Here is a 66798-nt window from a genome sequence, read left to right as displayed (position 1 = left end):
TGGATATTTAATTTGCCAGATGATTCTTTGGCATCTCTGAAAATGATGATATAACTTTTATCCTTAGATTTAATAATATGTTAGATTATATTAATGGATTTTGTAATACTGAACAATTCTTGCATTCTTGGGATAAACCCCACACAGTCATGGATTTTTTTTGCTAATATTTTATTTATAATTTTGCATTACTATATATAAAAAGAATTTTATATTGCTAAAAAAAGAATTTTGCATGCTATTCATAAGTGAATATTGGTCTATATCCTTTTCCTTTTCTTGTAGAATCTTTGTCAAATCTTGGTATCAATATTATACTCACCTTATAAAATGAATCTGAAAATGTTCTTCCTTTATCTAGACTCAGGAAAATAAAAATGGCATTCAAATTACCTGCTTTTTAGTGGTGGTAGACTTCCCCTGTGAAAGCATCATGATCTGATACCTTTGGGGAAAAGTAGCTCTTGATAGCTTTCTCTATTTCTTCCATGCAAATTGGCCTATATGGGTTTTTCTCTTTTAGAGTCAAATTAAAGTAAATTATATTTTCCTAGGATGTTTTCCATGTGTTCCAGGTATTTAAACAATTTGTATAGAGTTGGGCAAGGTAGTCTTTTATGTTTTAAATGTTGTCTTACTATGGTATGTACAACTTTTCATTTCCTAATTTGTATACTTGTGCTTTCTTTTTCTTTTTTCTTTTTTTTTAAGACAGAGAGTGAGGGAGGCAGAGGGGGAGAGAGAATCTATTTTTTTTAAAGATTTCATTTATTTATTCATGAGAGACACAGAATGAGAGAGGCAGAGGGAGAAGCAGGCTCCTTGCAGTAAGCCTGATGCGGGACTGGATCCCAGGACCCTGGGACCACGCCCTGAGCCAAAGGTAGATGGCCAACTACTTAACCACCCAGGAGTTCCATATCTCAGCTTTATGAAAGCTGCTATGCTATTTGGTACAAAAATAGTCATAACTTTATATGTCCATTGTAAATTGTGGCCTTTTGCCTCAATTAATGCTTTTTTATAGCAAACTTTCTGTTTTGGAATAATTTTAGATTTACAGAACAGTTGAAAAGTTAGTGCAAAGTTTCCTTCACCTAGTTGCCCCCATGTTAATATCTTGTATGACATTTGTCAAGACTAAGTATTGGTACATTGCTATTAACTAAACTCCAGACTTTATTCAGATTCACCAGTTTTTCCACTAATATCCCTTTCTGTTCCAGACCCCAACCCAGGATCCCATATTGCATTTAGTCATCATATCTCCTCCAATATATGACACTTCCTCAATCTATCCTTGTTTTACATGACCTTCACAGTCAGTTAATGCCTTTGGTTCTGAGTTCTTGACTTATCTGATAATTAGAAGTGCAACCTATGTTTTCTTTATTTGCATTTAACTGGTATACCTTTGTCCTTTCTTGTATTTTTAACCTTTCAGAATCAATTTGTTTTAATTGATTTTCTTTTTTTAAGATTTTATTTATTTGAAAGAGAGAGCACACACACAAAACAGGGAGGAGCAGAGGGAGAAGAACAAGCAGACTCCACCCTGAGCACAAAGCCTGTCACAGGGCTCTATCCCAAGACCCACTGGAGACCATGACCCTAGCCAAAATGAGAATTCTGATGCCCAAGCAAATAAGCCACCCAGGCACCCCTTAATTGATTTTCTTTAATACACCGTTTGGATTTTACTCAGTAATACAATGGAAAAAAATGTTTTTCTTAAAACAAATAAGTTAAGGCCATGTATATTTATTGATACAAAAGATGTTTGATGGTAATGTCTATTAAGTTTTCCTTTAAGTTTTCTTTTCCTTTTTCACTATATGTTTATGTATTAAAAGTATTTTACTATGTAGTCTGTTTTGTTTAGTATTTTTATAGTTACCCTGATATTTAGAAAAGCTTACATTTTAGCCTAGTGACTAATTTTAGGTATCTTATTTTTAATTACATTTTTTCTACTTGTTTATTGCTAATATAAAGAAATACTAGAAGAAATACTCTTCTGTACCTAGAAGAGAACACAAGCAATAATTTCTGTGACATCACCTTAGCAACATTTTTCTATATCTCCTAAGGCAAGCAAAACCAAAGCAAAATTAAACTGTTGGGACCATACCAAAATAAAAGACTTTTGCACACAAAAGGAAACCATTAACAAAACAAAAAGATGACCTTCTGAATTGGAGAAGATATTTACCAATGATATATCTGATGAGGGGTTAATATCCAAGTATATAAAGAACTTACACCAAACCTATGGAAAGATGCTCAACATCACTGATTATCAGAGGAATAGCAAATCAAAACCACAATCAGATATCACCTCACACCTGTCAGAATGGTTATTATCAAAAAGACAAGAAATAGGGATGCCTGGGTGGCTCAGTGGCTGAGCATCTTCATTCAGCTCAGGGTGTGATCCCGGAGTCCAGGGATCGAGTCCCACATTGGGCTCTCCTCAGAGAGCCTGCCTCTCCCTCTGCCTATGTCTCTGCCTCCCTCTCTGTGTCTCTCATGAATAAATAAATAAAATCATTTTAAAAAAGACAAGAAATAACAAGTGTGGAGAGGATGTGGAGAAAATGGAATCCTTGTACACTATTGGTGGGAATGCAAATTGGTACAACCACTGTGGAAAACAGTATAGAGGAATCCATCAAAATCCTAGAAAACACAGGCAGCAACCTCTTTGACCTCAGCCACAGCAACTTCTTGCTAGACACATCTCCAAAGCCAAGATAAACAAAAGCAAAAATGAATTATTGGGACTTTATCAAGATAAAAAGCTTTTGCACATTGGAGAAGGACAAACATTATATGGTCTCATTCATTTGAGGAATAAAAAATAGTGAAAGGAAATAAAGGGGAAAAGAGAGAAAATGAGTGAGAAATATCAGTGAGGGTGACAGAACATGAGAGACTCCTCACTCTGGAAAACGAACAAGGGGTAGTGGAAAGGGAGTGGGTGGGGGGATGGGGTGACTGGGTGACGGGTACTGAGGGGGGGCACTTGATGGGATGAGCACTGGATGTTATGCTATATGTTGGCAAATAGAACTCCAATAAAAATATACAAAAAAATAAAATGAAAAGCTTTTGCACAACAAAGGAAACAGCCAACAAAACTAAAAGGCAATTTATGGGATAAGAGAAGATATTTGTAACTGTCTTATTAGAGAGAACTTAAGAAACTCAACACCCAAAGAATAAAAAATCCAGTCAAAACATGGGCAAAAGACATGAAGATACATTTCTCCAAAGACATACAAATGACCAACTATGCATGAAGAAATGCTCAACATCACTGGGCATTAGGGAAATACAAATCAAAACTACAATGAGATACCATCTCACATCAGTCAGAATGGCTAAAATTAACAACTCAGTTAACAACAGATGTTGGTGAGGATGCAGAGAAAGGGGAACACTCCTACACTGTGGGTGTGAATGCAAACTGGTTATAGCCACTCTGGAAAACAGTATGAAGGGTCCTCCAAAAGTTAAAAATAGAACTATCTTATGACCAGGCAATTGCACTACTTGGTATTTCAGCCATCAAAAAGAATTAAATCTTGCCATTTGCAATGATGTGGATGGAACTAGAGGATATTATGCTAAGCAAAATAAGTCAGTCAGAGAAAGATAAATATCACATGATTTCCCTCATATGTGGAATTTAAGAAATAAAACTGATGAACATAGGAAAAGGGAAGAAAAAAATAAGAGGAAAACAGAGGTAAACGATAAGAGACTCTTAACTATAGGAAACAAACTGAGAGTTCCTGGAGAGGAGGGTGGGAGGATGGGGTAACTAGGTGTTGTGCATTAAGGAGGGCACTTGATGTAGTGAGCAGTAGGTGTTATATGCAACTGATAAGTCACTAAACTCTACCTTTGAAACTAATAATACACTATATGTTAATTAAATTGATTTTATTTTTTTAAAGACTTTACTTATTCATGAGAGACAGAGAGAGAGAGAGAGAGAGAGAGAGAGGCAGAGGGAGAAGCAGGCTCCATACAGGGAGCCCAATGTGGGACTCGATCCTGGAACTCCAGGATCATGCCCTGGGCCAAAGGCAGGCGCTCAACCACTGCACCACCCAGGCTTCCCAATTAAATTGATTTTAAATTAAAAAAAGTAAAAATACAACTACCATATGATCCATTAATTCCACTACTGGGTATTTACCCAAAGAAAAGGAAAACAGTAATCCAAAAACATATATGCACCACTATGTTTATTGTACCATTATTTACAATAGCCAATATATAGAAGCAACCTAAGTACCTATCAATGGGTTAATGCATAAGGAAGATGCGGTATATATACACAATGGAATATCATACAGCCACAAAAATGGATGAAATTGTGCCATTTGAGACAACATAGATGGACTCAGAGAGTATTATGCTAAGTGAAATAAGTCTGATAAAGACAAATACCATACTCATAAATGGAATCTAAAAAATGAATAAGCAAAAAGCAGAAGCAGACTTTTAAATACAGAGAACAAACCACTGGTTGCCAGAGGGGAAGGGGTGGGAGTGGGGCAAAATGGGTGAAGGGGAGAGGGGTATACAGGCTGCTAGTTATGGAATGAATAAGTCATGGGAATAAATAGCACAGCATAAGGAATACAGTCGCAGTTGGCTGGGTGGCTCAGTCTGTTGAGCATTGGTTGCTTGATCTCGGCTCAGGTCTTGATCTCATGGTCTTGAGTTCAAGTCCCATGCTGGGCTCTGTACTAGACATGGAGCCTACTTTTAAAAATTTAAAAGAAAAAGAGGAGTACAGTCAATGATATTGTTATAGCTATGTAATGGGGCAGAGGGTAGCTATCTATACTTGTGGTGAACATAGAATAGTGTATAAACTAGTCAAATTACTAAGTTGTATACCTGAAACTTATGTAACATTGTCAACTATACTCAAATGAAAAACGGGGAAAAAAGAAATACTATTGATTTTTGTAAGTTGGTTTTATACCTGACCTCCTCACTGAACTTGAAAAAAATTCCAATAGTATGTCTGTTGAGTCTGTTGGTTTCTTCTCTTCCAAACTTAGACATCTTACTTCTTTTTCTCCTATTGTAGTATCGGCCAAGACTTCCAGTTCCATGTTAAACAGTAGTTAGAGTAAGTATCTAGTCTTATCCTCAGTCTTCAAGGAAATGCATCTTAAGTTTCTCCATTTGGTATGAAATATGTTGTAAAGATTTGGTATGTAACCTTCACCAAGTTAAATTTGCTTTCTGGGGTGCCTGGCTGGCTCAGTTGGTAGAGCATGTGACTCTTGATCTTGGGGTCATGAGTTCAAGCCCCAAGTTGGGCGTAGAGCTTACTTAAAGAAAAAAAAAGAAATTTACTTTCTCTTCCTAGTTTTCATCATAAGTGGAATGTAACATACTTATTCTATATTAATTGAGATAATCATGAGTATTCTCCTTAAGTCTATTAATGTAGCAAATTTCCTCAATAGATTTTCTGAGGTTGAACAAGTTCTCTTTGCATTCCTGGAATAAACTCCATCTGATTGTGATGTATTATTTAACATACTGTTGGATGCAATTAACTAATATATATTTTTTAAAGATTTTATTTATTTATTTTTTTCTTATAAATTTATTTTTTATTGGTGTTCAATTTGCCAACATATAGAATAACACCCAGTGCTCATCCCGTCAAGTGCCCACCTCAGTGCCTGCCACCCAGTCACCCCCACCCCCCACCCACCTCCCCTTCCACCACCCCTAGTTCATTTCCCAGAGTTAGGAGTCTTTCATGTTCTGTCTCCCTTTCTGATATTTCCCACTCATTTTATTTAGGATCTATGCATCTATATTTATAATTGAAATGACCCTATAATTTTCTTTTATTATCCTTGTCTAGTTTTATTTTTTTAAGATTTTATTTATTTATTCATGAGAGACACAGACAAAGGGAGAAGCAGGCTCCATGCAGGAAGCCAGATGCGGGACTCGATCCTGGGACTCCAGGATCATGCTCTAAGCCAAAGGCAGATGCCCAACCGCTGAGCCACCCAGGCATCCCACCTTGTCTAGTTTTAGACTCAAGGTTTGAAGATTGTACTAGATTAAGAAAATGAGCTGGGCAGCTTTCTCTTCTTTTCTATTTTCTAGAATAACTTGCATAAGAAGAGAAGTAACTATTCCTTGTGAGTCTGGCATAACAACACCTAAACTTATCTGGCCTGGATTTGGCAGATGGGATGTCCTTGCATACCATTTCATTCTCATTAATGGCTCTGTGTGATTCTGTCGCTTTGGATATTGATGATTGTATATGAATATGTGCACTTTTATAAATGTGTGTGTTTACACATGATGCTCTGGTGTGTTTCTATTTATATGAAAATAGACCAAAAGAGAACAATTTTTCAAAGGGAAATTAGCTGGATGATTCTCTGTGGAGCTATTCTTCTGTGTCTGTTTGAATGTGTCCCTGAGCTGTGAGGGGATAATTCCATGGGTCTCTCAGTGTCTCTGTGTATGTCTGCATCTCTGCCAGTGTTGATTCATCGTGTGTGTTTTTTCCATGTCTCAGAGTATCTGCAACTATGAGGATTTGTGATATTTTTTAAAGATTTTATTTATTTATTCATGAGAGACACAGAAAGAGAGAGGCAGAGACACAGGCAGAGGGAGAAAGCAGGCTCCATGCAGGGAGCCCAATGCAGGACTCGATCCCGGTACTCCAGGATCACACCTTGAGCTGAAGGCAGACGTGCTCAACTGCTGAGCCACCCAGGCATCCCAGGATTTGTGATTCTATGTGCATCTTTATGTCTCTGCACACGTCTGTGTTTCTAAGTGTATGTGTGTGGGCGGATTCTGTATGCATCTTGTGTTTCACTGTAGAAATATATGCATGGAGTGCACATGCTACGTGGCAAGTTCAGACTCTCCAAGTCTGGAAGAAACATTACAACAGGAAATGCTCTGGATTCCAGCTTCCGGATGGAATTTCACTCAGAAAAATACCCCTTCCTGGTCCTCCCAATAACTGCAGCATTCTTTGTCCTTTTTCAAGAGGCTGAGTTGAGGGGGTTTATGCTAACCTTGACCTCAGAAGCCTTGTCTTTCAGGAGGATTTGGCAGAGCCATGAAATTCCACACCCTGCCACTTGCCTCTTGCCAGGCCTACTTCTTCCTCCTAAACCCTTTTATAGCTCCATATTATCTACGAGACCAATTCTGATCCAAATTGTCCAGAGAGGCCAGGGAAAGACACAGGGAGATGAGGACAAAGAAACAGAATACAATTTTTTAAAGTAAATGCATAAATAAGGATTAGATTTAGGAAGAGAGGAACAGATAAAGAATAACAGGAGATAAAGACAAAGAGACAGACAAACAAGTAGGGCCTGAAAGGTGGGAGCAAATAGTCAGAAATGGGGAGAAACCACGATGGGGACAGAGAGATATACAGGGAGATGGAGTGAGCAAGGTAGAGAAAGTACAGAGAAGTGAGGCAGAAATGTAGGAAGAGAGAGAGATGACATCAGAGAGGCAGCTATGTAAAAGTGAGGACAGGACAGCCCTGGTGGCTAAGCGGTTTAGTGCCACCTTCAGCCCAGGGTGTGATCCTAAGACCCAGGATCAAATCCCATGTCCGGTCCCTGCATGAAGCCTGCTTTTCCCTCTGCCTGTGTCTTTGCCTCTATCTCTCTCTCTGTGTCTCTCATGAATAAATAAATAAATACTTTTTTTAAAAAAAAGTGAAGACAGAGAGGGACACAGAGATGATAACAACCAGATATATAGGTAAGGGGTGATTGGATTAAATAAAGACTGCAAGAGATAGGGATGAAGATGAGTAGAGAGGTTGATGATGTAGCAGCTGACGTTTTGAGCTTTTGTTATGTCTGAGGCATGGCCCTACAAACTGTGTGTGTATTTTGGCACATTTAATGCTCATAGTAATGCTGTGAAGCAGGTGCTGTTATCAACCCTATTTTACAGATGGGGACACTGAGGCACAGCAAGTCAGAAACCAACTAAGATTTGAATTCAAACCATTTAGCACCAGGGACTTTACTCCTGACTACTCTGTCAGTGACAAAGAGAGACAGAGGAATGGGAAGCTGGGGACAAGAGAGGAAACAGAAATAGGTGAAACCCACCTAAGACAGAGAGATGGGAGACAAGAGACAGGCCTATGAGGAAAGCAACCCAGTAAGAGAGATGGTAAGCGATAAAAAGGGGTAATAGAGGATGAGGAGAGAATCAAATAGGGAAACAAGGGCAAAAAGACCAAAATAGAAGTGTATCAGAGACAGAGACGAAGAGTATAAATATTATGAGGAGGAGGGGAGATGAAAGAATGGCACAGGAAGGTAAGAATAGAGAAATATAGGTGGGGATGAGAGACACATGTCTGCAGCAGCACAAACAGAAAGATGAGGACTGGGAAACAACCAGAGAGAAGAAGGGACAGAGTTATGGAGACAGAAATGCAGATGGTAAAGAGGCCAAGGAGCCAAAGGAAACTGAAAGAGAAATAGACAAGATAGAATTTCTGGAGCACCCAGAAATTCAGAAACAGATGAGGTAGAGCAATGTGGTATTATATACATGAGGACAGAGACTCAGACCAAGATAAGAACCATAAGTTAGCCTATGACCAGATAAAGACAAGGCAATCCCTAACACATAAAACAGGAAGAGAATGGAGCAAGAAGAGGAGAGAGATGGAGAGAGAATAGGAAAGACAGGAAAGAGAAACCATCAGAGAGATATAAACAGAGAGACAAGAGAAAGCAAAATGTAGACAGAGATGGGGATGTGTCTGAGAGGTGGTTAATAGCGATGGTGAACTTGGGGGGGGCAGTAAAAAATAAAAAAAAGAAGTAGAGACAAAGATAAAGTCATCTTGATCCAACTTACAAGTTTCTTGGATATATTAGGGCTGGCACTGGGCAGTGTGGTGCCCACTAGACTATGAGCTTAGGAAGGCAAGGCTTCCATATCCTCTGTCCACAATATAGTCCCAATCATATGTGGGACTACTGTTTGTTAAAGATTAGCTCCCAGAAAATGTGCGTGCATTGCATGGATTTTGTCGTTCAATCCTTACAACTCTGATAGAGCAGGTATTATTATCACCATCCCCAGTTTGCAGATGGGGAAACTGAGACTCAGTGTGGAGTAACTTGCCCAAGGTCTCACATAGGAACTAGGAGTGAAATCCAAGCAGGGTCCAATGGCGAAATTATTTCATGAACCAAGGAATAGGATGAATCTTTTCCTGACCATGCACTTGAAGTGCAAACAAATTCTAGTCTGCCTGATTCCAAGGTCTACACGTTTGACCACCATCACAGACTGCTTCAGTGAAGACTTGCTGACACTGTCCTAACTCCTCACCCTCTGGCGCTCCCTCCATCCAGTGAAGAAGGCTAACATGGCCAGCTCAGAGACTTGAAAAAGTCCTAAGAGTGGCAGGAATAAATTTCCCGTGGAAGAACCCCAGCCTGGGGCAATCAGAGAATGCTTTCTGGAGAAGGAGGAAGTTCAAAGAGGCCAGAAGCAGATTTACACAGAAGTCAGTGAAGGTTCAGGATCCCTTCTAAGGCCCTGCTTAACAATCAGTGAAAAATCAGAGTACTAGGATTTGTTACTTTGCAAGAAAATTGAAATGCCCTAACATCTTACAGCTCATATATGAAAGAAACTAAGTAGAAGTTTTCCCAAATTTGACAAGCCCTAAAAATGTACATTATGAAGCTGAAACTTTTCTAAACTATCAATAGTAAAAATATATTTCTATCAACCATGCTATTAAGAAAGTCTAGGGCAGCCCCGGTGGCTCAGCGGTTTAGCGCCGCCTTCAGCCCAGGGCCTGATCCTGGAGACCAGGGATTGAGTCCCACGTCAGGCTCCCTGCATGGAGCCTGCTTCTCCCTCTGCCTGTGTCTCTGCCTCTCTCTCTCTCTCTCTCTCTCTCTGTATCTCTCATTAATAAATACATTCTTTAATCTTTTTAAAAAAAGAAAGTCTAATATTTTTATTCTTTCTGTAGAAAATGGCCTTACCTCATGCCTCAGTGACAAAACAGAAGCCATTGGACATAAGGAATAGTTACTAAGCCCTCGTCTTCCCACTGCCAAATCTCTAAACCTCCCAGTAACTGTGTTCATCCTTGTCTTGCTCCTACCAGTTACAGTGAGGGGCCTGAAGACCTCTTCTCCTTTTGGAGGTTCAATGCCCCAGATCCCAACCCCTCCTTTCCCTTTCTCTTCTGCATCTTTGTTTTCTCCCTCTCTACTATTCCAGCAGCAAACAAGCATAGTCTAGAATCTCCCATCTTTAAAAAAAAATCATTCTTTGACTCTCCTACCATCACCTTATTTCTCTGGGCTCTGTTCCCATTCACAGCCAAGTTTCTCAGTGGAATTGCCTGTACACCTAGCCCTACTTCAATGGGGGTGAGGGAGGTGTTCTGTTCCCTCTGACCTCAGGGAGGGCCCTGTAACAATTTACACTCTCACCAGCACTCTATACAATTATTCCTGTTTGTTAAATGAATTTTATTTAATTTTCATTATATACTTTATATATTTTAGAATATACATATATAGACAGTTTGAATAAATAATAAATATCTATATACCCATCACCTAGCTTCAAAACCAGATCATTTCCAATGACAAAACCCTCTGGGTAACCCTCCCCAGTCACATCTCTTTCCCCTTCCTGAGGTAACTAGTGTTCTAAATTTTTCATTTTTCTTTTCTTTTTAAGATTTTTTTTATTTATTCATGAGAGACACAGAGAGGGAGGTAGAGACATAGAGGGAGAGGCAGGCTCCCTGCGGGGAGCCTGATGTGGGACTCCATCCCAGGACCCCAGCTTCACAACTTGAGCCAAAGGCTCAACCACTGAGCCAACCAAATGCTCCAGTTTTTCATTCTTTGCTGTATAGTTTTATAACATATGACTGTATCCATATATTGCATAATTTTTCATGTTTTTCAACTATACATAAACATATGTATAGTTTTTTCTTTTTTTCCTTCCATGACTTTTTGAATCAGCATTAGGTTTTCTGAGCTTCATCCATGTTGATACGTGTAAGTAGAGTTCATTCTTTATTTCTTTATAGTATTCATCATATAAATATGTCTGAATTTATTCATCCCATGCTCTTATTTCCATTTATCGATGTTACAAACAGGCTTTGGTGAATATTCTTGTAGAATTTCCCAGTACACATGTGCAAGGATTTCTCTAGGGGAGCAATTCTCAAATTTTTTGATCTCAGGACTTCCTTTACATTCTTAAAAATCACTGCAAGATAATTAAATAGATCTTTTTTAAGAAAAAGGGGGAATCATGTGGGTGGCTCAGTTGGTGAAGCACCTGACTCTTTTTTTAATAATAAATTTATTTTTTATTGGTGTTCAATTTGCCAACATACAGAATAACACCCAGTGCTCATCCCATCAAGTGCCCCCCTCAGTGCCCGTCACCCATTCACCCCCACCCCCCGCCCTCCTCCCCTTCCACCACCCCTAGTTCATTTCCCAGAGTTAGGAGTATTTATGTTCTGTCTCCCTTTCTGATATTTCCCACACATTTCTTCTCCCTTCCCTTATATTCCCTTTCACTATTATTTATATTCCCCAAATGAATGAGAACATATAATGTTTGTCCTTCTCCGATTGACTTACTTCACTCAGCATAATACCCTCCAGTTCCATCCACGTTGAAGCAAATGGTGGGTATTTGTCATTTCTTTCTTTTTTTTTTTTTTTTGTATTTGTCATTTCTAATGGCTGAGTAATATTCCATTGTATACATAAACCACATCTTCTTTATCCATTCATCTTTCGATGGACACCAAGGCTCCTTCCACAGTTTGGCTATTGTGGACATTGCTGCTAGAAACATCGGGGTGCAGGTGTCCCGGCGTTTCATTGCATCTGTATCTTTGGGGTAAATCCCCAACAGTGCAATTGCTAGGTGGTAGGGCAGGTCTATTTTTAACTCCTTGAGGAACCTCCACACAGTTTTCCAGAGTGGCTGCACCAGTTCACATTCCCACCAACAGTGTAAGAGGGTTCCCTTTTCTCTGCATCCTCTCCAACATTTGTGGTTTCCTGCCTTGTTAATTTTCCCCATTCAAGCACCTGACTCTTGATTTAGGCTCAGGTCATGATTTCAGGATTGTGAGATCAAGCCCCCTTGAGATTCTCTCTCTCCTCCTCTCCCCATCACTCACTTGATCCTACTCTCTCTCTCTCTGAAATAAATAAATATTTTTTTAAAAAATCACTGCAAGACCTCAGAGAGTTTTCATGAATGTGGGTTATGTCAATCGATACTTGCTGCATTAGAAATTAAAACTGCAAAAGCTTAAATATATTAATTTTAAAATAATAAATTCATCATAGTCAAATAAATAACATAGATTATGAAAGATAACTATTTTCCAAAACAAAAATAATTCAGTGAGAAGAGTGGCATGGTTTTAAGTTTTTGCACATCTCTTTACTATATGGCTTAATAGAAGACAGCTGGATTCTCATATCTACTTCTGCATTCAATCTGTTGTGATATCCAGAAAACACCACTCTACAATCTCAAGATAATGAGAGTAAAAGAAGCAAATAACACCTTACTAGTATTATAGTTTTGTTCCCTGCTCCTCACTCTCCCCCCAGGATAACCCAGACCACACAGTGAGAAGCAATGCTCTAGGATATATACCTTAAAAGCCTGGGTCATAGAGTATATGCATCATTCAGCTTTATTAGAAAATGTCCAGCCTTTTCTAGAGCTGTTGTATCAATTTACACTCCTACCAATTGTGTACCCATTCCCTCTTCGTTCATGCTGGTGTTCACCCCTAATATTCCACCAAAACTACTATCAAGGTGACTACCAATATCCATGTTGCCATTTCCAATAAACCCTTTTCAGTCTTCATCTTACTTGACTTCTCAGTACTCTTTTTAAAAATTTCCAACACAACCCTAGTTATGTACCTATCTCTTTATTTCTTTCTCAGTCTCCTTGCCACCTCCTGTTCCTTCACCCAATCTCTAGAGTTGGAGTTCCTTGGAGCTTAGTCAAGGATCCTCTTCCTTTCTCTTTGCTCTGCTTCAGACTGACCTCTTCTCTCATGGCTTTTAATGCCAGCTCTATACTGACAACTCTCATTTATATCTGAAACCCAGACCTCTCCCCTGGGGTGTATTACCTGCTTTGACTTCTCCATTTGATTATCTTAAGGAAGTGTAGAACTGAACCCTTGACATTTCCCCTGAAAACCTGTTCTTTCTGTCTTCCACATCTCAGTAATTGACCTAACCCACATCAGCTCCCTCCTACCCCCAAGCCACAACACCAACCCCTTTCAATTCTAAATATCTCTCAAATCTATGTCTCTCCATCTCCACAGCCACTTACCATTATCTCTGACTGCAGCAGGCTTCTAATCTGGCCTACCTCCAATCCAATCCGCAGCAACCAAAGTACTCTTTTTAAATCATACCACATCAATCCCAAATTAAAAATGTTTCAACATAGCATATTTCAGTATTTGGGAAATTTGAGTTATCTACAAAAGAGATACCATTTCATCATGTTTCAGTTCATATGATACAACCTGAAACAAAAGTTTCATGAAACAAACTTACCCTTCCTACATTTTCTATGATACATCGATATTTTCTATTCTTTTCTCAACTTGATTTCAATACCTTCTGCAGTGTGACTCACATTTAAAAGCACTGCTTCAATACCTTTGCATTGCTCATAGAATAAGATCAGTTCTCCTTACCGTGGCCTATAAAGCCTTATGTAGTATGGCTTCTGCCTACCTCTTTGACCTCATATCCCACTCCTCTTGCTCTCAGCTCACTATGCTCCAGCCACAGTGGCCTTCCAGCAGTTCCTAAGTATACCATTTCCCCTTCTCCCCAGGGCCTTCTTACTTGCTGTGTCCTCTGTGTGAAATACTTTTGCCTCCGCTCATCATCTGCTAATTCCCACTCCTTCACATCTCAGCTTAAATGTCAGGCCTTGCCTGACCCCTCAGACTTAATTGCCCCCACCCATTATTCTCCTTCCTATCACCTTGTTTTATCTCTTTATATAGCCTTATCACAATTTGTAATTATGTGTGTGTTTATGTGTTGTAATTATATGTTTGTTTATTTACTTCATGCCCTTTCCAGCACCAGACCATAAACTCATGGTCTTGTTCACATCTGTCTTATTCACTGTTGCATAGCTAGTGCCTTAGGTGGTGCCTGGTCTGTGGTATGTGCTCAAAAAGAAATTCATCAAATGAGCAGAGATCTGAAGAACAAATGAAGTGGGATTGAGGAAATGCAGAGTTTCACCCAGAGGCAAGAACATATGCAAAGACTCAGAGGCTAGAGAGACTTAAGGAATGGTCTAAGACTTTCAACTTAGGCTCCAGAATGAAGTCTGGAGAGGCTGTCAGGGGTCAAATAAACCATCAAGGGCACAGCTTAATCTTCTTTGTTGAAGAAGGTAGGTTTCCTGTTGAGCCAGTGGGGACTCATTGAAGGGTTCTAAACATGAGAGAAATATGAGTTGATTTACCTTTTCAAAAAGACCATACTGACTATGGTGTGGAAAAGGGATTCCAGGGAGGAAGACTAAAACAGGGAGGCTGTGACAGTGTTGCAGTTTAGATGGGTGCTGACCTACACTAGGGTCATGTCAGCAGAAATGAAGAGACTAAATAAATAAATTTGGGAGATATTCGGGAAGTAAAAATGACGAGGTTTGGTGATTGCATGGGGGTGGAGGAGAGAGAAGAGTCAGGCGTGTAACTCCGGTTTCTGCTTCGACTGAGATCACAAAAGTAAATGTACAAAGAAGGACACACAGGTTGAGAGGAGGATGCCTGGAGGTGGTAAAAAGCTGAGGTTTTAGGTGCTTCTGGAGTGCTCGGGTAGAGCTGCCTAATAACCAGTTGAATGCATGGGTCAGGAGAAGTATCTGGACTTGAGCTATCAATTTGGGAGTCATCAGCAAAGAGATGATAATTGAAGCCATGGGAGCGAATATAATAATTGAAGGAAAGAGTATATAGAGAGAAGACAAGAGAGCTCAGGCCAAACCCCTAAGGAGCACCAACATTTAAGAATTGAACAAAGGGGAGCCTGGATAATAAAGAAGAATTTAACCAAGGCAGTAGGAGAAAAATGAGAGTGTGGTGTCATGGAAGTGGTTTAAGGAGGAGGGAGTGGTCACAAGTGCCAAATACTACCAAGAAGTCAAGCTGGATAACCTCTGAAAAGATTCTATTAGATTTTGTGACATAGGACATGACAGACCTTGATGAGAGAACAGTATTAGGCAAGTACTGGAGGCAGATTGGAATAGGTTGAAAAATAAGTGCGAAGTGGGAAAATGAAGACAGTCAAGTATAGGCAACACTTTTGAGGAGTTTACAGAGAGGAGAAGAGAAGGTACCTGGTTGGAGAGGGAGACTTTTAGGCAACTGTTTACTTGTTTTCAGATGGAAGAGATCTGGATGTGTTTAGATGATGATGAGAAGGGGCAAGGACCCTGTAGGTTGGGTGGCAAGAAGTCCAGAACTTCCTTTCAGTGACTTCTGTTTACTCTGTAAAGTAGGAGGTCAGGTCATCTGCTGAAGTTTGGGGGCTGATGGAGAAGTTGGAACTTTGAGGAAAGGGCAGGTTGAAAGGGCTGTTGTGGAGCATGGGGGAAAGAGCAGCCAAGGGACACAGTAGAGTTGTGGGTCAGTACCGAGGGCCTCATAGATGCTGGGGACCATGAGTTTATAGTGGCACAAATCTGCGAGAGTGAATAGTTTTCTCCAGCAGTGTTTAGCTGCCTTTGTGCAGGCATGGAAAAGGCGGACAGTTGGACTGATCCAAGGTTGGGATGTTGCCAAGCGGATGCAACAATCCTGAGAACTGAGGCTATTGGCAAGAGAGTGGCGAAGTTAAGGACCATAAGGTCTGGTCGGAGCAGAATGAAGTGTATCAAAGACAAGTCCTCTATGAACCAAGCACTAGGGAGACTCTGGAACCTGTGGAAAGGTTTCTGGAAAAGAGACTGAAGGGCGAGCAAACAGAGGACGACCTGGGAGAGGGACGGAAAGGCAGATGAGAAATTTGGGCCCAGAGACTTGCCAGTATGGGACCACGGAGGGATGGGGAACGAAGGCCGAGGGGAATGTTTAAGGGGGAGGAGGGCCTTTGAGGGCTGTCGCAGGGAGAAGCGAAGCGGGTCCGAGTCAGGGGGCGTGGCCAAGCGCAAATCCCGGGCGAGGGGGCGGGCCCGAGGAACTGGGTCCCAGCGCCGCTGTGGCTGCGGCTGTCTCAGCGACGGCTCCCGCCTCCCCACCCCCCTTCTCCGGCTCCTTCCTGCCCGCCGCCGCGGAGACCTAGGCCTTAGCTGTTACCCTGCCCCCGCGGCTGAAGCACGGTCCAGAGGGATTGGCTGAGGGCGAGCCCCGCAGCCCAAGCGCGCGACGCACACGCGCGCCCCCCGCCAGCGCCATCCCCTCCTCCCTCCCTCCCCTGCCCTGCCCTCTCTTTCCCCTCCCCTCCGCCCCCCCAGCCTCCGCTGCGGCGGGAGGAAGAACCCTTTCCGACCAGTCAGAAGAGCCCAGATCGATTCCCATTCGGGGAGAAAGAGACCCCACTCACCGAACAGACTGACCGCTAGCCCCGGGGCCACGGAAGTGGCTCGCCTCCCAGGAGAGAGCCCGCGCGGAGCGCAGCCCCCCGACTCTAACCCAGCCGCTACCGCTTAGACACCGCTCCTCAGCGGGCCCCCGGCCCCGCCGAGCCCATTCCCCGCGCAGGGCCCGGGCCGGCGATGCCTGGCACGGCAGCGGCGGTGGCTGCGGCTGCTGCTGGTGCTGCCACTGCTGCCACGGCTGCTGGCCCGGGCCCGGGCCGGGGGCTTGAATCTCCGCAGTGGGGCTGAGCCCGCAGCCCCGCCCCCCGAGCCTGAGGCCGCTGCTCCGCCGGGCGCCGGGCCTCCTCCGCCCGCGCCTCCGCCCCAGGATCTGGAGCCAAGCGGGGAGCCCGAGCCCCGCGCCCAGGCCCGGAGCATGCATGGCCACCGAGTCCCGGGGGGCGCCGGGCCTTCCGAGCCCGAACACTCAACCACGAATGCCCCCGGCGCCGCTCCACCGGTCAGTGCCGACACGGACACTGGAGCCTCCGAGCCAGGACTGCCGGTGCTTAGGGGCTCAGGCTCGGCTCTCGGCGGCCCCCTGGATCCTCAGTTTGCCGGACCCTCGGACGCCAGCCTGGGCGCTCCTCCAGGCCCCCGGGTCTTACCCTGCGGCCCCAGTCCACAGCACCACCGGGCCCTGCGCTTCTCCTACCACCTGGAGGGCTCACAGCCCCGGCCTGGTGAGTGATCGAGAGAGCATGGGAGCCCGGGCCACGGGCCTGGTACTGGAAGCGGGTTCTTGTTTTCGGGCCCTCTAAGCCCCACCTCGGAGCCGGCCCTCTCACCGTCGGCCCTTCGAGTCTTCTCAACCCCCACCCCCTTCGCTCGCTTCTCTTCCGTCCAGTCCTTCCAACCCCTGTCCGCGGTCTCCTCTCTCTGTCCCCTTGCCCCCTCAACCCTTCCCACCCCCTTCTCTTCTATCTGCTGAGACTAATGGGAGAGGGAGAACGCCCAGAAAAACGGGCAGAATTGCAAGGCAGTAAGGGGAATTTGGTTGGGGGAAAGGAGTTTGTTCGGGGGAATAAGAGAAAAGAAGTCTCTCATTTGCCAAGCGCCTACATTGTGCCAGGCACTGGACTGGATGCTTTATGTGGATTCTCATTTCATCTTCAGGAACCTTGTGAAGTAGGTATCATTAGCCCCATTTTGTAGGGTGGGAAACTGAAGCCCAGAGAAGTTAAATAACTTGCTCAAGGTCCCACAGCTAGAATGGAGCCAGGATTCAAAACCAGATATATTTGAGTCCAAAGTCTGTGGTCTTTCTCCTTCCCCAAACTGAGGTTGGAGACCATAAAAGTAATGCCAAGCCTTCTGCTTATGTGATTTTCTTCTCTACTGTTCAGCAGCTCTGGAGTATGAGTGGAAAAAAAAAAAAAAAGGAGGGACGGTGGATTGATCCAAGGCTGGGGTTTTGCCAAGGTGTGTGTGGCGGGAGGACAAGGGAAGGAGGGAGTAGAAGGTGCTGATGAGTGAGATAGGTGGAGGAGGTGGGCCTTGGGGGTCAAGCTGGAGAGGAGGGCTGAAAGGACTGATAGGTAGGGAAACAGCAGAAAGGGTGGGGGCCAGAAACCAGTTGTAGCGGAGCTATAGAGCTGTAGGACTGCAAGGATGGTTGTGAAGAGAAATCAGGATTCTTGAACTTGGATTTGCAGAGGTGGAGCAACTCTATGTCAGTTTGGGGCCACAGACTGCTGCCTGGAGGGGCATTTGCACTGCACAGGCCTGCGTGTATGAGGAGTCCAGCAGGGCCACCCCCATCTGAGGACATCCCTATGTGGACCTGAGCCCAGGAGCCACAGAGAAAGAGCAGTGTATTTCTGGTCTGCCTTGCACTGGGCAATGCTGACAGAACTGTTGAGCCTCTAGGACACCCCGCCCCCACTCCTAAGTGGGGCTCATATCCCCAAGATCCATAGGCCTCCGGGACTGTGACCTAGCACAGTTAGCAGTAGTGAAGCATAAAGTACTAGCAACATGTGCCCCTTACTGCTGTTGTGACTTTGGGCTAGTCATGGAACCTCTGGAAATTTTCAGGGGCTCCCTCAGTGTGGGCTGTAGATATCCAGCTGACAAGAGGCCTTTAACACCCTGCTCTGCATGTTGCTCCTGAAGGCTTTCCAAACACCCCTTGACAGACACTGTATGGAGCAGGCTACTTGCACACCTTACTGCAGCACCTTCTCTCAAATCCCAAAACATGCCTCAAGGACTCCCACCTCAAGGTCTTTACATCTGCTTTTCTCTCTGCCTGGCAGCTCTTCCCCCTGCTCTCCACTTGACTTGTTCCTCATCTTTCAGGTCTCAGCTCGGATGACACCTCCTCCAAGAGACCTTCCCTGACCACTTTGGAGTGGGGGAGGGCCACTTGTGAGTCTCCATCACAGCTTCCATCCTGGCCCTTAGTACAGTCTGAAATTATCTTATTGTATGTGTCTACTTGTTTATTGCCCATCTTCCTCCACTAGATTGTGAACTCTGTGAGGGCAAGGGTATTGTACCTGTTTTGTTCCCTGTTGTGTCCTCAGTGAGTACCACAGTGCCTAGCACACAATAGGTGCTTAATAAATTCTTACAGAACAAATGCTTGAATGGATATGGAGGGAGCACATAGTGGCATCCCAGTAACTATTGTCTAAGAGAAGGACAACTGAATTCCTGCCCTCCAGATGCTCTTGGTCTGAGTCAGTAGCTGGGCATTGTCTCGACCCCTGGTCTCTAGCATCTGATTGATGACATGGTAGTACTGCCACTGCTGCTACCCCCATGCTAGTGATTCTGAGTTGCCTTCCCACTCTACCAATCCTTACAAATTACCAATCACAATACCTATGCTGAACTACTCCCCTCCTCCCCAAAAAAACAAATCAAAGTTCCCAGCATCCTTTTTGCAAAGTCCCTTTGTCTGTAATTGATGGCTGTCTTTTTAAATATGCATTTTTGTATATATACTCCAAGATAGGGATTAGGAATAAGAAGAGTGTGAGGGAAAGACCTGGCTTCCTGTCCAACCATTCCTAGCTGACTCACTGTGTGACCGTGGGTGAGCGACTTCCCTTCTCTGAGCCTCAATTTCCTCATCTAGAGAATGCCATGAGGAGTCTATGAGATACTGCTGGTGAGAAGCATGCAGAATAAAACAAAATATTTTTTAAAATAAAGGAAAAACCCTCTGAAGAGGAGGTGGAGGAATTACTCAGGCCCTGGCAAAGCAGGCACTGGGCGGTGTGATTCACAGCAGCATGGGGAGTAAGAGGCCCGCCTCCCCCACTGCCCAGCCAGCCCAGGGGTAGGCACAGTGACTTGCTTCTCTCTCCACAGGACTTGCCTATAATTGGCCCAAAGAGGGCAGGGTTGGTGGTTGTAGGGTGTGTGTATGTGTATCTGTGTGTGAAAGAGAGACAGAGAGAAAGAGAGTCCTCTCAATTAAAGGGTTGAAACATTTTACTCCACATGTTAAAATTTTTGTGTGCCTGCTGACTTCCTCCCTCAGACTGATGAGGCCTTTATTGAATCACCATCCTTAGGGACCAGTGGCCCATCCTGGTTGGGGGGGGGTACTTTTTAAAATAGTACAGTTAATACTTGAACAATGGGGGAGTTAGGGGTATGAACAGCCATGCCCCTACTTGCACAAAAATCTGCATATAACTTTCAACTCCCCCAAAACTACTAATAGGCTACTTTTGACCAGAATCCTTACCAGTAACATAAACAGTCAGTTAACAAATCATTTTGCATGTGTATTATATACTTTATTCTTAAAGTAAGCTAGAGAAAAGAAAATTTTGTTAAGGCAATCATAAGGAAGAAAAGGGATGCCTGGGTGGCTCCGTCAGTTAAGTGACCTTGATTTCAGCTCAGTTTGTGATCTCAGGGTTCTGAGATTGAGCCCCACGCTCATGCAGAATCTGTTTAAGATTCTCTCTCTCAAAAAAAAAAAAAAAGATTCTCTCTCTCTCTCTGCCCCTCCCCTCACTTGCACACTCACTCTCTCACTCTGTCTCTAAAATAAATAAATATTTTATTTTATTTTTTTAAGATTTTATTTATTTATTCATGAGAGACACCGAGAGAGGCAGAGACACAGGCAGAGCGAGAAGCAGGCACCCCACAGGGAGCCCGATGTGGGACTCATCCGAACTGAGATCACGCCCTGAGCCAAAGGCAGATGCTCAACTGCTGAACCATCCAGGCATCCCATAAACAAATCTTTTTTAAAAAGAAAGAAAATCATAAGGAAAAGGAAATACATTTATGGCATTATACTATATTTATCGAAAAAAAACACACATATAAGTGAACCTGTGCAGTTTATACCGTGTTGTTCAAGGGTCCACTGTAGTTATATACTATCCATGTGAAAACCCTTCAGTTGCTTCAAAGTGTTTTCTCTTTTAGTTACCTTGATTTCTGGTGAGGGGGGCGATCCTTTTTTTTTTTTTTTAATTTTTTATTTATTTATGATAGTCACAGAGAGAGAGAGAGAGGAGGAGACACAGGCAGAGGGAGAAGCAGGCTCCATGCACCGGGAGCCCGATGTGGGATTCGATCCCAGGTCTCCAGGATCGCGCCCTGGGCCAAAGGCAGGCGCCAAACCGCTGCGCCACCCAGGGATCCCGGGCGATCCTTTTTATACCCATTTTCCAGTTTGATAAAACCTGGAAAGCGATGCCAGAGAGGGCTTTGAGAGAGTCAGAAAGGAGTACCCAGCTGTAAGTTTGCTCATAGAGATTTGAGGGAAACCCTATGCTATTTCTCAGTTTTGAGGCCTAGAATATCTTTCCAGATGCTGGATGGGGAGTAGCCTGGGGCCCGTCTCAGTCGAAATATTTGTACCTGACATAAGAGTCTTTCCATGGGTAGTAGGAGAACTGAGCCAATTGAGGAGGCAGCAAGAGGGCTGGCTCCCTCTAATTTGGAGCCTAGGGCATCATCAGATACTTCAAGAGTTAGAATGGGAGCTGGAAAGGGCCCTAGACACCATATGGTTCTGGGTTTCCCAAACTGGGTGAACATCAGAATCCCCTGTTGACTTTGAGAAAAAGTAAGTGTGGGCAGCCCCGGTGGCTCAGCAGTTTAGTGCCACCTTCCACCCAGGGCATGATCCTGGAGACCAGGGATTGAGTCCCGCTTGGGGCTCCCTGCATGGAGCCTGCTTCTCCCTCTGCCGGTGTCTCTGCCTCTCTCTGTGTGTTTCTCATGAATAAATAAATAAAATCTTTTTTTAAAAATGAAAAAAGTAAGTGTGAGGAGCTCCAGAATCTTGGGGTTGCAATCCAGGAATCCCCAGGTGATTCTGATGCACAGCCTAGAATGGGAACTGATTTTTAGTTGGGGTAGTGGAGGCTCAGAGAAACAGTTTACTCATGGTCCTACAGTGAGCCAGCATGATTAGAGCCAGGAGAATATGTAGGCCTCCACTCTGAGGCCCTCTCCTCAGGACCCTATGTGGGCCTACCACCCTCTCTCCCAACCCCAAAGGAAGGCATGAGAATCTAAACTAAAGGGAGCAAGTCAACCCTTCACTCACATATGCACAATCACTGGCTGCCTCAACTTACCATCTATGCCTAGCTCTTGTGAATGGCTGCCATTTGGCACTTCAAGTTGGAAAGCAATTGCAACTCTGGGACTCTAGGCAGAGGACACCCTGGCATCAGTAGCACCCACCACAGGGCCTGGCCCAAAGCAAGGGTTCTAAAGGGTGTCAGCAAGCTTTAGATGCTAGGAGGAACATGGAGTGTGGTTCAGGTAAGAATTTCTGTGGGAGCAAGGGCACTGAGACATGGGACATCCTGGGAACTGGGAGTGGTTTTGAGAGGAGTAAGGGAGAAGGCTGGGAAAGGGACTTTATCCTGAGGGCAAAGGGGTAACTATTGAAGGGTTTATTAAGCAAAGGAATGATGTGCCCAGATGTGGGTATTTGGGAGATCCCCGTAGCTACATGTGGAGAGTAGATGGTGGGGATTCAAGAATAGGAGCAGGGACACAGGCGGGTCGAGGTCATGGTCTTCCCAGTGACAGGTGATCATAGCTTGGGTTACAGTGATGGCAGTAGGTGAGGATAATAAGATCTGAGAGATATTTAGGGGCTAACATGGACGGGCCTTGGTGGTAGCTTGGATGTAGAGGCCAAGGAAAAAGGAATAGTCTGGGATGAGTTTGGGTTGTTGTCTGAAACCAACTACAGTGACCCAGTGGATGGCAGTGGGACCAAGAGAAGGAGCAGGTTTGAGGGAGGATACTGAGTTTGAAAGGCCTTGGGGGACATCCAGGTGGAAGTGGCCAGCAGGCATCCTGATGTAGGGTTGGAAAGCTCAGAAGAGAGCTCTCTGGGCCAGAGATGCTTCGGAATTCTCACCACCAGTGCATGTCAGGGGTCACAAAGCAGCTCATGGGGAGAAGTTGTATGTGGTTCTGGGGGCCAGTCCCATCCCTGAAGACATAGATAGTGAGGTCAGCAGAGTCACACTCAGGTGGATCATTCATGATCTGCCCAAACTTTTCCTTAGAAATGCCTTGGGGAGGGAGGGCAGTTTTTTTTAATTTATTAATTTAAGAGAGAGCACAAGTAGGGGGAGGAGGAGGAGCAGAGGGAGAGGGAGAAGCAGGCTCCCCACTGAGCAGGGAGCCCGACATGGGACTCAGTCCCAGGACCCTGGGATCATGACCCAAGCTGAAGGCAGATGCTTAACCCACTGAGCCATGCAGGCACCTCTGAGGGAGGGCAGTTTTTAAAGCACATTTGCATAAAGCTGAGACCCATTTTACATATACCCAGGGTAGTTGCTGATGCCAAGAACCAAAGCAATCCTCCTGAAAAGCAAATCAAACATTAGTAAAGTAAATTCTTGTGGCTCCCTCAGTGTTCTCCCTTTTGAGGGCATCCCAGAGAGGTCATAGAGGGAGGTTGCTCATGGAAAGAAAAGGGGGCTCATGACAGGAGAGGGTGGTGGGCTCTGCCGGGGACTTTTGGAGAGCAGCACTTTGAGATCCTGAGGGAATGTCTGGGAAAAGACCCAGATTTTGTTCAGTCAGTTGGGGCCCTCCAAACAAACACAACAGCATAGAAAGACTCTGGTTAGCGGGGGGGGGGGGGGGGGGGGGGAGGACTTTCCCACACAGGACTAAAGGAATGGAAGTTTCCAAGTTGCAGATGGCTGGCACCCCTGATCCTGAGCCCTTTCAGGTGCCTCTGTCCCTGTGGGGGGGCCTGGTTGGAGCTACCTGCTTCCTCAAGGGTGAGTGGTAGCTGTATCCCAGACAGACTCCAAGCATGGCTTTCTGGGGGCCAGTTAGCTAAATGCCTTAGGCAGATGTGGAGCTGGCCAGATTCTGGCTGGGTGGGGCCAGGACCTGTCTGGAATGAGGGCAGGAAGCACAGTCTGCCATTGGCTGGCCCTGCAGAGTTATGTTCCCTCCTCTGGGAGAGAGCAGACATCCTTGGAGCAGTGAGCCCAGCCTCTCTGGGCTCCAATACCCAGTTTGTTAGACTTGGGAGGCATCACATCTCCAAAAGGTGCTTCAAAACATGCATGGAACTGGAGACTAGGATGCAAGGCAGTAGCTGCAGGAGCCTCGGTGCTCCTGGCTCTGCCACTGGCTCACTGTGCCCCCAGGCCTCCTTTCCCCTCTCAGGGCCTTAGTTTCTTCCATTTATAACACTGGGACCTGATCATCACCTTTGTCTGGCATATAACATGGCATCAATAAATACTTGGAAACAAATCCTTGGCAGATAAGGGAAGGGAAAAGGGGAAGAAGAAAGGCATTTCTTTATTCAATGAATGTTTATTGAGGACATACCCTGTGGTTGGTCCTGTGCAAGGTGCTTGGTGTGCAACAAGACAGGCACAACCCTGCTCACGGAGCTTCTTTCTAGCAGGCAAGAGCTGCATGGAGAAATTCTAAGCACAGATGCTGCAGGAACATACAAGGAGGGGGTTAAGTAGGGAAAAAAGGACACTTGAGTTGAGACTCCGGAGATGAATAGGAGTCCAGAGGTAAGGCAAAGCGGAAGAGCCATTCAGGCCATGGGAACAGCATGTGCCAAAGCCCCAGGCGGAAGGGAGCACTTTCGAGGAACAGACAAGAGGCCATTGTGGCTGGAGGGTGGGGGCAGGGAAGTGTTCTTGAGCTGGGCCTCCCTTATTCCCAAGCTCAGGAGGTTGGAGTTCTCCCTGGAAGCAAGGGGAGCCCTTCGCAGGGCTGCAGGAATTGAAGCCAACTGTGTTTTGATAAGCTGGTTGTGGTGTGGAGAACACCTTGTAGAGAGGATTGGAGGGAAACCAGTTAGGAAGCTGGAGAATGGGAGAGAGCCTATGGATTCTAAAGCTAAGAAAGTCTAGTGTGCGAGAGCTTGGGGTCTGGCTGGATGTGTGATTTGAGGGAGAGGGAGGAGACATCAGAGAAAACCCAGCCTCTGGCTTGGGGGACTGCAAGGATGGATGTGCCACTCTTGGGATGGGGAAAGAAGGAGGAAGGAGGAGCCACTAGGCGCTGGATGTGGCTTGGGATGCACTGAATCTGAGGAGTCTGAAGACAGGGGATGAGGCATCCAGATGGCTGTGCCCAGTAGGCAGGCATCAGCTGTGCCCACCTTGGCCCCAAAGTTAAGAGCAGGAGGGCAAAGGGCACAGGTGTGTGGTTGAGGTCCAGAGGGAATGGGAGGCTCTTCCTCATGCTGACAGCTTTAGGCCCTCTGTGGTGCTTTCCTGTGGAGCCTGCGCGTGGAAGGGGTTAAGTCACAGAGGAAAGGTGCCTGTAGAAAGCGGGGAAAGGCGGGACTGGCAAGGCTGGCCCCAGGGAGCTGCAGCAGGCTTAGAAGCCCTTCATTTGGACCTGGTAGGCACACAGCAGCTGCCCACACCGATACCTTTGCCTTCCCCTTCACCTTCCCTGCTCCCCCCCCCCAACTTCTTCCCAGTTCCCCTAGGTAGGGCCTCCCTGCCTAATGCATTCCAGGTGTTGACATAGCCCCAGGGGTGGCAGGGAGTAGGGCAAGGAAGGTGTGGGTCTTTCTTACTGTGCATTTCTTAGGGGCTCCAGTCTCTAAGCCTCACTGCTTCTGTTCTCTGGAGAATTCCTTCAGGGATCTCTGGGTCCTGAGTCTCCTCCTGCAAGGTCATGCAGTGGGGAAAACACTGCCCCCCACCCGCAGACCCAGCTTTGCCTCTTTCTAGTTCTGTGTGACCTTGGGCAAGTTTCTTCACCTCTGTTGAGCCTGTTTTCTCATCTGTAAAATGGGGTTATCATGCCCACCTCTTAGTGTTGTCTTAAGAATTTGCCACAGGTAAAGATCCTCACAGCACTCATTGTAGCCAACATTCCACAAATGGTTCTGCCCTTTTTGTTTCTGCCCTTTTGCCTCTCTGAGGCTGCATCCCTTGCTGTCCCTGGCTCCCTTCTGCCGCACCCCCCTTTTACAGCTTCCCTCTCCAGCTGTCCGGCTCTCTGCAGTCTTCATTTCAGTCTTCTCCCTCCTAGTCTTGGTTTCTCTCTCTCTCTCTCTCTCTCTCTCTCTCTGTCCCCTTGCCTTTTTCCCTCATGATCTCTCTGTTACTAACTCTCAAATTTGACCAGGCTTCTGGTAAAAGGGGAAGGGACATGGGTAGATGTTGGGGTCCTTGGGGTCACACACAGCAGGGGTCAGAGGGGCCATCCCCTACTGGCTTTGTCCTCACAGAAGGGAAATCCTAGCCAGCGTGGCAGCCCCAGCACTGGGTAATTATGCCCCAGTGCTCCCAGCTGCAGCTCCACTCCCTTCCCTTCCTGTCCTCTGAAGTCCCCAGCCCCTCCTGGAGGTGGAGCAACCACCCTCATCTTTCTCTGGCCTCAGGTCCAGAGACACAAGGAGGAGGTGGCCAGACCCTTCCAGCAATCCAGCAACTGCAAGAGGGATGGGCTGCCTGTGCTCCCATGTGGCTGTGTGGTGTGTGTGTACACGTGTGTGCATGTGTGTACTTGCGTGCGTGCACATGTGCCTGGCTGCTTGGCTGTCTTTGTCCCCAAGGGTATGTTCTGTATATATCGTAATGTTCTTCTTTTGGTGTATCTGTGTGTGTCTTTGGGTCTGCATTTGTTTTATGTGCCTGTTTGCCTGCTTGTGTGTCACCTTGATTCTGTCTAAGCCCCTGGGAGTTTCTAGATGTGGATTGCTGTACGGAGGTCTTGTGTGTGCATATGCTTGCATTGTGTGTGTGTGTGTGTGTGTGTGTGTGTGTGTTCCTGTGCCAATGTCTGTCTCTACTCCCTATGAGTTCTGTATCTTAGTTGTGGTTGTGGCTAATGTGTGTGTGGGCGGGGGTGCCTGTCTGTCTTTTGGCCCTTCCTGCCCGTTGCTCCTGTTCTGGAACGTTTTTACAAACCCAGGACTCTATTCATTGTGCCCTTCATTTTTCCACCTAGTATTCACACCTTTGCTCATTTTCTTCCCCTGCTTGCAGGACCATGCCATCCTGGATGGCTGAACTCAAAAACCACCTCCTTTAGAAAGTCATCCCCACTCCTCCCTCCAAATGTGATTTCTTTCCCAACTCAGCAAACATTGGCTGAGGATATGCTGCTCTGTAACTCTGGACACAGACATGCTTGGGATCCAGTCCCAGCTCTAACTGTGTATCCTCAGACAAGTGATTTTGCTTCTCTGTGTCTCAGTTTTGTGGCCTATAAGGTGGAGCTAATAGTACACAGAGTTGTTAGGAAGATGCCATACAGGAAAGCATCAACACAATGCCCAGCCCAGAGTAGGTGCTTAACAAACAGTTAAACCCCACATACTTTATATCCTCCACTAAACAGTGAACACCTTGAGTTCCAGAGAGTTCTGAAGGTTCTTGAAATCCCCTAGTCTCTTCTCCAGGTGTCTTGCACAGGGCAAAGTGTGAACTGGAGCAGGTGGAACAAAAGGCAGATTCTGGTTCAGGGAACTGCTGACAAGTATTGCATGAGCCTGCTCAGGCCTAGAGAAGATTGGGCCCTAGCAGTGGGGGTGGAAGAAGGGACCTCCAGAGCTGCCACCCAAAGGCCAGAGCATGTCAGATAGGACAGAAGGTAAATGGTGGAGGTGGAAGGGGCCTTAAGGACCATTTACTTCAGATACCACAAAGTAGTGGCCCATAAGTTGAATTTGACTCACAAATTTTGTTTGGCCTACTCACCATTTTCAAAATTAGGGGATTCCACGTAGAAGTCTGCATTTCTGATTCTCTTGAAATATTGGAAGATCTGAAAACACAGGGCCCTGTTCCTGCAAAGTGACCATTAGATAGAAGGGAGGAGCTACTACCCCTACTTCAGGTGAGACATGTGGTCTCCAGTTTACCCCAGTTCTTACCATTCCCTCATGCCTAATGCTGTCCCAATTTACAGAAAGGTCCTTACTTTACATGAGGGTACACACTTTATAGAAACATCCCTCACTTTACAGAAGGGGCCTCACTCTACAAGAGACTTCTTCCATTTTACAAAAGAGTCTTCTGTTTGGCAGAGTCCTTCATTTACAGACAGATCATCCATTTTACAAAAAGGTGTTTATAGAACTCTCCTCACTTTATAGAATGTCCCTCCATTTTGAAGAAGTCTCCTCTGCTTTGTAGAAATTTCTTCCCTTTACAGAAGGGGTATTCTTTTTGTCAAAGAGACCTCCATTTTATAGAAAGCTTCTCTATTTTGCAGGACAGAACATTCTAGGAAACTCCTTACTTGCCAAAATGGTTTCCACTTTCAAAAATGCCTTCACTCTGCACAAGGTGCCTCTGTTTTTCTGCAGAGTCCTTATGTTCAGAAGACCAGTCCAGTTCAAGGAAGGAACTTTCAAATCTACCCACAGGGTTCCTGTAGACAGCTCCTCCTGCGTTTCTCACCCTTGACTGAGCTTTGTGTTTGAACTTTCTGAGAGAACATCTGTCAGGCCAAGCAAGGCCTGAGTTAGTCTGGCCCCAAAGGTGTAGGCCAGGCAGCCCCGGTGGCTCAGCGGTTTAGCGCCACCTTCAGCCCAGAGTATGATCCTGGAGCCCGAGATTGAGACCCACAGTCAGGCTCCCTGCATGGAGCTTGCTTCTCCCTCTGCCTGTTTCTGCCTGCCTCTCTTTCTGGGTCTCTCATGAATAAATAAATAAAATCTTAAAATAAAGGTGTAAGCTGGACCTCACATTCAAGGGGGAGATGGGAAGAAGTGGAGCAGTTAGGCCTTTATCCCCTGCTTTTTTCTCAAACTGAGGTACACCCTTCCCCCTCTGCTCCCCCTCCCCTCACCCCTCACCCCTCCTCTCCCAACAGAGCTGGCTTTCCAAAAGACACTTTTTCATTTGCCTGTTGTTTTTTCTTTCCACTCTCTCTGTTCCCTTTCTCTACCCCACACCACCCCACCCCACCCCCAGGAATTCCAACTGTCCTACCTCTTAGCCTAGAGAGACTGAGGTCTAGGGGTTATAGGAAGAAGCACGCAGTGGGGGTCTGGAGGATTGAGTGCTGGGACCAGCCTCTGCCCCCTCTAGCATCTCACCAGGTCTTCCAAATGAGGAGCACACACATATTCTCCCCCATTTTGCAGATGGGGAAATTGGGGTCCAGAGTTGTGAAGCAACTGCCCAGGTCACCATGGAGTTAATGGCTGAGGTCCAGTCCGAGGCCCTGTTAGCTGACTTGAGGTTAAGCCAAGGCTACAACTAGGAGATGGGAGACAGGGTGTTGCTGGCCAGGGAGGGGAATGCTGGGAGCTGAAATTACCAGAAAGAGGGGAGGGAGAGGCAGGGTCATTCCAGTGGAAATGGACAAATGAAGGAGTCCTTATCTTCCAACAGCTAGAGGACAGACCTGCTCTGCCAGGGGCCCCAAAGCATGCACTCAGGGCACCTGCCAAGTAGGGGCATGTAGCAACCAGAAACAATTTTTGGAATGATTTTGTTATTTCAATAACAGTAAGTTGTCATGGAAAAATCTAAAACTCTATTATGCTTCTTAACCTTTATTTTACAGTTTTGTATGATTTGTATTTTCTTTTTTTTTTAATTTATTTATGATAGTTACAGAGAGAGAGAGAGAGGCAGAGACATAGACAGAGGGAGAAGCAGGTTCCATGCACCGGGAGCCTGACGTGGGACTCGATCCCGGGTCTCCGGGATCGCGCCCTGGGCCAAAGGCCGGCGCCAAACCGCTGCGCCACCCAGGGATCCCTGATTTGTATTTTCAATTGAATTTGAATGGAGTGTGAATTGCGGGTTGGGGTACCATTGTCTTTTCTTTGCCATGCCAGCTCTAGTAGGAATCCTGCCCTGATCTGAGGAGCTGTTGAGGAGAGTGGGGCTGGATTCTGTGTCCATCTCTGGCTGGGCTGGCTATGTTTCTTGGTGTGCCAATAGCTTTGTGTTGGATTACAGCCTGTGGCCTGTGGGTTTATGTATCTGTGTGCACAGTTTTGTATCTTTGTGGCTGTGTGGTTCTGTTGGCTTTCAAGTTTAACGCACATTGCTGTGTTTGGTGGGGGGCATTATGCTCTTTCCCTTCTTTGTTTTACTGGCTCCCCAAAATCTGGGGGCTATGATTACTATCCAATTTTACAGACAAGGGAACTGGGGTTCAGATAGATACAGAGGTTTACCCAGGGTCACACAACTAGTGGTGGGGGGGGTTGACTCTGCATGACTCCTGAGCCAAATCTTCCTTCTTTTTTAAGAGAGGGAGAGAGCAGAGGAGGGACAGAGCAAGAGGGAGAGAGAACCTCTAGCAGGCTCCACACCCAGCCTGGAGTCCATTTCAGGGCTTGATCTCACAACCTTGAGATCATGACCCAAGCCAAAATCAAGAGTCAGACACCCAACCGACTGACCCACCCAGGCACCCCCGAATCCACTCTTCCTAAGGAGGGTGCCACAACACCTCAATACACACAGTCCAGTCAATGAGTGCAGCAATCCCACCCCTCTTTGGGATAGTCATATACCACAGATTCTAAATGATTGACCTTGTCTTTTAATAAATAAGACCAGATTCAAGGTTATCCCTGAAATAATGTCACGGTCATGAGCATTTAGGTGCTTATTGCAGGGAAATTGGGTAGAGCCCACAGCTTGCCAGAGGCTTAAATGGACAAGAGACTAGGGGGCTCTCGTTGCCAGGTGCCGCTTCAGAGGTCCGGCTCTGCCTCATTCACTCTAAGCCCTCCTTGAGGTTGTGAAAATTTGCTCAAATAAAGTACAGGTAGATTTGAATTTCAGATAGTCTACCAACAGTCTTTTAGTATGGTGTAATAAATTTTTAGTATAAGTATGCATAAGACATGCTTATACTAAGAAATTATTCATTGTTAATCTGAAATTCAAATTTAACTGGGCATTCTGTATTTTATCTGGTCACCCTGTCCCCAGCCTCCCCTCCCACCCTGAGCTTCTCCAGTACCAACAGGCTGACCCCCTTGTACTTCCTGAGCCCCACTTAGCTTTTCCTGAATGACACTTTCTTGTCTTTGAGACTGGGAGCTCCCTGAGGGTTAAAATGAGATTACCTTTTGCCTGCTGAAGGCTTATTGGGACTGTATACCCCCACCCCCACAGGAAGACCTGGGACAGGTCCCAGGCACTCCTGGGGGGCCCAGGGTATGCTTCCAGTCAGTTGCAGGAGACGCCAGAATGGCAGCAATGCTTGTGTGCAAGCATAATATGCTGAGCACGTTACATATGGATGTGTGAACAACTTTGCAGCTCTCACTAGGTCGTTGAGGGCTATGCATTGTCAATGTGTGGCTGGGTACATTTTCACCAAGTATTATAAAATTTGGTGAAAAAAATAAAAATACAAAATAAAGTTTGGTGGTGTGACTTTCTGTGAGTGGGGTAGTGTCCTTTGTGGCCTCTGCTCTGATGGGCACTGGGGACTCTGGTAAACCCAGTAGTGGAAGGGGCAGTGCTGGTGGAGGACTCTGTCAGATGTGCAAGTGTGAGTGTGTGAGAGACAATGCTGTGGGTTGTCAACTATACAAAATGGTCTGGAGAAAACCAATGCAGGACCTAGCCAGGTGGGATGGGATGGGGCCGTGGGAATGGCTGTGGTATCCGAAAAGGGAGAAGGCCTCCTTGAGGAGCTCCCTAGGGGCAGAGATGGAATTTTCACATCTTCCTGTAATGAGTCTACTGGGCTCAGAGCAGGGCTCAGAAGTATCTGGGAGAACTGAACTAAGCCTAGGGAAGCCAGAGAGTTGCATGGGGCTGTGAGGTGCCATGGAGACCTAGCTGAGAAGTTCCTATTTTCCCCATGGGCAGTGGGAAGTCACAGAAGGCTTTTGTGCAGATAAATACCATGACCTAAGCTGGAGGTCCATCTACCCACCTGGAGGGAGCAAGACTTGGGGACAAGGGGGCCACTGAGGGAAAACATAGGAGGAGACAGGGAAATGTAGGCAGAGGAACAGGCATGAGGAGCTCTAAAACAGGAAAGGGAGGGATCTTGAACCTTCTTCCTTCAGCAGAGCTTCAGCTGGTTCTTGGCCAGGCCTAGGAACTGGAACCCTGATGTCATCTCCCTGTAGGTGGGTATAGAAGTATTGCACTCACTAGCCACACTGCAGCTCATGACTTTCTGAAGCACTGGGGTGCAGCCCTGCCCCTCCTGCTTCTCTTTTCCAGCTTCCCCTGGAAGAGCAGGGTTAAGAAAGGAGTCCAGTGTAGGACCAATCTGCTGAAGCTCTTCCATTGACTTGCTGTGTGACCTTGGGCCAGTCACTGCCCCCTTTCTCTGCCTTCATCTCCTCATTAGATACTGAGCTCACAGTCCCTGCCCCCTCTCTTCTGGGAATCAAGAGTGTCCCAGAATAATTGAATTTTATCCAGCTTCCCATTCTGCAGGGCAGCCTGCAAGGAGGCAGAGAGAAAGAAGAGCAGGCCCATTGGTCGGCTCCCAGGTGAGGTGGGTGAAGAGGGAGTGGAGGGTGGGCCACAGCAGGGCCACAAAGGATGGTATGGTCATCCCATCCTCTCCCCAGAGCAGGCAATGGAGCCAAGAAAGAGAAGACCAGCCAGGCCCCCCCACCCACCTAGCTGCTCTGTAACAGACTGGGTAGGGGGGACTCCCCCAGGGAGGCTTGCCTGCTTTGAGGGGTGGAGACAGGACTGGGTAGAGCCCTGAGGAGGCATACAAGGGGCACCCGAGACCCTTGCACCTACACATGCATCTCTGAGGGGTTGGGGGTGGAGGTGTCTGCACAATGGGGTGCCTGGCTTTGCCTCCTGGATCTCTGACACTGTCAAATACTCTGTCTTGCTTTCTCTGGCCATATGTCTCTCAAACTGTGTCTCTTTATGTGCCACCCTCCAAGTGATTCATCCTCTTCAACCCCACACTCAGGGAAATGCAGGGCAGGACCAGGCTAGGAGGTGCTGAGCAGGGCAGGCTAAACTGAACTGAGAGGAGCACTTCCTCCCTCCCAGTCAAGGCCCTGCCTGCTCAGGTAGGAAAGGAAGTGAGGAAACTGCACCCAAGGCAAGATACAGGGTGAAGGAGTGGGGCTTGGCCTGGGGCCTGGGGCATGTGTTCCTGAAGGGCTGGGAGGGGCCCATGGCCTGAGTTCCCTGGGGCCTACCTGGCTGGAGTAGGGCCAGACTGGGGCCAGAGACCCAGGGAAGCTGCTGGAACGCTGTGGGTTGGGCTGTTCCTTCCCTCCAAGACTGGAAGACCTAAAATTCCCTGTGACTTTTTTTTGCCCATGTGACCCTGTAGAGTGTCTCTGCATGTTGTATCTGTATGTTTTTGCATCAGATGGCATTATTGACACCACAACCATTCAGACCAGTAGGCACATGTTAGGTGTGTATGTATGCCTGAGCCCCTAAGACCTAAGGACACCTTGGACATGTTTGTTTCATGAGTATGATGGAGTAGTAAATCAGGGCATATGTCTGTGATTGCTTGTGTTCTGGAAACATGGCAGTGTGTGACTTTGTGATGTCATCCAGTTGTATGAGGTTGTATCTAATGTGGTATAATGACCCTGTGTGGTTATAGTCCTTGTGACCATGTGGACCACTTGTAGGCATGTGAACATGCAACACCATATTATGGTACATATGACACACCAGGGCCCTGCAATTGCAAGACACAGTATAAATTTCACCGTATATATTTGTGACTCAGTGCAACCATATTTGAGGAGTATACATGATGGGAAGTAGTTGGGAAATTATTGTATTAAACTGTATAAAATGATAGGCTTGCCACTGCATGACTGTCTTTGTGACCGTGCATGACTGTGCTTGTGTATGGGCTACCCTGGGGCTGTGTGGGTTTTATGACTGTGGGTCTCTGTGACTGTGTGTGACTGGGCTTTCAGGAGCATGATGACATGTGATTGGATATTAGAATTTGTGAGGTCCAGGAACACCTGGGTGGCTCAGTGGTTGAGCGTCTGCCTTCAGCTCAGAGTGTGATCCCGGAGTCCTGGGATCGAGTCCCACATCAGGCTCCCTGCAGAGGGCTTCTCCCTCTTCCTGTGTCTCTGCTTTTCTCTGTGTATCTCTCATGAATAAGTAAATAAAATCTTTTTTTAAAAGAAAAAAGGATTTGTGAGGTCTTGCAGTTGTATGAAACAGTCTAAATAACTCCATGTGGCTCTGTAACTGAGTGGGCCCTTTTGTGACTGGTTGGTATGAGACTCTGTAATGCAGGGTAACAGAGTCTGTGGCTGTGCGTGGCTGTGGTTTGCCCTCCCTCTCTGTCCCCCACTCGCCCCCACACACACACACACTGACTTCCACAACTCCCTGCCTAGCCAGGCCCACCTGAGCCCCCACGCTCCTTCCCTTTGGGACATGTCATCCTGGAGGGTCCCTCATTGTCTTTCAGATGGAGTCTTCTGTCCCAAATACAACCATCATCTCCCCTAGGACCAAAGACAGAGGTGGACTTCAGGAGCTCACAGTAGGGAAGAGGGATGGTGCAAAAGACCTCCCATTTTCTGTATTTGTTGCCTGTCATTTTAAAGCCATTCCTGCGACCTGAACTCTGGGTGCTGAGTGTGTGTGGTTGTGTGTGGGTGTGGAAGTAGAAGAGGTCAGTACAGATTAGTGAGAGCCTAGGATTTTAAGAAGCAAAACTTTTGCTCATGAAATACAGTTTTGTCATTTTTTAAAAAAGATTTTATTTATTCATGAGAGACACAGAGAAAGAGGCAGAGACATAAGCAGATGGAGAAGCAGGCTCCCCACTGAGCAGGGAGCCTGATGTGGGACTCAATCCCAGGACACAGGGATCATGACCTGAGCCAAAGGCTGAGCCAGGTGCCCCTACAGTTTTGTCATTTTTTAGCACACTCCACTATATAAAATGGTAGACAAGGAAGTCCAGATATCCTCAGGACCTTTAGAAGAAGAATGAAGAAGGCTTAAAGCTCAGCATACTCACTGTGGCTATATAAGCAAGGGCTGCAAACACGTACACAAACTGTAGGGTGCTCACATCCACCCCTAGCCTGGCTAAATGCCCTAATAATAATGCCTGCTGACATACAAGGAATCAATGTACAGATCACAAAGAACTCTTGTCTCTTGATGCAAACAGCCAGCCACAGCCCTGGGCCTGGCTCCCCATCTGAGGGCTGTGGTAGGGGCTTCCCAGAAAGACAGTGTGCTCAGGAAAGGTGTTCAGGGAAACCCAATATACCCCAATACCTGCTAAGACATACAACCCCAGGCCCCTTTGGGGTCACATCAATTGCTTCACACCCAGCTTCTCCTCTTCTGTAGCGCTGCACCAGGGAAACCGGATCCTGGTTAAAAGTTTGTCCCTTGACCCTGGCCAGAGCCTTGAACCTCATCCAGAAGGTCCACAGAGGCTTCGCTCAGACCCAGGCCCCCCCACTGAAACCCCCAGCCAGCGTCCTTCACCACTAAAGCGGACACCAGGCCCAAAGCCACAAGGTAAGTGGTTCCAGAGGTGGACAGAGAAATGGCCCAGGAGAGGGGATGACGGAGGGAAGAGGTTGACCAGTGGCAGAGGGGTAGTCCTGTTAGAAGGGTAGGAAACACCGTGGTCTAGTGGCAAAGGGCTGTGACCTAGGGCTAATGGGTACATACTGGCATTTTGCCTCAGTCTTGCTCTGCACCTGCCTGAGGCAAAGGTGCAGCCTGGGGTGGGGGATGTGGAGGGCCTTGTGACATGACAGCTACCTCTAAACTCAGCTCAACGGGATCTCCCCTCTCTTCCCTGTCCATTTCTCCAGTCCCCCCAAAGCCCAGCTACCTGCAGATGCCCCGGATGCCCCCCCCACCTGAGCCCATTCCCCCTCCACCATCACGCCCCCTGCCTGCAGACCCCAGAGTGGCCAAGGGCCTGGCCCCCAGGCTGGAAGCCAGCTCCAGTTCTGCAGCAGTATCCTCACTGATTGAAAAATTTGAAAGGTGAGTTTGGTCCCTGTCGGGGTGAGGGTGGGCCTGGGATGGGAAGGAAAGCTATGAGACAGGACTCTCAGGCAAGCTAATACCCTGCCTCCATGTGTGTCCACCATCCGCCTCAGAGAACCTGTGATTGTTGCCTCGGATAGGCCAGCCTCTGGCCCCAGCCCAGGTTCCACAGAGCCTGCCGTGTTGCCACAGCCACTCCCGCAGCCACCAGCGCCCCAGCTTCCCGAGGGCGAGGCCTCCCGCTGCCTGTTCCTCCTGGCCCCCGGGCCCCGGGATGGTGAGAAGGTGCCCAACCGGGACAGTGGCATTGACAGCATCAGCTCGCCATCCAACAGTGAGGAGACCTGCTTCGTCAGTGATGATGGGCCCCCCAGCCACAGCCTGGGCCCTGGGCCCCCTGCCCTGGCCAGTATCCCTGTTCCTTTGGCTGACCCCCACCGGCCCGGCTCCCAGGAGGTTGATAGTGACTTGGATGAGGAGGACGACGAGGAGGAGGATGAGAAAGACAGAGAAATCCCAGTGCCCCTAATGGAGAGACAGGAGTCTGTGGAGGTACGGACCCATGTTCACCAAGAGACAGAACAATGTGGAAAAATGAGGAGCCTGGCTTTTACACTTGGTTCTTCCCTAGCTCACTATTTCTCAAAACAGGGCTTTGTTTCCACTCTGGATGTTTGGCTTCCCTGGTCCCCTGGTCCCTAAATATTGGTTGCAAACCCAAACCTCGCCCCCTCCTTCACTGTAACTACCAAAATGACCATGCACAGTTCCATATGCCCACTGGGAAAATTGTTCTACCCTCAGCAGAGAACCACTAGCTGGACCTCAGTTTTTCCATCTTGAAGATGAGCGTCCTGCTTGGGGATCCTTTAAAGTCCCATTCCAGCTGGAAAATCCCAAGACTCAGTAGCTATGTGACACTAGGCAAGTCTCCAGTCCCCTACCACAGCCTCAGTTTCCTCACATCCAGAGAGACTTCCCAGCAGCTGGCCACCAGAGGAGCACAAGAGCTAGAGCTCCTCTTCCCCAAGGGACCCGAGGCTGTGGCCACAAAGGCTCTTGGCAGCAGGAAACCCTTTCTGTGCCCAGTAGCCTAAGCCTGCTTTTCAGAGGTTTCCTTGCACTTAAGTTAGGTTGCAGCCAGAACACCTTCTTCACTAGAACCCAGCTCAAATGTGGGGGCTGAGGCCAGGGACTCAGGAAATATGTGTCCAGCAATTTGGAAACTGGGCAGACAGGCAGAGTTTTTGGACATTTTTGTACCTCTGTGTTTTCTTCACATCCCAGGTACTCGGCAAGCCTTTGCTGACAGTGAACTGAGTAGGTGAATAAATAACATTTGTAGACTACTTAACCTGTAGTCTGCTATGTTCTACTTGTAATAAATCGTTTAACTATCTCAATTACAAAGGGACTTAGGTCTTTTTATTATCAGTATATGTAGATGAGGAGATGTAAATACAGAGCAGTTACACAATTTATGCAAGCTGATGGATGGCAGAGCTAGGAGAGAGCAGATGCCTGGGTGCATGAGTGGCCAAGTGAGAGAGTGCATAAGTATCATCAGAATTGAGGAGTGGCCTTTATGATACACCAGGGAGGCAGGGATTGAAGCTGGGAAGTTTACAGGTCTAGAGATGGGGGAATAAGGAGGGTTATTCCAGGATGGCATTGGGCTTAGAGTAGCATTTGAGCTGTCCTGAGAATTCTGAGGGCTTGGGTGAAGGTTCGGGGACGGAGCGATCGATGAGTGGTTGCCTCTTCTCCTTTCCAGCTGACTGTGCAACAGAAGGTGTTCCACATTGCCAATGAGCTCCTGCAAACTGAGAAGGCCTATGTTTCCAGGCTCCATCTCCTGGATCAGGTGAATGGCCCCTCAGGGGTCCCAGGGCCCCAGGACATGGTAGGTGGGTGCCAAGGAAGAAGTAAGAGGGCCTGAGCCCAACCTTACATTACCAATCTAGAGTTGGTAAGACCACATTCTGACCTTGACCCGCATCCTGTCTCTGAAGTCAGTTCTGATTATGATCCCAAGCTTGATCTTTGTACCAACCCTCATTCCAACTTTGGGTGGGTACAGCAGCCCTGACTGCAACTCTGACCTAGATCCTGAATTGACGGCAGCTGTCTACCAGGCCCTGATCCTCATTCTAATCCTGGTCCCATTCCTGACCCCAAATCCACTAGAAGCCCCAAGGGTAGGAATTTTTGCTTGCTTTATTCACTGTGTTATCCCAGCTGTGTTATCCCTAACAGTGCCTGGTACACGGTAGGCACTTAAAAATATGTGTTAGATGAATGGATCTGACTCCAAATCTAATTCTGACCTTGGCCCTGCTCCTGACTTATCATTCCAATGCCTGCCTCCAGGTCCTACCCTTGATAACTAGAGATCCAGCCCCACATATAAGGCTAATTCCATTCCCTCTCTGCTCAGTCTCAAGACCAATGCTGATCCCAAAGCTCCACAGAGCTGCCCACAAACACTACCCTCACCCCCAGCCAAGCCCCAGGCCCAGCTGAACACCCCTGCCCTGCCCCACAGGTGTTCTGTGCCCGGCTACTCGAAGAAGCTCGGAACCGGAGTTCCTTCCCTGCTGACGTTGTCCATGGCATCTTCTCGAACATCTGCTCCATCTATTGCTTCCACCAGCAGTTCCTGCTGCCTGAGCTAGAGAAGCGCATGGAGGAATGGTGAGGGACCCCAGATCTAGGTTGCCTGTCCCCCTGTCCACAAGCCTGCCAAGCCCAGGGCATATGTGTGTGCTAGAGTCCACTCTTGCCCGTCCTCTCCTCTTACTGCCTTTCACAAAGAAAATCAGACCAACGCTCCACCCTCTATGACCTCCCAACCAAATGCAAAACACAGACCAGGACTCAGAAAATTACAATAGAACAGCACAGCCCTTAAGAGTATGAGGTTAGGAGCCAGATTGGCTGGGTTCAAATTTAAGCTCTGCCCTTTGCTAGCTTTGTGACATTAAGCAAGTTTCTTAAATCACTATGGTTCAGTTTCCTCCTCTATGTAATGAGGATAATAATAATGGCCTACTTTGTAGGGTTGTTTTAAGGATTTAAATGAGTTGATCCATGTCAAGAGTTTAGAACAGCATCCTGTATACAATAAGCGCTCAATGTCAACAGTTGTTTGTTTGTCTTTTTTTAATATCAGATCTATGATAGAGCTGAGAATGGAAGGCTGTAGGAATCCAGACAAATGGACTAAACCTAGTCTGGAGTTAGAGAAAGATTCAAGGAGGAGCTGATTTCTGAGCTGAGTCCTGAGGTAGAAGGAGGCAATCTGCCAGCCACCAGCTCTCCTCTACCAATCTGTCCTTTAAAGTCTGTACCACCTGCCATAACGGTCTTTCAGAAAAATCAGACCATGTTACTTCCTGCTTAAAATCATCTCCATGCTCAGGGCGCCTGGGTGGCTCAATCGGTTAAGCATCTGCTTTTGGCTCAGGTCATGATCCCAGGGTCCTGGGATCAAGTCCCACATTGGGCTCTCCACTCAGCAGGGAGCCTGCTTCTCCCTCTCCCTCTGTCCCCCTCACCCTACTTATGCGCTTGCTCGCTGGATCTCTCTTCCTCTCTCTCTGTCTCAAATAGATGAATGAAATCTTTTTAAAAAAATCATCTCCAGGGATCCCTGGGTGGCTCAGCGGTTTGGCGCCTGCCTTCGGCTCAGGCATGATCCTGGAGACCCAGGGTCGAGTCCCACATCAGGCCCCCTGCATGGAGCCTGCTTCTCCCTCTGCCATGTCTCTGCCTCTCTCTTTCTCGGTGTCTCTCATGAATAAATAAATAAAATATTTAAAAAAAAATAATCTCCATGCGCCCCACACCCACAGGATAAAGTATGTCTCCCTCACCAGACTATAACCATGCGTGGCTAGCATGAAGCCAGTTCCTACATCTTCCCAACTGACTGTTACTCCTGAGGGAGAGGCCTGGCCTGATTCTTGTGTGTCCCTCAGCTGCCCGTGAGCAATGAGGGCTAAGCCCAGGTCTAGTCCTGTGTGTCCCTCAGCAAACTGTGACTCCTGAGAGGATAACCAGGCTTCACTTTGTCTTCCCTATTAGACAATGACTCCGTTGGGGCTCTGTTGACTCATTTGTGTCTTCAGAATTACCCAGCATAAGGCTAGGCCCAGAATCAATAATAAGTGTATGAAGTGGCCCTTGCAGTGAGGTCAGAGAAGGTATTTCAGGACATGTTATTCCTGGTACTAGAGAAGGGCAAAATTGGGGCAGGTGGCAGTCAGGGCCATGGTTCCAGGTCAAGCTGTGCCTTTTGGCCTAATTGGCCTATAACATAAGCAGCAATTCCAGAGGAGCAGACTGGCTGAGAAGTAGATTTCTAGGAATGCAATGAGAATAGCTTACCTAGGACTAGAGACCTAGAACCCTGGGGGAATTCTGGGGGACAAGGATCAGCAGGACCATGCCAGCCCCTGCTTCTACCCCAGGGACCGCTACCCACGCATCGGAGACATCCTGCAGAAGCTGGCGCCCTTCCTCAAGATGTATGGCGAGTATGTGAAGAACTTTGACCGTGCTGTGGAGCTGGTCAACACCTGGACAGAGCGCTCCACCCAGTTTAAAGTAATCATCCATGAGGTGCAGGTAAGCAATGAAGCTGGACAGGACAGCCTGGGGAGGAGAGGTCTGCAGGGACCCAGTGAGGGGTTTATGGCCAGACCTGAGCTGCTCTGCTTCTGCCTGTCACAGAAGGAGGAAGCCTGTGGCAACCTGACATTGCAGCACCACATGCTGGAACCTGTGCAGCGCATTCCCCGCTATGAGCTGCTTCTCAAGGACTATCTCTTAAAGCTGCCCCATGGCTCCCCGGACAGCAAGGACGCCCAAAGTGAGTGCACACATCCGGGCCCTGCCTCGCCCCATCCTCCAACACTTAACTCACAGGGTCAGCCTTCCATTGCAGCATAATGAGATTCCAGGATAGGCTCTCCAAACTGAAAGCTGCCTGTGAAAGGCCCACAGAGGCCCTGGAGTGAGACCTCAGGCTGAACCTCCAGGTTGAGATCTCTGCCTGAGTACCCAGACAGAGCACTCAGGAGTCCCCCAGTCTGAAGTCCCCAGCTGGAACCCCCAAGTTTGAAGAGCATGCCCAGAATGCTCCCCTAGGGGGAGCCATCTGTTTTCTAGGCCAAGACCCCAAGACTGAGCCCTAGACTCATCCTCAGATGAAGTTGCCCGGAGTCCAAAGCCTCTGCCCCATGAGCCCAGACCGACCCCTCAGGCCAAGCCCTCTTTACCAAATCTCCATAGCTGAGCTCCCCATGAAGATATTTGTCTCATCGAGCCCCTGACTTTTCCATCATCCACATTTAGAGCTCCCCTCTGTGTCACCAGCTGCTACCTAGGATGAACCTCATAAAAAACCTCCCAAGTCTGATTAAGGCCCCACAGAATCAACTCTTTGGAACTGAGCACCCCAGGCTGGACCCCATATTTTCTACCTCCAAGATTTTGATCTCTAGTCTGAATTAATGCCTCCTCAGACTGAGTCCTCACACTGACCACTAGAAAAGTATCTCATTCTGATTCCTCCAGTATGAGGCCCACACAAATACACCCCCACCGCCACACCCAGGGTCACATCTCCAAGAGTGCTTCCCCAGAGTCTCCCCAACTTCCTCTCCCCAGAGCATCATTTCCATTCATCCCTTCATTAATATAGCAATTATTTACTGAGCACCTTAGTTCTGCAAATTGGTGCTGGCACAGAGGATAAGGGAAGTAAACAAGATAGCAGATAATAAAGAGAACTGATAAATACACAGGAGAACATTAGGTAGGTGCTACATGTAATTCGGAGAATACGAGGGTGATGTGACAGGGATGGCGGAGGTGGGGGGCTTCCTTTAGGTTGGGTGGCCTCTCTGAATAGAAGATATTTGAGTCAGACCTGAATGACAAGAAGAAGGGAGCCACTCCCCAACTGGGCAGGAACATATTCCCCAGAGGCAACAGCAAGTACAGAGTTCCTGGGGGGAAGGGGTGGCAGCTTGCAAATCTCTGGACCAACAAGAGAGCCAGTATGACTTGAGCGTGATAAGTGAAGGTAGAATGGTAGAAGTAGGGTTGGAGAGAGGAGCGAGACTTTAAAGGCCAGGCTAAGGAGATGGATTTTATTCTGAGTGCAGTGGTTGGCCATTGGAAGATTTTGACCAGGATTACTTGGGAAGCAAGAGAGGGAGCTGAGAGACCAGTAAGAAGCCTTTGCAATAATCTTAGTGAGAAAAGTTGGCTTGGATGAGGGGAGTAGAAGTAAGAGCAGTGGAAGTAGTGAGAAATGGTTGGATTCAGGATATATTATATTTGGAAGCAGCACCAAAAGAACCAGGGTGGAATGGGTGTGAGTCTTGGGAAGAAAAGCCAAGAATTACTAGTAGAATTTTTGGCTAGTGGTGATAGTTCTTGAGATGAGCTTAAGGAGGTTGATTTTGGACATGTTCAAAGTGAGCTACCAGGTAGGTACGTAGTCTAGAATCTAGGGAGAGGGATTTGGATGTCACTGGCTCATGGTATTCAAAGCTGTGAGGCTGGCCACAATCAACAAAAGAGTGAAAGTAAGTGGAGAAGAAATAGGGGCCAAGGGCAAGCTTAGGGAAGTGGAATCAGCAAAAGACTTAAGAAGGAGCAGCCCTAAAGGTAGGATGAAAGTTAGGAAAGTGTGGGGGGCTAATCAGGAGCAGACACTTGTGTCCACTGCTGTGTCTTCTTCCCAAATTGAGCCCCCTCCATCCTACCACATGGGACACTTTGCTACCAAGCCTGGACCTCTAGAAAGAGTGAGAACCCTAGGACGTTTGACAGCTGGACTCTACAAACAGACATCTGCAGACTAAGTGCCTCAGTCATCTCCCCAAATGAGAATCCCCACTGAAGTGCCAGGAGGAGCTACATAACCTAAATCTCGAGAAAGAGCCTTCCAGACTGATTCCCTGGAAGCAGTTCCATAGGCTGACATCTCCAACCTGAGCCCTCAGGCTGAATCCTAAGGTCCCCATTATAGAATCCCCCCACACACACACACACACACTGATTTCCCCAAACTAAGATCTGGGCCTTCAGAATGTTCTTGTTGTGAACTCTGAGAGTGGGTTCCCAGCCCTCAGCCTGAGGTCCCACAGGGAAATCCCCCCCAGAGAACTTCCCATTCTGATCTCCACAGCCACCATTCTATAAACAAGTATTGCCAAATTTAGCACTCCCGATTAACACCCCCATTTACTGTCCCTCAAGCTGTGACATCTATCCTGAGCCCAAAAGATTGACTCTTTTGTCAGGGACAGATCAATGCTATTGACTGAGACACATGAGCCCTCAGACTGATTTCTACAGTTCCCCAAAGGGAACCCTAAGATTAAGCTGCCAAGTCTGAGCTCCAGACAGACTCCAGATTGTGTCCTCCCTAACCTCAGTCCCCCAGACTGCAGACTCCTGTGTTCATCCCCTTCACTGTGGAAGAATGCCCTAGATTTTCTCCCAAATGAAGTCTGATCCTCCAAATCTCATCTTCTCAGTCTTAATTCCCAGACTGACTGCCCACAAAAAGCCCCCCACCCCAAATTTTCTACCTTGCAGCCTTGAATTCACAGATTGAGATTCCCAGGCTGAGCCCTGCAGAATGAGGTCTCCAGACTGGGCTCCGTATTGAGATCCAGGAAGGATACCTCACTGCCACACTGAGTCTCCACATTTTATAACCCTCCAACTGGGATCCCCAGAAGAAACCTCCTGTCTCATTTCTCCACTCAGAGCCCATGGATTCTACAAAATCGCATATCCGCGTTGGGCTTCCAGGACTGAGTTCTTCCATTTTATTTCCACACTGGGCCTCTAGCATGACATTTCCAAACTGAAATTCCTCAAGTGAGCTCCCTGTGATGAACCCCCAAAATGAGTTGCTGGTGTAATATTCCTAAACTGGGCACCAGATGAGTCCCTTTTACCAACTATGTGTTCCTGGGCAAGCTGCTTGGTCTCAGTTTTCTCATGTGTAGAAGGGGCATGATATTGATAACTCCTTCATAGAGCTATTTTCAGGATAAATGAGATAAACCAGGTAAAGCCATCAGCACAGTGCCTAGCACATGGTAGATGCCCAATATTAGCAGTTTTTATTACTGAATTCCCTGGCTGATACCTTCCCTGCTGAATGCCAATTAAATCAGCCCCTAGATTGAGTTCACCTAACTTAGCTTCCTATTGTACCAATCTCAACCCTATCTGAGTCCCCAGAATGAACCTCAGAGCTTGAATGTGCCCAACTGAGCTCCCCATGCTAAGCCCAAAGATGAGCCCAACGCCTGTCCCGCACAGGAAAGAATTTTCCAGTCCAGTTTTCTGAGCTGCTCAGAATGAGAATTTCTGAATGAAAGACAGTCCAAGATATGCTCACTATGCTACCCAGCCCAAGATCTTAAGCTGACCTTCCAATTTTTTACCCCTCAGACTACAATTCCCCAGGCTGAATCCCAGAAAGTACCTTAAGGCCTGACCCCCACTGAATCATATCTCTGGTTCCCTAGACTCACTCTCCCACTTTCTACTTCCCTAACTGAACTCTGAAACCTGGGCTCTAGACTGGGTTCCTCAAACCAGGCCAGGTGGAACTGCTGGCCTGAACTGCCTACCATGAGCCCGAGACTGGACTCCAAACCCAGACTGCCAAACCCCACCAAAACTTCCAAGCCAAACCCCTACACTAAGTTCCTTAAACTGCACTCCCTAGTCCAAAGCCTCAAATGAAATTCTAGACTGACATCCCCACATTGGAACCACCTCCCCTCAAGACAGCCTATGCACACTGGACCCCTGGAGATACCAGTGTGCACTCCACACAAGACATCTCAGGACAGACTTCCTGATAGCAAAGCCTCTACTCTGAACCCAGTGACCTGCACCAGCCTGAATTTGTATGTCCACAGCTTACCAGAGTCTTTTTCCTGTCCCTTCCCTGGCTACCTCTGACCTCTACCGCCCAACATGGCCCTGCCCTGGGGTGCAGGAGGTGCAGAATGGGTAGGAGAAGGGGCAGATAACAGGGAAGTTCCAGCTCTGATGTCAACTCAGCTGCTTCCCAGGAAGATAAGGCCACCACTTCTTCTCTCTGAGTCTGTTTCCTCATTTTGGACAAACAGTGCACAATCACGCCTGTCTTATAGAATTGGTGTGAGGATTGGAAGGATCTCATTTATTCAAACCATCTGATGGGGAGCACTGGAGACAGGGGAAGGGGGGTACACTGGCCCCATCCTAGGGCGTTCCTCATCTACTGGGGGATGCAGATTTGTAAATGCATGATGAACACATAGTGTGACTAGTGGGACAGAGGGGAGTGCAGAGGAACATGGGAACTGTGACAGGGTCCCGACCCAGCCTATGAACTCAGAGCAGGTTTACTAGAGAAGGCAAGCTGAATCCAGTTAGCCAGATGAAGCAAGACAGCACATATTTAGGGAGGTACATGTGGAGAAAGTTGGAGAGGTCAGCAGAAGCCAGATCTCCAAGGGCTTTCAATGCCAGGCTAAGGGGCTGCGTCTTTTCCCCTGCAGATACGAGGGAGCTATTGACAGATTGAAGCAGAAGAGTGGCAGCAGTTTGTGAGAAAGATCCCTCTGGCAGCTAGGGTGGAAGAGGAGTTGAAGATTAGAGCCTCTTGAAAGGCCCGATTAAGACAAGGAGTACCAGGACATGGTCATGGAGGGACAACCTCCTAGAAAAGCAGACTTGGTTTGCCAACAGTATGGACCCTCTTCAGAAGCACCTGTACTCCTCCCTCACAGGCATATTTTCTAGTGGGAAAATTCAGCAGCATACAGACAAAAGTGAGATATGGTACAGCTGTAGCCGGGCCTCAAGCATGGGCAGGATTTGTTAGTGTGGGGGGATGTATAGGGACTTATTTCAAGATTTTTTTTTCCCTGATGATACCTAGTCACTATAGAAAATATGGAAATTACAGAAAAGATGAAAGAGGTAGAAAAAAAGATCACCTGTGATACAAGCCCCCAGAGAAGAAGCATAATGAACATTTTGACTTGTATTCTTCCTGGTTTTTTTTAATACACATATATTTGCGAATTCAAGATCATTCAGTATATACTACTTGGTATCCTTTTCTTAAAATATCCTGAGCAGGGGCACCTGGGTGGCTTACTCAGTTAAGCTTCTGCCTTCCGCTCAGGTCATGATCCCAGGGTCTGAGATAGAGCCCCACGTCAGGCTCTCTGCTCAGCAGGGAGCCTGCTTCTCCCTCTCTGCCCCTACCCCTGTTTGTGCTCTCTCTCTCTCTTTCAAATAAATAAATAAAATCCTTAAAAATATCCTGAACATTTCACAAATTATGAAAAACTCTGTATAAGCATCACTTGTAGAGGATGTCCAGTATTCCATTATATGAATGCACATTAATTTATTTAACTGAACTCTGACAGTTGGACATTTTTATTTTTAGAGAGAGAGAATGCATGTGGTCAGGGGAGGGGCAGAGGGAAAGGGAGAGAGAGAATCTTAAGCAGTACTCCACATGGAGCCTGACACAGAGCTTGATCTCATGACCCTGAGATCATGACCGGGGCCAAAATCAAGAATCAGTCGCTTAACAAACTGAGCCACCCAGGCACCCCTACAGTTGGAAATTTTTGTTTCTGGTTGACACTGTTGTCAACACCACTGTAATGAAAGTGTACTTACACATAGAATGTGTGTTTTCTCTTTTTTATTTATTATTTATTTTAATTCCAGTATAGTTAACCTACAGTGTTATATTACTTTCAGGTGCACAAGACAGTGATTCAACAATTTTTTTAAAATTTTTTTATTGGAGTTCAATTTGGCAACATATAGCATAACACCCAGTGCTCATCCCATAAAGTGCCCCCCAGTGCCTGTCACCCAGTCACCCCATCCCCCCACCCACCTCCCCTTCCACTACCCCTTGTTCGTTTCTCAGTTAGGAGTCTCTCATGTTCTGTCACCCTCACTGATATTTCCCACTCATTTTCTCTCCTTTCCCTTCCATTCTCTTTCACTATTTTTTATATTCCCTAAATGAATGAGACCATATAATGTTTGTCCTTCTCTGATTGACTTATTTCACTCAGCATAATACCCTCCAGTTCCATCCATGTTGAAGCAAATGGTGGGTATTTGTTGTTTCTAATGGCTGAGTAATATTCCATTGTATACATAGACCACAGCTTCTTTATCCACTCATCTTTCGATGGACACTGGGGCTCCTTCCACAGGTTGGCTATTGTGGACATTGCTGCTAGAAACATTCGGGTGCAGGTGTCCTGCTGTTTCACTGCATCTGTATCTTTGGGGTAAATCCCCAGCAGTGCAATTGCTGGGTTGTAGGGCAGATCTATTTTTCACTCTTTGAGGAACCTCCACACAGTTTTCCAGAGTGGCTGCACCAGTTCACATTCCCAGCACCAGTGCAAGAGGGTTCCCCTTTCTCCACATCCTCTCCAGCATTTGTTGTTTCCTGTCTTGTTAATTTTCCCCATTCTCACTGGTGTGAGGTGGTATCTCATTGTGGTTTTGATTTGTATTTCCCTGATGGCAAGTGATGCGGAGCATTTTCTCATGTCCTTTTTGGCCATGTGTATGTCTTTTTTGGTGAAATTTCTGTTCATGTCTTTTGCCCATTTCATGATTGCGTTGTTTCTTTCTTTGATTCAACAATTTTATACATAACCCATTTCTCATCAAGACAAGTGCACTCCTTAATCCCCATCACCTGTTTAACCCATCTCCACCCCTCTTCTCTCTAGTAACAATCCGTTCCTTCTCTATTGTTAAGAGTCTATTTCTTGATTTCTCTCTCTTAATTTTTTCCTTTTGCATGTTTTGTCACTTAAATTCAACATATGAGTGAAATCATATATTTGTCTTTCTCCAACTGACTTAGTTCACTTAGTATCATACCCTCTAGTTCCATCCATGTCATTGCAAATGGCAAGACTTCATTCTTCTTATGAAAAGAATGGCTGAATAATATTCCATCACACACACACCCCACATCTTCTTTACCATCTATCCATGAACACTTGAGCTGCTTCTAAAATTTGGTTATTATAAGTTGTGCTGTTATAAACGTTGGCATGCATGTATCTCTTTGGCTTAATATTTTTGTATTTGGGGAGTAAATACCTAGTAGTGTGATTACTGATCCTAGGGTAGTTCTATTTCTAGCTTTTTGAGGAACTTCCAGGCTGTTTTCCACAGTGGCTGCACCAGTTTGCACTCCCACTAACAGTGTACAAGGGTTCCTTTCTCTCCACATCCTCACCAACACTTGTTTCCTATGTTTTGATTTTACTGATTCTGACAGGTGTGAGGTGATATCTCATTTTGGGTTTTATTTGCATTTCCTTTATGATGAGCAGTGTGGAGCATCTTTTCGTGTATCTGCTGGCCATCTGTATATCGTCTTTAGAGAAATGTCTGTTCATGTCTTCTGCCCATTTCTAATTGGATTATTTGTTTTTTTGGCTTTCAGGTTATATCAGTTCTTTATATATTTTAGATACTAACCCTTTAAAAGAGACCACATTTGCAAATATCTTCTTCCATTCAGTAAATTGTCTTTTCATTTTGTTGATTGTTTCCTTTGCTGTGCAGAAGTTCTTTATTTTGATGTAGTCCCAATACTTTATTTTTTTCTTTTCTTTCCCTTACCTCAGGAGACATATCTAGAAAAAGTTGCTACCTCCATTGTCTGAGAAATTATTGCCTATGTTCTCCTCTAGGATTTTTATGGTTTCAGGCCTCCCATTTAGGTCTTTAATCCATTTTTAATTTATTCTTGTGTATAAGAAAGTGGTCCGGTTTCATTCTTTTGCATGTAACTATCCAGTTTTCCTAATTCCATTTGTTGAAGATACTGTTTCCCATTGCATATTCTTTCCTACTGTGGTCAAAGATTAACTCAGCATAGAATTGTGGATTTCAGGGTCTCTAGATGTCTCAGTTGGTTAAGCGTCTGCCTTTGGCTCAGCTCATGATGCCGAGGTCCTGGGATTGAGCTCCACATCAGGCTCCCTGCTCAGTGGGGAACCTGCTTCTCCCTCTCCTTCTGCTGCTCCCCCTGTTTTTTTTTCTCTCTCTCTGTCAAATTAATAAATAAAATCTTTAAAAAAATCATTGTGGCTTTATTTCAGGGTTTTCTATTCTGTTCGAACTATGTGTCTATTTTTGTGCCATTACCATACTCTTATGTTTACTACAGCTTTGTAGTATAACTTGGAAGTCTGGAATAATGATACCTCCATTTTGTTTTTCTTTTTCAAGATTGCTTTGGCTATTCGGGGTCCTTTGTGGTTCCATACAAATTTTAGGATTATTTTTTCTAATTCTGTAAAAAATGCTGTTGTTGTTTTGAGAGGGATTGCATTAAATGTGTAGATTGCTTTGGGTATAGACATTTTAACAATATTTGTTCTTTCAATCCATGAACATAGAATATCTTTCTCTTTCTTTGTGTCATGTTCAGTTTCTTTCATCAGCGTTTGAAAGTTTTCAGAGTACAGGTCTTACACCTCTTTGGTTAAGCCTATCCCTAGGTACTGTGCAATTGTAAATGGGATTGTTTTCTTAATTTCTCTTTCTGCTTCTTCATTATTAGTATATAGAAATGCAACAGATGTCTGTGTATTGATTTTGTATCCTGTGACTTTATTGAATTCATTTATCAGATCTAGTAGTTTTTTGGTGGAGTCTTTCAGGTTTTCTATATATAGTATCATGTCATCTCCAAATAGGGAAAATTTTACTTCTTCCTTACCAATTTGGATGCCTTTGTTTTCCTGTCTGACTGCTGTGGCTAGGACTTCCAGTACTATGTTGAATAGAGGTGAGAAGAGTAGACATCTTTGTCTTGTTCCTGATATCAAGAGAAAAGCTCTCAGTTTTCCCTACTGAGTATGATGTTCTCTGTGGGTTTTTCATAGATGGCCTTTATTATGTTGAGGTATGTTCCCTCTAAACCTACTTTGTTGTGGGATTTTATCAAGAATAGATGTTGTGCTTTGTCAAATGGTTTTCTACATCTGTTGAGATGATCATATAGTTTTTGTCTTGTCTCCTGTTGAGGTGATGTTATCACGTTGCTTGATTTGCAAATATTGATCCACCCTTGCATGCCGGAAATAAATCCCATTTGATTGTGGTGAATGATTCTTTTTGAAATTTTATTCATTTATTTGAGAGAGAGCAAGTGAGTCAGAGAGCACGAGTAGGGTGAGGGTTAGAGGAAGAAGCGGACTCCCCACTGAGCAGGGAGCCTAATGCGGGCTTCATCCTGGGACCCCGGGATCATGACCTGAGCTGAAGGCAGACAATTTAACCAACTGAGCCACTTAGGCACCCCATGAATGATTCTTTAAATGTATTTTTGGATTCAGTTTGCTAGTATTTTGTTGAGGATTTTTGCATCTGTTCATCAGGGATATTGGCCTACAGTTTTCTTTTCTTGTGGTGCCTTTATCTGGTTTTGGAATCAGGGTAATGCTGGCCTCATAGAATGACTTTGGAAGTTTTCCCTCCTCTTCAATTTCTTGGAATAGTTTGAGAAGAGACATTAACTCTTCTTTAAATGTTTGGTAGAATTTCCTATGAAGTCATGTGGTCCTGCACTTTTGTTTGTTGGGAGGTTTTTTTAATTAATTAATTTATTTTATTTATTTATTTTTTTATTTATGAGTGACACAGAAAGAGAGAGACAGAGAGGCAGAGGCATGGGCAGAGGGAGAAGCAGGCTCCATGCAGGAAGCCTGATGTGGGACTCGATCCTGGGACTCCGGGATAATACCCTGAGCCACCCAGGCAACTCTGTTGGGAGTTTTTTTTATTACTGATTCAATTTCCTTGGTAATAATAAGACTGTTCATATTTTCTATTTCTTCCTGCTTCAGTTTTGGTAGGTTATATGTTTCTAGAAATTTATCCATTTCTTCTAGGTTGTCCAGTTTGCTGGCATATAGTTTTTCACAATATTCTCTTACAGATATTTGTATTTCTGTGATGTTGGTTGTTATTTTTCCTCTCTCATTTATGATTTTATTTATTTGAGATCTTTTCCCCCTTTTTTTCAATGAATCTGGCTAGGGAGTTCTTGGTTTTGTTGATTAAAATGTATATTTTCTTAGGATAGATTCCTATAATCAATATTATTGACACAAAGAATAGGCTCATCTCTTTGTTTCTTTATATATGGCTTTTTTCTTTTTTTTTAATTTTTTATTTATTTATGATAGTCACACAGAGAGAGAGAGAGAGAGAGGCAGAGATATAGGCAGAGGGAGAAGCAGGCTCCATGCACCGGGAGCCTGATGTGGGATTCGATCCCGGGTCTCCAGGATCGCACCCTGGGCCAAAGGCAGGTGCCAAACTGCTGCGCCACCCAGGGATCCCTTTTTTTTTTAATTTTTTATTTATTTAGCTTTTTTCTGATTATAAAAGTAATACATACTCTTTGTCAAAAATATGGAAAATACAGAAAAATCTAAAGAACACAGTAAAAACCACCCATAGCATAGACCCACCATCCAGAGATGGTCAACTCTTTAAATATGGCTATGTTTCTTTTCAGTTACCTATGTAATTATTATTATAGTTATTTTTAATGGTAATAATAATCCTAAGTTTGCATGTTATTCACTGCCAGTTATTCCATGCAGTATGATTCTGTTATTGTGGAATTAATTGAGATAGTTTCTGATTTTAAGTGATGCTGCTATGGACATCCTTGGGGCTGGTGCTTTCTGGGACAGGGAGGGTGTATTTAGGCCAGGAGGAAGCATTCAGGGAGCAAAGAAGCTCCCAAGAGCCTCCTCTCTGCTAGTTCCCCGTTTGACCTCCCACTCTGCCCACAGAGTCTCTGGAGCTGATAGCCACAGCAGCAGAGCACTCTAATGCTGCCATCCGCAAAATGGTGAGTGGCCCTTCTAGCCCCTGCCCTTCCTTAGCCACCCACCTGTGGTGTCTTTGTACTGGGGAACTTGCTATTTCTGGACATGTAAGGGGCAGCCAGCACCCCAACCCTGCCTTCTGGTTACTGTCTCCTGCCAGGAGCGAATGCACAAGCTGCTGAAGGTATATGAGCTGCTAGGGGGTGAGGAAGACATTGTCAGCCCCACCAAAGAGCTCATAAAAGAAGGCCATATCCTTAAGCTGTCAGCAAAGAATGGGACCACTCAAGACCGATACCTCATACTAGTAAGTGCCAGGTGTGGGGTTGCACACATTGGGTACTCACTCAAGACTATACCTCTTGCTAGCCATTCTTTCCTCTATTAATTCATTGTATTTTTACCACCTACACTAGGGATTTTTTTTTCTCTACTTCAGAGGTGATGTAACTAAGACTTGGAAGTGACTTGCCATAGATCACCCAACTAGAAAGCGACTCCCATGCCTAGGCTCTTTCCTCGTGACCATTGTGCTCAATCTGGGCTGTGCTTTCTCCATCTGTTGCCTTGATTCCCCAACAATAAAGCTTCAGGAGTCCTATAAGGATAGGGGGCTGGGCCACACCTCTCCACACACATCCCAAAACTTTTCCTTCGTAGTTCAACGACCGCCTCCTTTACTGCGTGCCCAGGCTGCGGCTCCTTGGCCAGAAGTTTAGCGTACGGGCACGCATTGATGTTGATGGCATGGAGGTGAGCACCAGGAGGTGGGAGATGGGGACCTGGAGTGGGGCCTTGGTGCTGGGAGGAATAAAGTTGTTCTGCTCTGACCCCAAGTCTTTGCGTGCATGTGTGCAGAGGGTAAGGTCCCTGTGGAGCTTAGTAGTCCTCACAAAGCCTCTTTCTCCCTCCATTCAGCTAAAGGAAAGCTCCAACCTCAATCTGCCTCGGACCTTCCTGGTGTCAGGAAAGCAGCGCTCCCTGGAGCTCCAGGCTAGGTACTTGCCCTTACCTATACCTTCCCTCCAGACCCCTCTTTCGCTTCAGATACAAGGCATTCTAGGCCTTGTGCCAGGCTACCTCCCCAAGGAAGAGATTGTTCCAGAGAAAAGATGGGTACCTTTTCCCAAAGATGCAGCTTTGCTCTTCTGGTGGGTTTTGTTAGAGGAGAGGGAAGAATGAGATATTAATCCAAGCAGGAATGACAACAACATAGTTTATTGTAGATTCAGAGATTTAAGAGAAATCACAATAAAATGCAATCCTTGGTCCATGAAAGTAGCCTAATTTGAGCAAAACCCTAAAATATATTTGCAAGAAAATAGGGAAAATCTAAGTGTGAGCTGAACAATAGCTGTTGGGGAATTATTGCTAACTTTTTCAGGTGTGATAATGGTATAATGGTTATACAGGAGAATGGCCTTGTTTTTTTCATGTTGCACATTGAAGATTTAGTATCATGATATCTGTAATTTATTTTTAAATGATTTATCAACCAAAAAATACATACACATGTACATATATTCACACACATAAATACATACATACATATACATATATATGAAGTAAATATAGCAAAATATTTTTTAAATTTGCATCTATAGGATAGGCATACATTTAATGAATTTGTGTTATCCTGTCTTTTTTGTACACTTGAAATTTTTTATAAACTTTTAAAAATAGTAGCATTTAAAAATAATGCCTAGCCATTTAATAAAGAGGCTTTCACATCCATCCTCTACTTGGATGATTATAATAATAGCTCACATTTAGTGAAGACTTGCTCTTATGCTAGGCACTGTTTTAAGTTAATTTTAACTTAATTTAAGTTTAAACTGACTAGTTGAATCCTTAACACAACCGTTGAAGTAGCTACTGTTACCATCAATCCCATTTCACAGATGAGCAAACCAAGGCACAGAAGAGTTGTGTACTTTGCCCAACATCCCACAGCCAGAAAGGAGCAGAGCTGGAAATAGAGCTCATGCTGCCTGCTGAGGGCCCAAGTGATACGGTATCATGGTCAGGGTCAGGGCCAGAGAATGGATGCATATGAGTAGATGATCTGTTTCTGACAGGCTGCAAGGAAGTGAGAAATGAGAGTCAGAAGCCTCATTGCTGGGATTGCATGGAGGCAGGAAAGAGAGATGAATATGGCTAGAAGGTGTCCTCCTAGAGGATGCAAGATAGGTGTTGGCTTTGAAGCTCTGGGAGACTGAGAGACCATCAGCAGCCAGGAAGCAAGAACAAAGTAAATGATGGGCACATCCAGGAGAGGGCTCAGCAGAACCGGAGTGACAAGTCACATGACTCAGCTCTTCCGCTGGGAGGATGGGAGGGAGGGGGCCTCAGAGAGACAATGGAGCCAAAAGGAGTACTGAGCAGTGCAGGATTTCCTCCTACTGGCAGAGGAAAGTCATGAAGGCTTTGCAATTGCTTTGCAATTGATTGTACTGCCCTTTAAAAAATTTTTAATGAAAAATTTCAAATATCCAGAAAATTAGAAATACAACAAACACCCATATACCTACCATTTAAACAATTGGTACTCAACCTTGGCAATGCAGGAATCAGCTGGGGAGCTTTTAAAAAATACTGATGTCTTAAGGGGCACCTGGCTGGCTCAATCAGTAGAGCATGTGACTCTTGGTCTTGGGATTATAGGTTCAAGCCCCACGTTGGGGGGATTACTTAAAATATTTTTTAAAATACCGATGTCTGAGACCCACCCCCAAAGACGGAATTTGTCTGGGATACAGCCTCAACATGAGTTTTAAAAGCTCCCTTGGTGGTTTTAATGTGTGCATCAGGGTTTGGGACCACTACTGACTTAGAAGTCAACAACAATTGACATTTTGCCATATATAGCTTTGGCTAAATCATTATAAATTAAAGACATGATACTTCACCCCAGGCCTTTCCTCTATTTGCACACACACACACATACATACACACACACATTTTCTTTCTATATTGTATTATGAAAATATTCCAGGGCAGCCCGGGTGGCTCAGCAGTTTAGCGCCACCTTAAGCCCAGGGTGTGATCCTGGAGACCTGGGATCCAGTCCCAAGCGTCAGGCTCCCTGAATGGAGCCTACTTCTCCCTCTGCCTGTGTCTCTGCCTCTTTCTCTCTATGTGTCTCTGATGAATAAATAAAATCTTTTAAAAATAAAAAAAAGAAAATATTCCAAAATATAGAAAAGTTTAAAGAATTATACAGTGAACAACTGCAAACCGACCATATAGTTTCTACAAGTATTAACATTGTGCTATATTTAATCACAGACCTATCCTTTTATCCATCCACCAGTCCATCTGATTTATTAACACGCATTTCAAACAGTTACAGACATCAATACACCCTCACCCCTAAAGACTTTGGTGTGCATATTATTAAGTAGAATTCAATATTTGTTTAGTGTCTTCTCCTTTTCTTGAGGCCAATTTTCAACACAGGGAAATGCACAGGTCTTAAGTGTGTAACATCAGTGAGTTCTGACAAATATAAACACGTCACATGTTTCTAAACAAAAATGGAAAGTTATATGTATTGTATATATGTTTTTGCTTAACATATTATAAGCAGCTTTATATACCATTTATGTTGTCTGACAGTAATGATGTACCATCATTTCTTTTTCTTTATCTGATCCCTTATTGTTGGACACTTAGGCTGTTTCCAATTTTTCATAATAAATAGCATTGCAATGGACATTCTTGCAGTTAATATTAGCTCATAGCCTTAATTTTTCATGAAGTGATTCTAAGGATGTAGTCAGAATTTCCTATTAGAAAAATACTTTTGATGTCTGGTGTGTCAATATGGAAGGGGATTAGAAGAGACCAAGCAGGAGTCAGCCAAGAAGCTAGGTCCTATTCCTAGTGAGCAGTTTATGGGAGCTGTACCAGCATAGAGGCCCTGGAGGCTCCAGGGCAGACAGGAGAGGTAGGAAGGGAAGGAAAAGGAAGAGTTCACTTACACCGATTCAGCACCTAGTAGACCAAGGATTGTGCTGGGCACTTACATGTCACCTCAGTTACTGCTCAGAACAACCTAGACTGGTAATTATCTCCATGTAAAATGGAGAAGGAAATGGACTAAAGAAAAACAAACTGCCCTCCTCTCTCAAACTTGCCATTCCAACAACAGGGAACTATTTTGGGTTTCTTGTCTGTTCCATACATTTACACACACCTCACCCATGGCCCTCTACCTGAGGTCCAGCACCTCCTTGAAGAAACCTTCCTTAACAGCCCCCACTCCAATTCCAGGCTGGGGCAGGTCTCTTCTTCTGGGCTCCTCAGCCCTATTTTCACCCTGTCATGGCGCTTATCCCCCTGTACTGTCCTTGGCCATCTCCCCTCCTAGACCGTGCACTCCTTAAGGGTAGGGTTCTCTCTGAGTTCCGAGTTCCTAGCACAGGGTCTGGAAAGTATTAGTAATTGTTGAAAAAACAAACTCAGACGGGCTACATGACTTGCCAAAGATCACACGATAAGTTAAAGACCAGAAGATCAAAACCCCGGTCTGACTCCAAAACACTTGCTCTTTACCACTCTAGTTGCTTTTGGTTGGCCTGCCTAACCCAACATTTTTCTTTCCCCCCCCCCCAACCCCCAAGGACTGAGGAGGAGAAGAAAGACTGGGTCCAGGTAACATCCAAGAAGGTTTTGTGGTAGGGGGCTGGAAGAGCATTAACAGGTCTCCTTGGGGTTGGTGGACTCTCCCCTAAAACTCATATCAGACCAGAATGGGCCTGGACACCTGCTTTCCAACAAACATTACCATCCCCACTTTACAGATGAGCAAACTGAGGTCCAAAGGTTAAAAGGATACGCAAATTTTTCTTTTAGGAAGCTGGCTCTGCTGAGAGTGTAGCCCCAGTAAATTAAATCCTGTGAAACCTTAAGCCCAGACAGTGGCCAGGAAGACCTTCTGAGGTTTTTCAACCACTGAATCCCCTCCCCCATTTCACAAATCTAAGAACTGAGACTTGGAGTTGGGATTGGGCTTGCTCAGGATCATATGCCTAGCAAGGAGCAGTTTGGTCTAGAAGCCACCTTTTTTGACCCGAGGCTTGGTCATAGGAAGGTGAGGTGAGGGTGGAAACAGGTGAATTGTGAGGTGATCTGACCCTTATTTCTCACAACCCCCTCTACAGGCCATCAACTCCACACTCCTGAAGCATGAACAGACGCTGGAGACCTTCAAACTGTTGAACTCAACAAACAGGGAAGATGAAGACACACCTCCTAACTCTCCAGTAAGAGTCCCCACCCCCTTCTCCTGCAATGGGACCTCTCCCAGGCTTCCAAGTCCCCACTTTATGTTGAGATGATCCATTCCTCTTACCAGAGAGTAAAGATCAGAGAGGCAGTGCATGACCTCAGAAGCCCAGACTTCTGAGGTATGGCTGCAGCAAAATCATTGGGGAAACCGAGGCCCAGAAAGTCAAAATGACTTGTCTTCAGTAGCACAGTGAGGTAGGGACAGAGCAAGGACTCAAAGGCAGGTCTTCTGAATGTATCTGCCACCTCCCAATGATGATCCAAGCCTTGGGGCAGAGGGCAGGGGCTGGCTGGACTGGGCTGGGGAGTAGCTATCTGTGACCTGGGACCTGGCCCTCTCTCCAGAACGTGGATCTTGGGAAGCGGGCACCTACACCCATCCGAGAAAAGGAAGTCACCATGTGCATGCGCTGCCAGGAGCCCTTCAATTCCATCACCAAACGCAGGCACCACTGCAAGGCCTGCGGGCATGTGAGTTTTGGCAGGCAGGGGCAGAGCTAGGGAGGGGACAGGCTGGCAGCCCAAAGGCCCAATTCTGAGTGGGTTACCCTCCAAGTGGGGGAGGCCATGAGTCTACTGTGGGAGTTGATACACTGAAGGGAAAGATCGGCAGGAACCAGGCTGTTTTTGCCCACTTGCCACCCCAGGTGGTTTGTGGGAAGTGCTCCGAGTTCCGGGCCCGCCTCATCTATGACAACAACCGCTCCAACCGTGTGTGCACTGACTGCTACGTGGCCTTGCATGGGGTGCCTGGGAGCAGCCCAGCCTGCAGCCAGCATACACCCCAGCGCCGGAGGTCTATCCTGGAGGTAAGAGCCAGGTCCCCAATTAACACTCCCACACTGACCACGTGGGCCCCAGCCACACACCCAGTGTGATTGATGCCTGAGCATCTCTGAAATGCTAGGGTGCCATTTGCATCCACTGAACAAGTGACCCAGGCTTGGAGTGAGTAAAATGAGTGCAAGAATGAAAGACTAATTTTTATTTAAGTGCTTTAGACATTTAATCCTCACAGTAACTAATCTATCCATGCTATTACTATCCCTGTGTTACATATGAGGAAGCTGAGGCCCAGGGAGTTATTTGCCCAAATTACACAGCCAGCAAGTGGCAGAGCTAGGATGTTTTTTCAATTAACAAATTATCTTTTCTTATTACAAAGTAGAATATGTGTGCTGAAGAATATCAGACAATATACACAAAAATAATAAAAACGCCATATTCCTTCTACCTACTAGATTACCACCATTAACACTTCTGCTGTAGCATGCATGCATATACACACATTTTTTGGGTTTTTTAACCAAATTGAGGTATTTATTTTATTTAACACTTAAAGAATGCTTACTCTGTGAGCGCTGGGTTGGCTGTCAGTTAAGTGGCCAGCTCTTGATTTGGGCTCAGATCATGATCTCAGGGTTGTGAGATCAAGCCCCCGCAGTGAGCTACTCACTCAGCAGAAGTCTGCTTGAGGATTCTCTCTCCCTCTCCCTCTGCCCCTAACCCCCACTTACGTGCACACACTCATTCTAAAATAAATCAATCTTTAAAAAAAAAAAAAGGCTTACTCTGTACCAGGAAGTATTTTGAGCACTTTACATATATTAATTCATTTAATCCTTAAAACAAACCTGTATGCTCTCCCTCCAAGTTGATACATTTTCATCTAGAGCTGGGATTCTGAGCCAGACTGTCTTACCCAGCTAGCTACTCAGTTTCCTTCACCACAATGCTAGGTTGCCTCTTGTTAAATGTAAGGAATGGATTAATGATGAAAGATGGAAAACAGGTGAGGCATAAATGCATAATGACTTGAGGAATAAATGAACTGATGGAAGAAAGGATGCCTGCCCAGCATTTAAGTGCCCCTGCTGAGATACCCCTCCCACCAACTCTTAGGAGACAGCAGCCATGGCAGTTCATCAGACAAGCCTGGCTTTCAATCTTGATTCTAACTCACCGGGGGTGGGAGGTACTGGACATATCACTCCGGCCACCTGAGCTTCAGCTTTATCAATCCCCAAGCTGAGGGGGTGTCAAAGCCAAGAGTAGCTAGGCCAGGCCTTCTGTCATCACTCATGTCCCCTGTGTCTCTGGCCACAGAAACAGGCCTCAGTGGCTGCGGAGAACAGCGTCATCTGCAGCTTCCTACACTACATGGAGAAAGGTGGGAAAGGCTGGCACAAGGCATGGTTCGTGGTCCCTGAGAATGAACCCTTGGTGCTGTACATCTATGGAGCCCCTCAGGTGTGCATCCTATTCCCTCAGATCCTTTCAGCCACCTGGCAAAACCAGGCTGTTCCTCTTCCCCTTCAGTCTTTGACCTCTCCTTGGCCCTGGGGGGCTGGGTAAGCCTAAGGGGAAATCAGAGCCCCTACCCTTGTGAAACAAAGACCACCTAGAGACAAGGAGTGATCCTGGGCCAACATGTAGGGAAAAGTGGGGTGAGCTGGTGGGGTAGTTTCCTGGAAGAAGCCGGAGTGGTTAGGCACTGCTAGGTCCGGTTTGGAGCCAGGAAAAACTGTAAATGGAGGCAACAGCCTAGTACAAAGGCCTGCAAACATTATTTGGTATATGCTAGAGACTAGCCCAACTGGTTTTGGTTGTGGGAGGAAACAGGTATTTTAACTGGCCTGCATGCTAGCCTCAGTTGACATTTTCCTATTGCTATCAGGGGCGCCATGGAAGTTTCCTGAGCAGGGGAAGGAAGAGGGGTTTGGCAGATGCAAAACTAGTGAGAAGCCCAGCCTCCAGGTGACCCCAGCTCTTTCCTATTCCCTAGGATGTGAAAGCCCAGCGCAGCTTGCCCCTCATTGGCTTTGAGGTGGGACCTCCTGAGGCAGGGGAGCGGCCTGACAGAAGGCATGTCTTCAAGATCACCCAGAGCCACCTGAGCTGGTACTTCAGCCCTGAGACAGAGGAGCTGCAGCGGCGCTGGATGGCAGTGCTTGGTCGGGCAGGCCGTGGGGACACGTTCTGCCCTGGGCTCACACTGTCTGAAGACAGGGAGATGGAGGAGGCACCAGTGGCAGCTTCAGGAGCCACTGCTGAACCCTCTGAAGCCCCCCAGACCCGAGACAAGACCTAGAGGGTTCAAAGGGGTAACTGGGGCCCCCTGCCCCACACTCTAGCTGCCCATGTCCAATTGGGGGCCCCAGCCCCCTCCCTCCCAGCTCAGTCAATACTTGAACTCCCATCACGGGCACTTTCAATCCCCAGTGCCGGGTCTTGGGTTTTTTAATTCATCTTTTTCCAAAACATGGGTTTTAAAAAAAATTCCTACAGTGATGTCAATTTTTTTTAAATCCCTGTCCCCAAGGAGGGTGGGAACTGTTGCTAGACCCCCTTGAATTAGGCCGGTTTTGCCCCCATCCCCTCAACACCCTACAGATCCTGCCTCCATCCAATTCTGCCCCACACCCAAAGCACTGGAAGCTGGAGATCTGGATTCAAGTGCCAGCTCTGCCACTGACCCCATGGCCCTGGCCCACCCCTGCCCTCTCAACCAGTGTCTTCACACACGTTATGTGGGATGGTGACCAGACCCCTCCTGCCTCTCCCATGGCTTACAGCTTTTCCCCAGCCCCAAGCTACCCAGTATTTTATCGTCCAGACCCATGGCAGGGCCACAGGGCAGGACAGGGGAATGGTGGTGGGGGGCGGGGGGCGGGGAGGAGGACCATGGATACTCTGTTTTGTTTTTTAAAGAAAAATACAGTTTATTTCAGGCTTATGGAAACTTTCAGAGTGCTGCTATGTTCCATATGTCCATCTGTGTGTTTGTTCAAAGTAACAGGCTGCTAGGGTGCCCAGAAACTGCTTCCTTGCTGAGCTCTGAAGCCCAGCTCCTAAAAGGCTGATTCCAAGGCTCGTCACAGGTCAGAGATTAAACAATAAGGTACTATTTACTGAGGTTTTAAGCCTCATCAGTGGATTTGGATAAGAATATGGAAAGAAGTTAGAGGAGACAGAAGACAAAGCCCAGGTCCCCCAAGCTCTCCGCCTAGCTGAAATCTTCAACTTCCTGAAGAAACCCAGGGCTGGAGGCTAGGATGCAGAAAGGGAGTGTTCCTGGGAGATTCCAATTTCTGGGCAGGGGTACAGAGCTGCTGTGTGTATGTGGGGGGAGAAGGAGAGGTACCATAGCTATTTTCATTCACATCTTCGACTCATCTCGCTTCCGGTTTGCATGTTCATCTCATCATTCCTGACCCAGCAGAAGCATTGGTCGTCCCATTTGTCCTCTCCCTTCACAGATCCACCTGGCCACTGTCAACCAGTGCTTACCTTCTCCTCCAGTCACACCCTCACCTGCTCATCCCTCCCTCTTCATACTGAATGCACCTGAGAGGCAATGTGCTGGGAAACAGGGCCTCATCATGCAGATAGTAACTTAAGGCCCAAGGGAGTGTGGTGAACCAGGTCACATCACCTAAAGAGCAAGGACCATAGGGCTCTTCTTCCCCTGGAGGAAACTGGACAGGGGAACAGGGAGAGGGTGGAGATGAGGCAACCAGTCCAGCAGTCCACAACCCTCCCCAAAACCCCTACAAACAAGTCTTGAAACAACTAGCAAGCAAGGGCCCAAACCATTTCCAGCCCCACTCATTTCTTTCTCCGGACAATGGTCCAGCCATCCTCCACTATATCCTCTTCTTTAATAGTCTGGGAGTCTGGACCAGAGGATGCAGGCTGGGGGCAAACCCCATCTGTAGCTGCCCCATCATTCGTATCTGTGACCTGGAGGAGAAATATAGGAGAGAGCTAAATATAACACCTCCTGGCTATGGCCACTGGAGACCCAGGCTCTCCCTCCCCACCCTGCCAGGATTGGCTGTGTGACCTTAGGAAAGTTCCCTGCCCTCTCTGGATAATATACCCTCCCTATCATTTCCCTGTGAAACTAGCTAATTTCCCAGAAAATTGAAGATATCTGCATTTCCCCACCCAGGGGCACCCCCTTCACCTCCATCTCCTCCATGCTGTCCACATCATCTTCATCCGTCTCTCTGGCTGTTGCAACTGCAGTGGCTCTGACCCTGTACTTTCTCTGGGTGATGTGGGAGGCCATCTCCTTCAGAGCAGCCCCATCACCCCTCTGGAAGTGGTGGAACATGGTCTGTAGCTGCTGGCTCACCTACCAAGAAAACATTCAAACAGCTCGGATTTTTTTAGAGAACCTACAATACAACCAGCCTGCGTTTGCAGAAAGAGGAGGGAGGAATTTTCCAGAAGAGAATAGGGCTCTTTCTCCCCGAGGAGTTTACTAATGAAGGAACCATATATGAAGGACTCAGGTAAGGGCCTAAAGCATGGAAGGAGGGCTTCCAAACAAGGCAGGCACTAGAACTAGGTTTGAAAGACAGCAGAGGTAAAAGGGAAGGCAATCCCAGCAGAAATTAATGGAGTAATGTTAACCAGAGCAGGGGTGGAAATGTACCTGGCCTGACTTGCCCTTGGGCTGGGGGTAAAGAACAGATCTGGTTGAGAATGATGTATGGAGAGAAATAAAAGAGAAGAGGCAGCATTTGGAAAGACCTGGGAAGACTAGACTTTTTCCTTGAGGCAAAAGGGAGTCACAAAAGGTTCTTGTGTAGGACTCAAGAAAAGAATGGTTAGACCCAAGAGTCTTGGCCTCAAAACAGTTAGGGAGAAGACAGACTGCAGGCAAGGAAATGGCAGATGTGTCCACAATATGCTCACCTGGGGCAGACTCCCATCCTCCACAACTGTATCAAATTCGTTCGTCATGAGTTCCCCAAGGAAGTCTTCCACCTCACCTAGCTCCAAGTCAGCTGAGTAGGAAAGCAAAGACCAGCCAACTGAATCACTCCTGCCCACTACTATTCACTACCTACTTGGTGGATCCACATCTGATTGGTGGGCAAAGGTCCAAACAGCGGGCCTTTTACTCACTGAAGCATGCTGTACTCCAGGTTTTACATGATTTTTAAAAACCAAACAAACACTAAATACCTAATTTCCAATCTCCTGCATCCTACCCATTCCTCTTATTCCCACAGCATCCCAATCAGACTCACCGTCTTTCATCTGACCTATTTTAACTGGCCTCCATCTGTAACCATGAACAAGTTATATACCTCTGTGCCTCTATTTTCTCATTTACAAAGAGGGGCTAATAGTGGCCTTCTTGAAGGTCTGTTATGAGGAGTCACCTAAATAATGCCTAGCATACGAGAAGCCCATAAACCATGTTAATTTCCATCACTCAGGGCTGAAGTTTTTGAAATGTAGAGACCCTTCACAACTGTGGCACCTACAGCAGTGTTTCATATCCTGCTTTTGAGAAATAGCTGTCCTGCTAGTTTTAAAAGAAAACTATCCGGGCACCTGGGTGGCTCAGGGGTTGAGCGTCTGCCTTTGGCTCAGGTCGTGATCCCAGGGTCCTGGGATGGAGTCCTGCATTGGGCTCCCCGCGGTGAGCCTGCTTCTCCCTCTGCCTATGTCTCTACCTCTTTCTCTGTGTCTCTCATGAATAAATAAAATATTTTAAAAGGTAAATAAAAGGGCAGCCCCGGTGGCACAGCGGTTTAGTGCCGCCTGCAGCCCAGGGCATGATCCTGGAGACCCGGGATCGAGTCCCGCATCGGGCTTCCTGCATGGGGCCTGCTTCTCCCTCTGCCTGTGTCTCTGCCTCTCTCTCTCTCTCTCTCTCGTTCTCTCTCTAAATGAATAAATAAAATCTTTAAAAAAAAAAGGTAAATAAAAAATAAAGCTATCCATAGAAGCTAATGGGAAACAAAGGAAAACCGACTTTTTGTGGTTCTTATCTTTACCAAAGCTTTTATTGTTGATTATTTTGACTTTTATTTTTTTTAATTTTTATTTATTTATGATAGTCACAGAGAGAGAGGGAGAGGCAGAGACATAGGCAGAGGGAGAAGCAGGCTCCATGCACCAGGAGCCCGACGTGGGATTCGATCCCCGGTCTCCAGGATCGCGCCCTGGGCCAAAGGCAGGCGCCAAACCGCTGCGCCACCCAGGGATCCCTTATTTTGACTTTTAAGGAGGAGCTGAAGAAAAGAGCTTGTCTTACATAATTTAACTGGAGAAGCTTTTTCTTCACTGCACATCTAATGGAGCTAGTCTTCCATAGCATGCATTTTGGCAAATGCCGGCCTAATGGACAAAACCAAAGGCATGTAAGGTCTTCCACATCTTATCCTCTTCCTGGGGCGTCCCCACTCCCCAGCTTCATTCTCTACCACTCCTTACACCCACAAGTGCACACACACCCTTATTCCAATACTGAGCTCCCTGCCACTTTCCAAATATAACACATAATCTTCTCATACCACAGAACTTATTTGTGTTTTGCTGTCTCCCCCGCCTAGTTAACTCCTTTTCACCCCTTAAGACTCAACCCAATCTCTACTTCCCTGAACAATATACAAAAGAAGCTTCCTCCTCAGTCTCAGGCTACCCAAGCACCCTGAGCTCCTCCTTATTAGAATATCTATCACCTTGAGTGTAAATGCCTATTTACTTAAGTGGATCCATCACTAGATGGTAAACTTCTTTGAGAAAACTCTGCCTGTCATCTCCAAGACTAAAAACCTGAATAAAAAATCTTTTTTTTAAAGATTTATTTACTCATGAGAGACACACAGACAGAGGCAGAGACACAGGCAGAGGGAGAAGGAGGCTCCCCGTGGGGAGCCCGATGCAGGACTCCATCCTGGGACTACAGGATCACACCCTGAGCCAAAGGCAGATGGTCAACCGCTGAGACACCCAGGGGTCCCCTGAATAAAAAACCTTGCAAAAATCCTAATATGCAAAAGGCCCACTAGAGGATCCCTTATTCTTACATGATCTTTAGGATATATCAAAGATGTAGATCTTTGCTGTCCAAATGACCAAATGTGGTTACTGAGCACTCAAAATGCGGCTAGGCCAAATTGAGAACGTGCTAAAATTGTAAAATACCCACGAGATTTTGAAAACTTAATACTAAAAAGGGATGTAAAACATCTCGTTAATAATCTTTTATATCAATTACCTGTATTTTAGATATATTGAATTCAATAACGTTAATTTCATTTGCTTCTTTTTTACTTTGTTGAAGTGGCTGCTAGAAAACTTTATATGGCATGATGTGATTCGCACTGTGTTTTTATTGGACAATGCGGAGATACTGGGTATTAACCCATTTTAGGAATTAGGAAACTGAGTCTCAGGTTAAAAAAAAAAAAAAAAAAACTTGCCCAGAGTGATACCGCGAGCCCGTAAGCCATCTGAACTCAAGATTCTGACTCCAAACCCTGTATTCATTCCACCTCGGCCTCAGTTAGGTCCCATCCCGCAACCATTCAAGAGGAAGCGCGTGCTCTCCAGGACCCGCCACTCCTCCTCCCCGCCCCCCCCCCCCAGACTTGTCGCAGTGCCTCACGTTCACTCACCATTGCGGAAGAAGTACTCCTCTACTGCACCCCCCAGCCACTCGGCCTTCTCCTGGCTGTGCACGCCCCCGAAGCCATTCTCCACAGCGATCTATGAACACAGGCCCAAGCCCACCACGTCAGTTGGAAGCCGGCCTAGGGAGGCGGAGGACTGGCTGGTAATGCGGCCAGGTGGAGCCTCAGGCGCGTTGTCCAGCCAACTCTGGTTCTGCCCCACACCCTAACCTTTATCCCAGCTGTGCCCCCACTCACCTGCAAAGCTGGCCAGGCCTCCAGCGCCGCCCGGACACCAGCTCCGAAGAGCGCCCGTGAATCTTCCCCAGCTCCAGCCATCGTCCTGCCTCGGACCACGTGATGTCCAGGAGGCCCAATCGCTACGCAGCACGGCCCAGGCCGAATGAGCCGAAAGCCGAACCTAAGAACGCAGATTTGCCTTTTCTGCTGACCTGGCAGCAAGACCAGAGCAATAAAAAAGTCTGTCAGAGCAATAGATCACATCACCACAGTTAACTCCTATGGAATAAACCAAAGGAAGCCAGGAGTGGCTGACGCGCGTGGCCGTGGGTTCTTGAAAGATGTGAGGAACTTAATAAAGATACAGATTCCAGGGCTTGATTCCAGATACCCCAATACCTTAGATTGTGACTGGATTTGGAGACAGAGCCTCCAAATTGGTAAATAAGGTAAAATGAGGCCTTAGAGGTGCACCCTAATCCAATATGATTGGTGTCCTTATAAGAAGAGGAGATTAGGACATAGAGACACAAGATGCACAAAGAAATGACAATGTGAACACAGAAGGTAGACATCTAAATCCAAAGAGAAAGACTTCAGAAGAAACCAAACCTGCTGACACCTTGATCTCGAAGTTCTGGAATTTCGAGAAAATAAATTTTTGTTGTTAAAGTCACCAGTATCTGGTATTTAATTATGGCAACCCTAGCTAACTAATACAGCTGCACAACACTGTAAATACACTAAAAACCATTTACTTTTACACCT

At 46.3% G+C, this 66798-nt stretch overlaps 2 protein-coding genes across 2 annotated transcripts; one reads left to right on the top strand and one right to left on the bottom strand.

Moving 5' to 3' along the window:
* Window positions 1–17002: 17002 nt before the first annotated feature.
* FGD1 (FYVE, RhoGEF and PH domain containing 1) lies at window positions 17003–61065 on the top strand. The gene is made up of 18 exons (XM_038587522.1): window positions 17003–17417; window positions 35469–35642; window positions 35945–36122; window positions 36239–36677; window positions 37900–37989; window positions 38671–38819; window positions 40598–40754; window positions 40860–40998; window positions 52043–52101; window positions 52239–52385; window positions 52739–52831; window positions 52997–53076; window positions 56704–56734; window positions 57244–57345; window positions 57716–57841; window positions 58018–58179; window positions 59477–59620; window positions 60156–61065. Exons 1-18 carry the CDS (start codon window positions 17111–17113, stop codon window positions 60459–60461), a joined length of 2883 nt encoding a protein of 960 aa, XP_038443450.1. The 5' UTR covers window positions 17003–17110; the 3' UTR covers window positions 60462–61065.
* A 1-nt stretch (window position 61066) lies between these two features.
* Window positions 61067–66205, bottom strand: TSR2 (TSR2 ribosome maturation factor). The gene is made up of 5 exons (XM_038587525.1): window positions 66049–66205; window positions 65797–65887; window positions 63077–63168; window positions 62340–62510; window positions 61067–62113 (listed from the first exon to the last, which is right to left on the bottom strand). The coding sequence occupies exons 1-5, from the start codon at window positions 66127–66129 to the stop codon at window positions 61979–61981; spliced, it is 570 nt and encodes a 189-aa protein (XP_038443453.1). The 5' UTR covers window positions 66130–66205; the 3' UTR covers window positions 61067–61978.
* Between the last annotated feature and the right edge of the window lie 593 nt (window positions 66206–66798).

The sequence above is a fragment of the Canis lupus genome, chromosome X, assembly GCF_011100685.1.
Source record: "Canis lupus familiaris isolate Mischka breed German Shepherd chromosome X, alternate assembly UU_Cfam_GSD_1.0, whole genome shotgun sequence".
NCBI lineage: Eukaryota > Metazoa > Chordata > Mammalia > Carnivora > Canidae > Canis > Canis lupus.
Note: the sequence above shows the minus strand (reverse complement) of the source record. Positions and strands in the feature narration are given on the sequence as shown.

What these genes read in the sequence shown, in the direction of transcription:
- TSR2 (XM_038587525.1), bottom strand. Translation starts at nt 66,129, where the DNA reads ATGGCTGGAGCTGGGGAAGATTCACGGGCGCTCTTCGGAGCTGGTGTC. An exon ending in AGGCCTGGCCAGCTTTGCAG is followed by an intron (nt 65,888 to 66,048) that starts GTGAGTGGGGGC and finishes CTGTGTTCATAG; the next exon opens with ATCGCTGTGGAGAATGGCTT. An exon ending in ACAGCATGGAGGAGATGGAG is followed by an intron (nt 62,114 to 62,339) that starts GTGAAGGGGGTG and finishes TTTCTCCTCCAG; the next exon opens with GTCACAGATACGAATGATGG.
- FGD1 (XM_038587522.1), top strand. Translation starts at nt 17,111, where the DNA reads ATGCATGGCCACCGAGTCCCGGGGGGCGCCGGGCCTTCCGAGCCCGAA. An exon ending in GAGAAGCGCATGGAGGAATG is followed by an intron (nt 38,820 to 40,597) that starts GTGAGGGACCCC and finishes CTTCTACCCCAG; the next exon opens with GGACCGCTACCCACGCATCG. An exon ending in ACATCTATGGAGCCCCTCAG is followed by an intron (nt 59,621 to 60,155) that starts GTGTGCATCCTA and finishes CCTATTCCCTAG; the next exon opens with GATGTGAAAGCCCAGCGCAG.